Source organism: Pseudophryne corroboree, chromosome 3 (genome assembly GCF_028390025.1).
Source record: "Pseudophryne corroboree isolate aPseCor3 chromosome 3, aPseCor3.hap2, whole genome shotgun sequence".
Taxonomy (NCBI): domain Eukaryota; kingdom Metazoa; phylum Chordata; class Amphibia; order Anura; family Myobatrachidae; genus Pseudophryne; species Pseudophryne corroboree.
The window spans coordinates 324,127,724-324,199,812 of NC_086446.1; the positions used below are offsets into that span (position 1 = coordinate 324,127,724).

Below are 72,089 nucleotides of genomic sequence, written 5' to 3' on the forward strand. Positions count from 1 at the left end.
CATGACGCAAAGAAAAAAAGAGGCGCAATGAGGTAGCTGTGTGAGTAAGCTAAGCGACCCTAGTGGCCGACACAAACACCTGGCCAATCTAGGAGTGTCACTGCAGTGTCACGCAGGATGGCCCTTCCAAAAAACACCCCCCAAACAGCACATGATGCAAAGAAAAATGAAAGAAAAAAGAGGTGCAAGATGGAATTGTCCTTGGGCCCTCCCACCCACCCTTATGTTGTATAAACAGGACATGCACACTTTAACCAACCCATCATTTCAGTGACAGGGTCTGCCACACGACTGTGACTGAAATGACGGGTTGGTTTGGACCCCCACCAAAAAAGAAGCAATTAATCTCTCCTTGCACAAACTGGCTCTACAGAGGCAAGATGTCCACCTCATCATCATCCTCCGATATATCACCGTGTACATCCCCCTCCTCACAGATTATCAATTCGTCCCCACTGGAATCCACCATCTCAGCTCCCTGTGTACTTTGTGGAGGCAATTGCTGCTGGTCAATGTCTCCACGGAGGAATTGATTATAATTCATTTTAATGAACATCATCTTCTCCACATTTTCTGGATGTAACCTCGTACGCCGATTGCTGACAAGGTGAGCGGCGGCACTAAACACTCTTTCGGAGTACACACTTGTGGGAGGGCAACTTAGGTAGAATAAAGCCAGTTTGTGCAAGGGCCTCCAAATTGCCTCTTTTTCCTGCCAGTATAAGTACGGACTGTCTGACGTGCCTACTTGGATGCGGTCACTCATATAATCCTCCACCATTCTTTCAATGGGGAGAGAATCATATGCAGTGACAGTAGACGACATGTCCGTAATCGTTGTCAGGTCCTTCAGTCCGGACCAGATGTCAGCATCAGCAGTCGCTCCAGACTGCCCTGTATCACCGCCAGCGGGTGGGCTCGGAATTCTGAGCCTTTTCCTCGCACCCACAGTTGCGGGAGAATGTGAAGGAGGAGATGTTGACAGGTCGCGTTCCGCTTGACTTGACAATTTTGTCACCAGCAGTTCTTTGAACCCCAGCAGACTTGTGTCTGCCGGAAAGAGAGATCCAAGGTAGGTTTTCAATCTAGGATCGAGCACGGTGGCCAAAATGTAGTGCTCTGATTTCAACAGATTGACCACCCGTGAATCCTTGTTAAGCGAATTAAGGGCTCCATCCACAAGTCCCACATGCCTAGCGGAATCGCACTGTGTTAGCTCCTCCTTCAATGTCTCCAGCTTCTTCTGCAAAAGCCTGATGAGGGGAATGACCTGACTCAGGCTGGCAGTGTCTGAACTGTCTTCACGTGTGGCAAGTTCAAAAGGTTGCAGAACCTTGCACAACGTTGAAATCATTCTCCACTGCGCTTGAGACAGGTGCATTCCACCTCCTATATCGTGCTCAGTTGTATAGGCTTGAATGGCCTTTTGCTGCTCCTCCAACCCCTGAAGCATATAGAGGGTTGAATTCCACCTCGTTACCACTTCTTGCTTCAGATGATGGCAGGGCAGGTTCAGGCATTTTTGGTGGTGCTCCAGTCTTCTGTACGTGGTGCCTGTACGCCGAAAGTGTCCCGCAATTCTTCTGGCCACCGACAGCATCTCTTGCACGCCCCTCTCGTTTTTTAAATAATTCTGCACCACCAAATTCAAGGTATGTGCAAAACATGGGACGTGCTGGAATTTGCCCATATTTAACGCACACACAATATTGCTGGCGTTGTCCGATGCCACAAATCCACAGGAGAGTCCAATTGGGGTAAGCCATTCTGCGATGATCTTCCTCAGTTGCCGTAAGAGGTTTTTAGCTGTGTGCGTATTCTGGAAAGCGGTGATACAAAGCGTAGCCTGCCTAGGAAAGAGTTGGCGTTTGCGAGATGCTGCTACTGGTGCCGCCGCTGCTGTTCTTGCAGCGGGAGTCCATACGTCTACCCAGTGGGCTGTCACAGTCATATAGTCCTGAGCCTGCGACTGCTCCACTTGTCCACATGTCCGTGGTTAAGTGGACATTGGGTACAACTGCATTTTTTAGGACACTGGTGAGTCTTTTTCTGAGGTCTATGTACATTTTCGGTATCGCCTGCCTAGAGAAATGGAACCTAGATGGTATTTGGTACCGGTGACACAGTACCTCCAACAAGTCTCTAGTTGCCTCTGCAGTAATGATGGATACCGGAACCACGTTTCTCACCGCCCAGGATGCCAAGGCCTCAGTTATCCGCTTTGCAGCAGGATGACTGCTGTGATATTTCATCTTCCTCGCAAAGGACTGTTGGACAGTCAATTGCTTGGTGGAAGTAGTAAAAGTGGTCTTACGAGTACGACTTCCCCTCTGGGATGACCATCGACTCCCAGCAGCAACAACAGCAGCGCCAGCAGCAGTAGGCGTTACACGCAAGGATGCATCGGAGGAATCCCAGGCAGGAGAGGACTCGTCAGAATTGCCAGTGACATGGCCTGCAGGACTATTGGCATTCCTGGGGAAGGAGGAAATTGACACTGAGGGAGTTGGTGGGGTGGTTTGCGTGAGCTTGGTTACAAGAGGAAGGGATTTACTGGTCAGTGGACTGCTTCCGCTGTCGCCCAAAGTTTTTGAACTTGTCACTGACTTATGATGAATGCGCTGCAGGTGACGTATAAGGGAGGATGTTCCGAGGTGGTTAACGTCCTTACCCCTACTTATTACAGCTTGACAAAGGCAACACATGGCTTGACAAATGTTGTCCGCATTTCTGTTGAAATACTTCCACATCGAAGAGCTGATTTTTTTGGTATTTCCACCAGGCATGTCAATGTCCCTATTCCTCCCACGGACAACAGGTGTCTCCCCGGGTGCCTGGCTTAAACAAACCACCTCACCATCAGAATCCTCCTGGTCAATTTCCTCCCCAGCGCCAGCAACACCCAAATCCTCCTCATCCTGGTGTACTTCAACACTGACATCTTTAATCTGACTATCAGGAACTGGACTGCGGGTGCTCCTTCCAGCACTTGCAGGGGGCGTGCAAATGGTGGAAGGCGCATGCTCTTCTCGTCCAGTGTTGGGAAGGTCAGGCATCGCAACCGACACAATTGGACTCTCCTTGTGGATTTGTGATTTCGAAGAACGCACAGTTCTTTGCTGTGCTTTTGCCAGCTTGAGTCTTTTCATTTTTCTAGCGAGAGGCTGAGTGCTTCCATCCTCATGTGAAGCTGAACCACTAGCCATGAACATAGGCCAGGGCCTCAGCCGTTCCTTGCCACTCCGTGTGGTAAATGGCATATTGGCAAGTTTACGCTTCTCCTCTGACAATTTTATTTTAGATTTTTGAGTCCTTTTTTTACTGATATTTGGTGTTTTGGATTTTACATGCTCTGTACTATGACATTGGGCATCGGCCTTGGCAGACGACGTTGCTGGCATTTCATCGTCTCGGCCATGACTAGTGGCAGCAGCTTCAGCACGAGGTGGAAGTCGATCTTGATCTTTCCCTATTTTTGGAACCTCAACATTTTTGTTCTCCATATTTTAATAGGCACAACTAAAAGGCACCTCAGGTAAACAATGGAGATGGATGGATACTAGTATACTTATGGATGGACGAGCGACTGCCGACACAGAGGTAGCTACAGCCGTGGACTACCGTACTGCGTCTGCTGCTAATATAGACTGGATGATAATGATATAAAAAATATATATATATATATATCACTACTGCAGCCGGACAGGTATATATTATATAATGACGGACCTGCTGGACACTGTCAGCAGCACTGCAGACTCCTAAAGTAAGCTACTAGTAGCATCAAGAAGATAGAAAAAAAAAAAACACCACAGGTAGGTGGTATACAATTATGGATGGACGAGCGACTGCCGACACAGAGGTAGCTACAGCCGTGGACTACCGTACTGCGTCTGCTGCTAATATAGACTGGATGATAATGATATAAAAAATATATATATATATATCACTACTGCAGCCGGACAGGTATATATTATATAATGACGGACCTGCTGGACACTGTCAGCAGCACTGCAGACTCCTAAAGTAAGCTACTAGTAGTATCAAGAAGATAGAAAAAAAAAACACCACAGGTAGGTGGTATACAATTATGGATGGACGAGCGACTGCCGACACAGAGGTAGCTACAGCCGTGGACTACCATACTGCGTCTGCTGCTAATATAGACTGGATGATAATGATATAAAAAATATATATATATATCACTACTGCAGCCGGACAGATATATTATATAATGACTGACCTGCTGGACACTGTCAGCAGCACTACAGACTCCTAAAGTAAGCTACTAGTAGTATCAAGAAGATAGAAAAAAAAAAAAACACCACAGGTAGGTGGTATACAATTATGGATGGACGAGCGACTGCCGACACAGAGGTAGCTACAGCCGTGGACTACCGTACTGCGTCTGCTGCTAATATAGACTGGATGATAATGATATAAAAAATATATATATATCACTACTGCAGCCGGACAGGTATATATTATATAATGACGGACCTGCTGGACACTGTCAGCAGCACTGCAGACTCCTAAAGTAAGCTACTAGTAGTATCAAGAAGATAGAAAAAAAAAAAAAAAACACCACAGGTAGGTGGTATACAATTATGGATGGACGAGCGACTGCCGACACAGAGGTAACTACAGCCGTGGACTACCGTACTGCGTCTGCTGCTAATATAGACTGGATGATAATGATATAAAAAATATATATATATCACTACTGCAGCCGGACAGGTATATATTATATAATGACGGACCTGCTGGACACTGTCAGCAGCACTGCAGACTCCTAAAGTAAGCTACTAGTAGTATCAAGAAGATAGAAAAAAAAAAAAAAAACACCACAGGTAGGTGGTATACAATTATGGATGGACGAGCGACTGCCGACACAGAGGTAGCTACAGCCGTGGACTACCGTACTGCGTCTGCTGCTAATATAGACTGGATGATAATGACATAAAAAATATATATATATCACTACTGCAGCCAGACAGGTATATATTATATAATTAATGACGGACCTGCTGGACACTGTCAGCAGAATGCGTTTATAGAATAAAAACACCACACGACGAGTGTTTAACTTTTTCAGGCAGACAATCACAATATACTGGTGGTCAGACAGTGGTCACTGGTCAGTCACACTGGCAGTGGCACTCTGGCAGCAAAAGTGTGCACTGTTAAATAATATGTACTCCTGCTACTGCTCCCCAGTCTCCCCCACAATTAAGCTGTGTGAGCACTGAGCACTCAGCACAGTCAGATATACATAGATGATGCAGCACACTGAGGCTGAGCACAGATATGGTATACTGTTACTGTGTCACTGTGTATCGTTTTTTTTTCAGGCAGAGAACGGATTATATTAAATAATAATATAATAAAAAAACTGCACTGGTGGTCACTGGTCAGTCACTAGTAAACTCTGCACTCTCTGAGTACTCCTAAGCTCCAGTAAATCAAGTGTCTCACTCTCACTCTCTCTCTTCTAATCTAAATGGAGAGGACGCCAGCCACGTCCTCTCCCTATGAATCTCAATGCACGTGTGAAAATGGCGGCGACGCGCGGCTCCTTATATAGAATCCGAGTCTCGCGATAGAATCCGAGCCTCGCGAGAATCCGACAGCGGGATGATGACGTTCGGGCGCGCTCGGGTTAGCCGAGCAAGGCGGGAAGATCCGAGTCTGCCTCGGATCCGTGTAAAAAGGCTGAAGTTCGGGGGGGTTCGGATTCCGAGGAACCGAACCCGCTCATCACTACTTATATCCCTATCCTGCATACCCTCCAACTGTACCTTTTTGGCAGGTACAGTATCTTTTTTTATGGTCTGTACTGATTTTTGGCTCTCAAAACTTCCATTGAAAGTATAGGAAAAGGGGCGTGGCCATGCCCCCTTTACCTGTGGCCACACCCTTTTCTAACTGTACCGATTTTTTTGTGTAAAATGTTTGAGGGTATGATCCTGCCAACTTCACTAGGAATGCGGGAGAAATACCCTAACAGGGGTGTGGGGACTACCCGAAAACTTGGGAGTTCCTTCAACTGCTGGGAGAGTAAGTAAGTATGCTGACAGTAGATAAATGACTTATAGATGCTCAACTCCATCTGCTAAAGGATGATTAAGATTGGAAGCTACTTCTGGGTGGTTAGGTGAGTGTGTATCCCCCCCACTGATACAATATTTACTACAGGTTGAGCAGTGGCGGAACAAGCAAGCGGTGGGCCCAGGTGCAACAAAATGCTTTGGGCCTCCCCCCCCCCCCCATCCCATCCAAGTCCACCCCATGGGCAGTGCGCGCCGTAGGCGCGCGCAAAAATACATAGTAGCGTGGCTTCGTGGGGAAGGGGTGTGTCCACAAAATAATACCAATTCATAAAACGGTGCACAGTAGTCTCCATTCTTCAAATTACGCCGCACAGTAGCACCACTACACCAGGTAGAGACCCTTTTACTCCTTACAGCGAACAGATTCCCCTTTTTACACTTAACGGCAGACAGTGTGCACTTTTTACACATAACGGCAGACAGCGTGCCCTCGTTACACATAGCGGCAGACAGCATACACTTTTTACACAATGGCAGACAGCGTGCCCTCGTTACACATAGCGGCAGACAGCGTGCCCTCGTTACACATAGCGGCAGACAGCGTGCACTTTTTACACATTACGGCAGACAGCGTCCCCATTTTACACATTACGGCAGACAGCGTCCCCATTTTACACATTACGGCAGACACCATACACTTTTACACATAACGGCAGATAGCGTGCCCTTTTTACACATTACGGCAGGCAGATTCTACCTTTTTACACATAGCGGCAGGCAGATTCCCCATTTTTATACATAGCGGCAGGCAGATTCCCCATTTTTATACATAGCGGCAGGCAGATTCCCCATTTTTACACATTGCGGCAGGCAGATTCCCCATTTTTACATTGCGGCAGGCAGATTCCCCATTTTTACACATTGCGGCAGGCAGATTCCCCATTTTTACATTGCGGCAGGCAGATTCCCCATTTTTTACATTGCGGCAGGCAGATTCCCCATTTTTATACATAGCGGCAGGCAGTCCCCCCTTTTTACACATTGCGGCAGGCAGTCCCAACAAATAAAAAAAGAAAGAGACAGAAAGAAAGAAAGAAAGAAAGAAAGAAAGAAAGAAAGAAAGAAAGAAAGAAAGAAAGAAAGAAAGAAAGAAAGAAGAATTATACTTACCCTCTCTGTTGGCTCAGGCTCCTCGGTGCAGCTTCCCGGGCAGTAGAGAAGAAGGAGGAGGGAGGTGAAGGAGGGAGCCGCAGCAGCGCTGTGTTACTGGTGGAGGCGCTGCTGCTGCTGCCCCTCTGCTTCCCTATAGGCTGTTCTCAGAGACAGCCTATAGTGAAGCAGAGGAGCAGCAGCAGCAGCGCCTCCACCAGTAACAAAGCGCTGCTGCGGCTCTCTCCTTCACTGAGAGACTGTGACCTGTTTGTATATGAGGGAGGGAGGGACGGACCCTCCTCCCTCCTTCGTGTGCGGGTGGCCAGAATCGTTCCTTATGACGGGCGGGTCACGGGAGCGCTGGTGTGCGGCTGCGGCATGACATACAATGAGTCATTGTGACTCACTCATGTAATGCCGGCCGGCGGCTGTGGGCCCTTGAGTGCGGCGGGGCCCCAGTGCAATGCACTGCCTGCCCCGCCAGTAGTTCCGCCCCTGAGGTTGAGTATCCCATATCCAAATATTCCGAAATACAGACTTTTTTGAGTGAGACTGAGATAGTGAAACCTTTGTTTTTTGATGGCTCAATGTACACAAACTTTGTTTAATACTCAAAGTTATAAAAATATTGTATTAAATGACCTTCAGGCTGTGTGTATAAGGTGTATATGAAACATAAATGAATTGTGTGAATGTACATACACTTTGTTTAATGCACAAAGTTATTAAAAATATTGGCTAAAATGACCTTCAGGCTGTGTGTATAAGGAGTATATGAAACATAAATGCATTCTGTGATTAGATTTAGGTCCCATCGCCATGATATCTCATTATGGTATGCAATTATTCAAAATACGGAAAAATCCGATATCCAAAATTCCTCTGATCCTAAGTATTTTGGATACGGGATACTCAACCTGTAGAACTAATAATTAATACAGCTCCTGCAAAGTATTTTTGGGGATATTTGCAATTGGTTTGCTGCATGAAAGCAAACTACCATTTGAAAGACAATGGATGTGAATGTACTGTAGTTTAGCAATGCATGACTGTTGACATGTAAAACTTCACGGCAAGTCTGATGGAATCAGCAAACTAATTGCTGCTTTAGCAATAATTGATGTCTTCCTGTTGCCTTTAAACTACAGGATGTTTTTTTTATTCCCTAATGCTGCATACTACTAACCCATGTACAGCACACAACACAGGGAGGTATAATATGCTCTAGGTTATTATCCAGAGGTTGTATAATGCATTTCCTCTAGTAAAGCTTTATTCAGTCACACAAAGAAAGACAAAGAATGCAAAAACACATTAAGAAACTACAGAAAAGCTTTTTGAAACCATCTGCAATAACATGATGAAAGTGATACATTTCTTCCATTTCCTAGAGAGAATGAGTGGATTTGAAAAAATAGTTTACAAATATAATATGCAGTAAATCATCTCTATATATTACAACAACAAAAATAGTTGTGTTAATATTAACTTTAAAGTGGGCGGATTTTGTGTATTTTCATAGACTGTATATTTATACATAGGCTTTCCATACTATCCTTTTAAATACTCATGAATTACACAGGTTCTGTGGCTGCTTAAAACCAGGTGAAATGCAGTCTTGAAGTCAGACAGCCACAGAACTTGTGTACAGATGTAGCAACTCTCATCGTGGCTTCATCTTGCCGCAATCGCGCCTGGGGGGGTCATTCCAAGTTGTTCGCTCGCAAGCGGATTTTAGCAGATTTGCTCATGCTAAGCCGCCGCCTACTGGGAGTGAATCTTAGCATCTTAAAATTGCGAACGATGTATTCGCAATATTGCGATTACACACCTCGTAGCAGTTTCTGAGTAGCTCCAGACTTACTCGGCATCTGCGATCATTTCACTGCTTGTCGTTCCTGGTTTGACGTCACAAACACACCCAGCGTTCGCCCAGACACTCCTCCGTTTCTCCGGCCACTCCTGCGTTTTTTCCGGAAACGGTAGCGTTTTTTTCTCACACGCCCATAAAACGGCTTGTTTCCGCCCAGTAACACCCATTTCCTGTCAATCACATTACGATCGCCAGAACGATGAAAAAGCCGTGAGTAAAAATCCTAACTGCATAGCAAATTTACTTGGCGCAGTCGCAGTGCGGACATTGCGCATGCGCATTAAGCGGAAAATCGCTGCGATGCGAAGATTTTTACCGAGCGAACAACTCGGAATGACCCCCCTTGTTAGGTGTTACTGCGTGCAAGTCTGGGGCGTATGTACAACATTGCATGAATGGGAGCAGCAATTGCCGCAGCTCGGCATGCATTGCATGAATGGGAGCTGCAATTGCAGCGCCGGAAGTGCATGTTTAGCGTGGATGTAGCCATGAGGAGCATGGCTACATCTGTACAGTATATACGTATAGTGGAAATGGACTTCTTTTATCTAGGATGCCAGGATATAGCAGATGCAGTGGAAGAGATGGAAAATGGCACAAGTTATGATTCAAACACCAAAGTGTTTATTTACAGCATTTGAAGTATACATATGGTTGCCGACTTGCCATAATATCCCGTACACTGGATAAATTCAAGCCTGCATTTCATCTGGTTTTAATCAGCGAAAGAACCTGTATAAATCATAGGCGTCCCAAATTAAAGGTCTGCTTCCGAGCGACGCTCACGGCCGCCGCACCTCTCTCCCTGCCCGCCCGGCGCCTAGCAACGCCAGGACACCGTGCGTACTGTAGCCGCCGGGTCCCTGGCAACGCTAGGACGCCGGGCGTCCACAGCCGCTGGATCCATAGCAACGGGGACGCCATTGGCGGACCGCGTTCCCCGTTGCCAGATAAAGATTGATTAGTTGCTTGTGCAGCAGGGCAGCTGCACGGCAACTAGTAATTAGGGTCTGGGGGCTGGTCTTGCTGGCCCTCCTGTCATTGGCCAGCAGGGCCTTTTTATGGGAGCCATCACACTACAGCCTCGCCGGTGATAGCTTCCTGTATGCTGTTCCTGCCTTGCAACGTCTGTTCCTGGTCAGCTGTATCTGGTCGATCCTGCGCTCCTGAGTCCTGGAGTTCTGAAGCCGGTCCTGGGAATCCTTCCTGTCCAAGTGAACCTGTTGCAGTCATCTGGGGGTTCTCGCTTGTTGGGGTTCTCTCCCGGTTTCGTGAGTAGCGGCTTCTGCCGCGGGTTGCGGCCTAGGCCGCTTTAGTCCTTGTGTTAATTTTGTATTGGTGGTTTTTGTGGAGGTTTCCGCTTTTCACTGTCCTTCCCGGTACACGGCGGTGCCGTGTGGGGGTGTGGACAGTGGTGTCTTTTGTTGTTCTTTTCCTTTGGCGGCGTGCCGCACATATATTTAGTTTTAGGGCAGTTAGTAGCCCCTAGCTTTCTGTTTGCTTTAGTTAGAGGTCCCCTTGTTATTATCCTGTCTCGGCTCACGCCTTGTCTCACTCTAAGACCTGGGGGCATCGGAGTTGGGCAGACCTAATCCGCCCTTCAAACGCGGCTGCCGTGGGCCCAAGAAACCATAGTCACTCAGGCGTGAACTGACCACATGGGTAAAACAATGGAGGTAGAGTGCTAGGGGCTATTCCCGTTCCATCCCTTATTTCAGCGTCATGTCCAGGTGCTCTGGACTTACTACGCAACATCTCTCTAGTTCTGAGCATCAGGAACGTAACATTATCACTGGCCCAAAAAACAAAAAGAAAAAATATAAAGAGTTATTTGTTTTTGGTGGGCTTTGAAATTCGGCCTCATGAATCCGGCAGTATTAGGACCGAATCCCCGCCAGCTTTTGGCCAACCAGATTCAGGAACTAACTCAGATGGTTCAGGATCTTACTCTTCGGGTGAGATCGCAGGAAGATCTTTTGCGAGCCTCCCCGAGTATGATTCCAGAACCAAAGATTCACCTTCCTTACCATGTTTCAGGTAACCGAAAGGATTTTTTTAATTTCAAGGAAGCTTGTAAGCTTTATTTTCGTTTAAGGCCCCGATCCTCTGGTACTGAGTCTCAATGGGTCGGGATTGTGATGTCATTACTACAAGGCGATCCGCAAACCTGGGCTTTTGGGCTAAAAGCCGATGATGTTGCCTTGCTTTCTGTAGATACTTTTTTTAAGTCCCTAGGCCTTTTGTACGATGACCCTGATAGGGAAGCGTCGGCTGAGAGCCACCTGCGTGCACTTAAGCAAGGGAAAAATCCAGCAGAGGCGTATTGTACCGAGTTTCGCCGTTGGTCGAACGACTGTGGCTGAAATGACCCGGCCCTGCGCAGTCAGTTTCGCCTCGGTTTGTCTGAAATTATTAAAGACAGTCTCCTTCAGTACCCCGCTCCAGAGACTTTAGACAAACTCATGGAGCTTGCTATTAAAATTGATCGTCGTCTCCGGGAGCGGAGGGCTGAAAGAGGAGCTAGTTTCAGGCCTAGTCCATGTGTGTATACTTTCCCTGAGGACGTCGAGGAGCCCATGCAAATGGGTCTCTCCCGGCTGTCCCCAGAGGAAAGAACCAGAAGGCTAAATTCTGGTCTTTGCTTGTATTGTGGTGGCAAGGGACATATCGCGCGTAATTGCCTGAATAAGCAGGGAAACGCTCTGACCAAGTGAATTGTGAGGGGGTTCACTTGGGTCTGCAACTGATCTCCTCTAATGATTCCTTATTAGTTCCTGTAAAAATTTCCTTTGGTAGTCTCAGTTCGTTGGTGTCGGCCTTTGTCGACAGTGGAGCTGCGGGAAATTTCATGGATCTTGGTTGGGCTCAGGCTTTGGGCGTTCCACAGATACCTTTGGATAAACGTATCACCATGCACGGTTTGGATGGTGGTCCGCTTTCTAATGGGGTAATCACTCACCGCATACCTCCAGTACAACTGACAGTGGGGGCCCTACATTCGGAGAAAATCGAATTTTACCTTACCCATTGTCCGGCTGTCCCCGTAGTGTTGGGTCACCCCTGGCTTGCCTTTCAAAATCCCACCATAGATTGGCGGTCTGGGGAGATTTCCCGATGGGGTCCCTTTTGTGTTAAAGAATGTATTTCCCGTCCAGTCCGGGTTGCGGCAGTCACCCCAGAACTTATTCCTTTGGAATATCAGGACTTTGCCGTTGTTTTCTCCAAGGGTAATGCGGATATTCTGCCCCCTCATCGGTCCTATGACTGCGCTATTGACTTAGTTCCCGGTGCCTCTTTGCCTAAAGGGAGACTATATGCCCTGTCTGGGCCGGAAACTACGGCAATGAATGATTATGTACAGGAAAGCCTGAAAAAAAGGCTTCATTAGGCACTCAAAATCTCCCTTGAGTGCAGGGTTCTTTTTTGTTGAGATAATGTATTGATCATCGGGCTCTGAATAAAATTTCTGTTTAAAACACCTACCCCTTGCCACTGATTTCAGTACTATTTGATCAGCTCCGGACTGCCGTTATCTTTTCCAAGATCGATCTTAGAGGGGCTTACAATCTCATCCGAATAAAATCTGGGGATGAGTGGAAGACGGCTTTCAGCACACAGTCGGGACATTATGAATACCTGGTGATGCCGTTTGGGCTGTATAATGCTCCTGCTGTATTTCAAGATCTCATTAACGACGTCCTTCGTGACTTTCTAGGAAAGTTCGTAGTCGTTTATTTAGACAACATTTTGATTTACTCTGAGTCTTTGGAACAACATTTTACCCATGTGCGACTGGTCCTTCAGAAGTTACGGGAAAATCATTTGTACGCCAAACTGGAGAAATGTGATTTCCACATCACAGAAGTGTCCTTCCTGGGGTATATTATTTCTCCTAAGGGGTTTTTCATGGAACCAAAAAAACTCCAGGCCATCCTAAATTGGGCACAACCCACAAACTTAAAAGCAATTTAGCGCTTTTTAGGGTTTGCAAATTACTATAGGCGTTTTATTCATACCTTCTCAGATTTGGTTGCTCCTATTGTGGCATTGACTAAAAAAGGAGCGGACCCTTCCAATTGGTCGCCTGAAGCCAAGTCTGCCTTCCTGCCCTTAAAGCAGGCCTTTGTCTCAGCTCCAGTACTCACACACCCTAACCCGGATCTCCCCTTTATTGTCGAGCTAGATGCCTCAGAGGTTGGAGTGGGGGCTATCCTTTCTCAGGAAGACCCGGAGTCTCAGGAATTACACCCATGTGCCTTCATGTCCAGAAAATTCTCCTCTGCAGAATTCAACTATGATGTTGGTAATCTAGAATTGTTGGCAGTTAAATGGGCTTTCGAGGAGTGGAGGCACTGGTTGGAAGGAGCAAGGCATACCATTACGGTGTTTACTGACCACAAGAACCTGCAGTATATTGAGTCAGCTAAACGGCTTAATGCTCGACAGGCACGTTGGGCGCTGTTTTTTACTCGTTTCAGGTTTATAATCACCTTCAGGCCCGGTTCCAAGAATACAAAAGCCGATGCCCTGTCACGTTGTTTTCTTCCGGTTCACAATAACCACCCGGCTACTACCCCCATAGTCCCATCGTCTGTCATCTGGGCTGGCCTCACACAGGATTTATTTACACAGCTAGTCCAGCTTCAGCAGCAGGCTCCCAAAGTCACTCCTGCAGATCGTCTCTTCGTCCCTGAATTTCTGAGGGGCACTGTTCTAGCTGAGTTTCATGATAATAAGATTTCTGGTCATCCGGGTATCACTAAGACCTTGGAGTTAATCTCTCGCTCAGTGTGGTGGCCTAATCTTTCTAAAGATGTAAGGGAATTTGTCCGTTCCTGTCAGGTTTGTGCTCAGTACAAGGTATCTCGATCGTTGCCGGTCGGGCAACTCATGCCTCTAGCCGTTCCTCTCAGGCCATGGTCACATATATCCATGGATTTCGTGGTGGACCTTCCTCTTTCAGCTGGGTTTCGAGTCATTTGGGTGGTAGTAGACCGTTTTAGTAAGATGGCCCACTTCATTGCTCTCTCCCGATTACCCTCTGCTCAAGGGTTGGCAGTTTTGTTTCTCCGCCATGTGTTCAGGCTCCATGGTTTACCCAGGGATATTGTCTCTGATCGGGGACCGCAATTCATCGCCCGTTTCTGGAAACGTTTTTGTGCCTCATTAAATATGAAACTCTCTTTAACAACTGGGTACCATCCACAGTCTAACGGACAAACTGAACGTGTTAATCAGTCGTTAAAACAGTATTTATGGCTATATTCGGCCAAACTTCAGAATGATTGGTCTGAATTTCTTCCTTTGGCCGAATTTGCCTATAATAACTCTTGTCATTCTTCCACCAAGGAGTCCCCATTCTTTTCGGTCTTGGGCTTTGATCCTAGAGCCAATTCTTTTTACCCTCATTCTCCAGTCTCCTCATTGACCTTAACTTCCCATCTCAGAATGATTTGGAAAAAGGTGCACCTTGCCCTTAAGAAGGCTGCCTTCCGAAAAAAAAAAAAATTTCTGATAGGTTCCGACGCCCATGCACTTTTAAGGTGGGAGATAAGGTGTGGTTGTCAACCCGCAACATCAAGCTCCGACAACCCTCGGCTAGATTGAGACCCAAATTTATTGGACCGTTCCTTATCGTTAAGAAGGTCAACCCAGTTGCTTTCCGGCTACGCTTGCCTAAATCACTCAAAATTGGCAATACTTTTCACTGTTCCCTTCTGAAGCTGTATATTTCTTCCAGGAGATTCCCTCGGAAGACTTCCCAGGGTAGACCTCCGGTGGATGTTCAGGGGCAACAAGAATTCTTGGTGGAGAAAGTTTTAGATTCCAAAGTTTCTCGGGGCCGGCTTTATTTTTTGGTTCACTGGAAAGGCTATGGCCCGGAAGAAAGGTCTTGGGTCCTGGATAACAATTTACATGCCCCTAAACTTAAGAGATTATTCTTTCAGGAATTTCCTCAGAAACCCGGCTTTAGGGGTTCTTTAACCCCTCCTCAAGGGGGGGTACTGTTAGGTGCCACGGTCCGCGGCGCCGCTCGGTCTGCTTCCGAGCGACGCTCACGGCCGCCGCACCTCTCTCCCTGCTCGCCCGGCGCCTAGCAATGCCAGGACGCCGTGCGTACTGTAGCCGCTGGGTCCCTGGCAACGCTAGGACGCCGGGCGTCCACAGCCGCTGGGTCCATAGCAACGGGGACGCCATTGGCGGACCGCGTTCCCCGTTGCCAGATAAAGATTGATTAGTTGCTCGTGCAGCAGGGCAGCTGCACGGCAACTAGTAATTAGGGTCTGGGGGCTGGTCTTGCTGGCCCTCCTGTCATTGGCCAGCAGGGCCTTTTTATGGGAGCCAGCACACTACAGCCTCGCCGGTGATAGCTTCCTGTATGCTGTTCCTGCCTTGCAACGTCTGTTCCTGGTCAGCTGTATCTGGTCGATCCTGCTCCCTGCGCTCCTGAGTCCTGGAGTTCTGAAGCCGGTCCTGGGAATCCTTCCTGTCCAAGTGAACCTGTTGCAGTCATCTGGGGGTTCTCGCTTGTTGGGGTTCTCTCCCGGTTTCGTGAGTAGCGGCTTCTGCCGCGGGTTGCGGCCTAGGCCGCTTAAGTCCTTGTGTTAATTTTGTATTGGTGGTTTTTGCGGAGGTTTCCACTTTTCACTGTCCTCCCCGGTACACGGCGGTGCCTTGTGGGGGTGTGGACAGTGGTGTCTTTTGTTGTTCTTTTCCTTTGGCGGCGTGCCGCACATATATTTAGTTTTAGGGCAGTTAGTAGCCCCTAGCTTTCTGTTTGCTTTAGTTAGAGGTCCCCTTGTTATTATCCTGTCTCGGCTCACGCCTTGTCTCACTCTAAGACCTGGGGGCATCGGAGTTGGGCAGACCTAATCCGCCCTTCAAACGCGGCTGCCGTGGGCCCAAGAAACCATAGTCACTCAGGCGTGAACTGACCACACGGGTAAAACAATGGAGGTAGGGTGCTAGGGGCTATTCCCGTACCATCCCTTATTTCAGCGTCACGTCCTGGTGCTCTGGACTTACTACGCAACATCTCTCTAGTTTTGAGCATCAGGAACGTAACAATATTATGGCAAACTTAAGTATGCAGTGATGTTTCTTATAGCCAAGTGCCCCCTCTCAAACTACCAGAGTAACTGGCCACATCAGGTATAACTCGACTTCACTTACTTAGCTAATTAAACACTATTATGATGTCATTAATTTAACACTGCATCACATGCTTAAATAAAACAGAGTAAAAAATAAATAAATAAATAAACAGTACAGCAATGTCTGTACAAGAAAATTGAAAATGCATAAAGGGAGCCACAAGTGAAAGATGTATGGATCAGGAGATCTACATAAGAAAGGTCTACAGTCATTAGGTCGACCACTATTGGTCAACATGCATTAGGTCGACAGGGTCAAAAGGGCGACACATGAAAAGGTCAACCTGACAAAAGGTCAACAGTAGGAGAGGTCGACAGAGTGAAAAGGTTGACACATGAAATTGTCAACATGAGAAAAGGTTGACACAAAAAAGGTTGAGACAACATTTTAAAGTTTTATTGGTGTCATTTTCACCTTCAAAGGTCGTGGAACCCCAATTAGTGTACCACGTCCCCTCACATGGCTCACTTCACTCGCCATGCTTCGGGCAGGTTACTATTCCCAATCGTGGTCCACATGAATGGTAAAGTATGAAAAAGTTTATTAAAATGCTTAGAAAAAAAAAGCGCTGTGTCGAACATATGTTTGTCAACCATCTGCACCTGTCATCCGTTTGCACCTGTCGACCATAGGCACTGTCGACCTTTTACATATTGACCTATTGTCCATGTCGAACTTTTGACCATGTTGACATACTGCATGTTGACCATTAGTGGGCGATCTAATGAATGTCCACCTTTACATTGTCGACCTAGAGCCATGATACTAAATGAAAGAATAATACCAAAATTGCATGTATGTAGTGTAGGTAACAAGACCAGAGCCAAATGCAGGATTTCTGGAGGGGTGTCCAAATTTAGAAGCAACTGTCACCAGCCCATGAAGGATGCATAATTAGCATGTAATAAGCTACAGTCTGCCCCAAACAAAGTATACAGGATGATTCAAAAGTCACAGTACACTCTTTTGTTTCAAAAACTGTGCAGGAAATCAGAAAACTGAATGCTCCAGTAACGTATGGGTGAGGTGGGCTATCTCATTCCATATCTGTGCTGCATTTTTGTGAGCAGTATATATAGTAGTACAGTGCAGCATTTTGGTGACCAACAGTATATAGTTGTACGGTACAGTAGGCCATTGCTGTATCTTGCAGCTCCGTGTCACTACAAGTATCCATTCCATATCTGTGCTGCATTTTTGTGAGCAGTATATATAGTAGTACAGTGCAGCATTTTGGTGACCAACAGTATATAGTTGTACAGTACAGTAGGCCATTGCTGTATCTTGCAGCTCTGTGTCACTGCAAGTATCCATTCCATATCTGTGCTGCATTTTTGTGAGCAGTATATATAGTAGTACAGTGCAGCATTTTGGTGACCAACAGTATATAGTTGTACAGTACAGTAGGCCATTGCTGTATCTTGCAGCTCTGTGTCACTGCAAGTATCCATTCCATATCTGTGCTGCATTTTTGTGAGCAGTATATATAGTAGTACAGTGCAGCATTTTGGTGACCAACAGTATATAGTTGTACAGTACAGTAGGCCATTGCTGTATCTTGCAGCTCTGTGTCACTGCAAGTATCTATTCCATATCTGTGCTGCATTTTTGTGAGCAGTATATATAGTAGCACAGTGCAGCATTTTGGTGACCAACAGTATATAGTTGTACAGTACAGTAGGCCATTGCTGTATCTTGCAGCTCTGTGTCACTGCAAGTATCCATTCCATATCTGTGCTGCATTTTTGGGAGCAGTATAAATAGTAGTACAGTGCAGAATTTTGGTGACCAACAGTATATAGTTGTACAGTACAGTAGGCCATTGCTGTATCTTGCAGCTCTGTGTCACTGCAAGTATGCATTCCATATTTGTGCTGCATTTTTGTGAGCAGTATATATAGTAGTACAGTGCAGCATGTTGGTGACCAACAGTATATAGTTGCCCAGTACAGTAGGCCATTGCTGTATCTTTCAGCTCTGTGTCACTGCAAGTATCCATTCCATATCTGTGCTGCATTTTTGTGAGCAGTATATATAGTAGTACAGTGCAGCATTTTGGTGACCAACAGTATATTGTTGTACAGTACAGTAGGCCATTGCTGTATCTTGCAGCGCCGTGTCACTGCAAGTATCCATTCCATATCTGTGCTGCATTTTTGTGAGCAGTACATATAGTAGTACAGTGCAGCAGTTTGGTGACCAACAGTATATAGTTGTACAGTACAGTAGGCCATTGCTGTATCTTGCAGCTCTGTGTTACTGCAAGTATCCATTCCATATCTGTGCTGCATTTTTTGGGAGCAGTATATATAGTAGTACAGTGCAGCATTTTGGTGACCAACAGTATATAGTTGTACAGTACAGTAGGCCATTGCTGTATCTTGCAGCTCTGTGTCACTGCAAGTATACATTCCATATCTGTGCTGCTTTTTTATGAGCAGTATATATAGTAGTACAGTGCAGCATTTTGGTGACCAACAGTATATAGTTGTACAGTACAGTAGGCCATTGCTATTGATATAATAATAATACTGGCATATAATTCCACACATTAAAAAATGGAGAACAAAAATGTGGAGGGTGAAATAGGGAAAGATCAAGATCCACTTCCACCTAGTGCTGAAGCTGCTGCCACTAGTCATGGCAGAGACGATTCAATGCCATCAACGTCGACTGCCAAGGCCGATGCTCAATGTCATAGTAGAGAGCATGTAAAATCCAAAAAACTAAAGTTCAGTAAAATGACCCAAAAATCTAAATTAAAAGCGTCTGAGGAGAAGCGTAAACTTGCCAATATGCCATTTACGACACGGAGTGGCAAGGAACGGCTGAGGCCCTGGCCTATGTTCATGGCTAGTGGTTCAGCTTCACATGAGGATGGAAGCACTCATCCTCCCACTAGAAAACTGAAAAGAGTTAAGATGGCAAAAGCACAGCAAAGAACTGTGCGTTCTTCTAAATCACAAATCCCCAAGGAGAGTCCAATTGTTGGTTGCAATTCCTGACCTTCCCAACACTGGACGGGAAGAGGTGGCTACTTCCACCATTTGCACGCCCCCTGCAAGTGCTGGAAGGAGCACCCACAGTCCAGTTCCTGATAGTCAAATTGAAGATGTCACTGTTGAAGTACACCAGGATGAGGATATGGGTGTTGCTGGCGTTGAGGAGGAAATTGGCAAGAAGGATTCTGATGGTGAGGTGGTTTGTTTAAGTCAGGCACCCGGGGAGACACTTGTTGTCCGTGGGATGAATATGGCCATTGACATGCCTGGTCAAATTACAAAAAAAAATCACCTCTTCGGTGTGGAATTATTTTAACAGAAATGCGGACAACAGGTGTCAAGCCGTGTGTTGCCTTTGTCAAGCTGTAATAAGTAGGGGTAAGGACGTTAACCACCTAGGAACATCCTCCCTTATACGTCACCTGGAGCGCATTCATCAGAAGTCATTGACAAGTTCAAAAACTTTGGGTGACAGCGGAAGCAGTCCACTGACAACTAAATCCCTTCCTCTTGTACACAAGCTCCTGCAAACTACACCACCAACTCCCTGAGTGTCAATTTCCTCCTTAGACAGGAAAGCCAATAGTCCTGCAGGCCATGTCACTGGCAAGTCTGACGAGTCCTCTCCTGACTGAGATTCCTCCGATGGATCCTTGAGTGTAACGTCTACTGCTGCTGGCGCTGCTGTTGTTGCTGCTGGAAGTCGATCATCATCCCAGAGGGGAAGTCGGAAGACCACTTGTACTACTTCCAGTAAGCAATTGACTGTCCAACAGTCCTTTGCGAGGAAGATGAAATATCACAGCAGTCATCCTGTTGCAAAGCGGATAACTCAGGCCTTGGCAGCTGTGTTGGTGTTAGACGTGCGTCCGGTATCCGGCGTTAGTTCACAGGGACTTTGAGAATTTCTTGAGGTAGTGTGTCCCCGGTACCAAATACCATCCCACTTCTTTAGGCAGGCGATAGCGAGATTTTACCAATTAATATCAGTGATTTATAATTAATTATTAATTACAGTGATCTTGCCAAGTGATTCCAGTGATTTTGTCATTTTCTTCCAGTGATTTGGACCAATAATACCATTGATTAGAACGAATAATTCCTGTGATTTTGTCATTTTCTTCCAGTGATTTGGACCAATAATACCATTGATTATTTAGAACGAATAATTCCTGTGATATTGAGGTGTTTGTGTCGCTTAGCTTAGCCGTCCAGCGACCACAGTTCACCTCTTTTTCTCTTTTCTTTGCATCGTGTGCTATTTGGGGACTATTTTTTTAAGTGCCATCCTGTCTGACACTTCCGTATATGTCCAGTGGTACTGCCATTTGATATAATTCCCGACATTACTGCCATTTAATTCCAGTGATTTTGTCATTTTCTTCCAGTGATTTGAACCAATAATACCACTGATTAGAACAAATAATTCCTGTGATTTTGTCATTTTCTTCCAGTGATTTGGACCAATAATACCATTGATTAGAACGAATAATTCCTGTGATATTGAGGTGTTTGTGTCGCTTAGCTTAGCCGTCCAGCGACCACAGTGCACCTCTTTTTCTCTTTTCTTTTCATCATGTGCTGTTTGGGGCCAATTTTTTGAAGTGCCATCCTGTCTGACACTGCAGTGCCACTCCTAGATGGGCCAGGTGTTTGTGCCGCCCACTTGGGTCGCTTAGCTTAGTCATCCAGCGGCCTTGGTGCAAATTTTAGGACTAAAAATAATATTGTGAGGTGTGAGGTGTTCAGAATAGACTGGAAATTAGTGGAAATTATGGTTATTGAGCTTAATAATACTATAGGATCAAAATTACCCCCAAATTCTATGATTTAAGCTGTTTTTGAGGGGTTTTTGTAAAAAAACACCCGAATCCAAAACACACCCGAATCCGACAAAAAATTTTCAGGGAGATTTTGCCAAAACGCGTCCGAATCCAAAACACGGCCGCGTAACCGAATCCAAAACCAAAACACAAAACCCGAAAAATTTCCGGTGCACATCTCTATAACTACTATTTCAAATCTGTTTGCAGCAATACACTTTTCAGCAAATTCTGATGTTGTTTGACATGTTACATGACCTCCTTTTCATTTGAAAAAAACTGACTTAGATTCAAAATGGCTGATTTCAAGATGGCACCCATGTTCGGCACATACCCTAAAAGATAGCCCACCTCACCCATACCTCACTGGACTATTTAGTTTTCCAATTTCCTACACAGCTTTTGAAACAAAAGGGTGTACTGTGACTTTTTAATCACCCTGTAGTTTATGTAATATAGTACTTCAGACATATGCATGCCCAATGATCATGGTAGGCCAATTACCAGATTCTCTCTCTGGTGCCACTCAGATCCACACACACACACACACACACACACACACACACACACACACACACACACACACACACACACACACACACACACACACACACACACACACACCAGACTTTTTAGGATAAGATGCTGCCACTGGGCATGTGCAGCAGCAACATTTCGCCCTTTATATTGCATATAGTGGGCAGTGGCCAGGCTATGGGGAAGGGGGGTTTCTAGGCAACTGGAATCCCCCCCCCTGTGTTTGCCTATGCAACCAGCACATACATAGTTGATTCAGTGAACGGCTAGTACATTGTGAGTGGTGTTTTCTGTGCATGCGATGCAAATTAGACACCCCTCTAGGAAGCTCAGTTGCGCTTGGTGTCTATCACTGTATGACATTATGATGCTAGGTATATGATGACCAGTAACATGTAGTCAGGGTAGGCTCATCTGTCATTCTCAGTATACAGTACTCCAGAGTTTTGACTATATATTCAGAGTTTGAATATATATAAATGCATGTCACATTTGAAGACACATCTGTACCTATGTTCTAGCGCCGGCAGTGCAGTTGTGTGACCTGGTGCAATGGTATCAGCCGATGTTCCATGTCGACATTTTAACAATGTCAGCACCACAACTATCAGCATTATGGCATCAACATATCAAACAACGACATGGGGGTATATTTACTAAGGTCCCGATTTTGACCGAGATTATGTTTTTTCTTCAAAGTGTCATCTCGGGAATTCACTAAACTCAAATCACGGCAGTGATGAGGGCATTCGTATTATTTTGGAAGTCCTAGGAAAAATTTACGAATCAATACACCATCGGTCAAATCAAATACGCCTGGAATTTGGTAGAAATCGGTCATTTACTAAAAAGTGCAAATCACAAACACTGCCGACAATAGCCAAACACTGCCGTGCTTAAATACAAATCGTGAAACAGCGGTTGACCGAAAGTAACCTCACCGCTGACCACAAAGTTCCCACCATTGGTTACAATGGAGCGCATAGGCGCTACATTGTAACACTGCCGTGTGCTGCCTGACATACACTACAGGAGCACACAGCCAATCAGGAGGGTGCCACAACGTGGCGCTCCCTGATTGGCTGATGGAACCCTCTTAGACAGAAGTCAGGGGGGGTTCCTGGCATTCGGGGAAAGGGGTCCCATGTGAAAACATGGGGCCCCTTTCAGTGCGTGGTCGGGTGTCCGTTTTTTTATTTTGCAAAGTACGTGGATTACAAATAGAAAAGAAGAGGATCGAACTACACTGGATTTTGTGAGTATAATTTTTCCAACAGGTACCCCATGGATTCTACATGGAGAAGAGGACCGACCCTCGTGTGAACATAGGTAAGTATGTGTGTATGGAGGTGTGGATGTATGTATTAAACTTTTACTTTCAAGGTGTGTGTCTTCTGTTTTTATTGGGGTATTTTTTTAGTAGTAGTACTACAGGTACCAGCGGGCCCGGTTTTCCACCGCATGCTGGTACTTGTGGTTCTCCAAGTACCAGCTTGTGGGGGAGGCTTGCTGGGACTTGTAGTACTGCTACTAAAAACAATATTCATTTTTTGACAAAAAGGCTATCAGCCCCCCATCCGCAGCCCTTGGATGGGGGGGACAGCCTCGGGCTTCACCCCTGGCCCTTGGGTGGCTGGAGGGGGGTACCCCTTGATTGAAGGGGTCCCCACTCCTCCAGGGTACCCCGGCCAGGGGTGACTAGTTGGGTATGTAATGCCAGGGCCGCAGGGACCAATATAAAAGTGTCCCCCGGCTGTGGCATTATGTATCTGGCTAGTGGAGCCCGGTGCTGGTTTCAGAAATACGGGGGACCCCTACGCTTTTTGTCCCCCGTATTTTTGGAACCAGGACCAGGCGCAGAGCCCGGTGCTGGTTGTTTAAATATGGGGGAACCCCTGTCATTTCCCCCCCCCCATATTTTTACAACCAGGACCGGCTCAAAGAGCCCGAGGCTGGTTTGGCTTAGGAGGGGGGACCCCACGCATTTTTTTAAAGATTTTAGCAATGATTTTTATTTTAATAAAGGTACACAATGAAGCCCAGCATGGATCTCATCAGTGCCAGAAAGGAGTCAGAAAGGATTATTTACACTTTTACAACAAATAGGGCTATGATTTATAGAGAAATCAGCTTTCCTCTGGATCAACTTGGTTGAATTTTGTATCTGAAAAATGTATGTGTATTCAATTCAAACAATGTCACCATATTTACTTTGTAAATTCACTCATTTGCTATACAAATATATTTTCTTTCTTTTTTTTTCTTTTGCAGAACTTCATGGTGCAGTTACATTCAAAGGGTTGTGCGCCCAAAGGCTCATCACATGGTGCTGGCGCTCTTGTCTGCATACTCCACCCCTGTCCCCAGAGATTCACAGCAGATCCTGTTGCTGATTCTTTTGTGCTTCATTACTTCATGTTTGTCTGCAGTTTTTCTGTATATATGGCTGTTTCATTCCTTACAGTATAATTCATTAACAGCAACTGTGTTATCCACAACTTCTGCTGTCCTTATATGCAGTGTTCTTGTCCTTGTGCACCCAATTCGCTGCATTCTGACCATAATCATCCCTACACTGGGTACCAAACAAGGACGCCGGCTACTGCTGTCTACTTGCTTCATGATTATGGCTCTCACCATAATTCCCAATATTCTGAAAAACCTCCGAACAATTTTTACAATTTTTAGATGCATTTCCCAACACACTTTCGAGACGGTTTTAAACTCCACGGACGCATTCAAAAACCTTACAAATGAAATGAGTCACTTTGTCAACAATATTGTGAAATTATCGATCCATGATTCTAAGGAGGTGAATGTACTTGCTAATGTAGATAATTCTATAGTTTCTAATCAAATATCAGAAATCGCAAACAAGATGAAGAAGGACTTTGAAACAGTGGAATCGCTTTTTAAGGACATCATGTTAGTGGCCAATAGGGTTCTGGCTGGATGTTTTGTCTTGTATATGCTATCTAATGGAACATGGTACTTGAGAAACTATTTAACTGATATTAGCTTTGACAACAAGTACATAACACAACAACTGGAGCAGCTGGCTCAGACAAAAAATATTACAGACTTGGCTAATTTGGCAAATAGCTCCTCTGCAAAGTTAATAAAGTCAACTGGATTTAAGCTGTCAAGAAAAGAGCTGGGAGCCAGTCTGTTTCGCCTTCTGATTGTTTTCCTGTTTGCACTGCTCACTGTGCTAATTATAACCACAGACCACATTGTCTTCCAGTTTTCTGTATTAGTCAGCAATTGGGTGGATGATCTGCCAGCTCTGGAAGTGATTTTTTATGTGACATATGATACACATTTAAGTGTAAGTATACGGGGTGCTTCTTGTATGACATTGGAGAAGGGCATATCTGATTCACTGTAACTAGTCATCAACTTTATCCCCCCCCCCCATAGCTATACATAGCTATACATAGCTATACTAATAGTAGTAGTAGTAGTATCGGACTATAACTATTACCTATAAAGGAGTTACTACATTGGCTTGCAGCATTTATCTTTCAGTAGACTCACACTTTTTGAGGGAGATGTATCAAACCTTGAAGAGAGATAAAGAGCAGAGAGATAAAGTACCAACCAATCGGTTCCGAATTTTCATTTTTCAAACACAGCCTGTAATGTGACAGTTATTAGCTGATAGGTTGGTACTTTATCGCTCTCCACATTATCTCTCTCCAAGGCTTGATACCTTTCCTCTTTGTGTTTTTCTCCTTATTCCTTTATGTACTGCTGGAACTTACTTGGCAGTCACTTTACTGTGTGATAATCCTGCACATGCACCGACCATTGCTAGCGACCAGGGCCGGTGCTAGGGTGTTTGGCGCCCTCCTGCAAACAATAAAATTGCGCCCTCCCTTCCATACGTAATAAAGGGACAGTGTATGCCAAAGGGGTGTGGTCTTATATGGAAGGGGCATGGACACACAATAGTACCCCCAATTCAAATTATGCAACATTGTACAATCTTATTCACATTATACCACACGTAATGTCCCTGATTCATAGTGCACCAAATAGTCGTGTACCTAATTCACATTATGACACACAGTAGTGCTCCTTGAACACAATACCCACAGTAGTGTCTCTTATACACAGAACGCCCACAATGGTAGTACCCCTCACACAGGGGCAGATCGAGAACAAAATGACAGGGGGGGCACCATGACAGGGGAAGAGGGGGAGGTTATTTGTGCGCACTCCTGGAAAAGTGGGTGTGGTTGTGCAACAAGGGCCGTGGCCTCAAAGGGAATTCTGTATCTACAAGCCACACCCTCATTTTCATCATGCTTCTTCACCCTCTCCCCTTATGCCAACATCCCCACTCACTCCCCAGCTCATGTCAACCTTTGCCTCCTCAGTCCTCATCCACTCACCTCAGCAGTCTCAGCCAGGCTCCTCTTCCCAGAATCTAGGCTTCAAGTGACAGTCTTCTCTTTCCCCTCTGGCCCCTCTTTCCGCACACAGCACTGCTCAGCACCTCACCCCAATCTCAGACTGTTTTTCTGAAGACAAGGAAAGCAGTGGGTGACGCTAAGGAATGGGTGACAGGGGGAGGCAGTGGGTGAAGACAGGAAATGTGTGACAGGGGGAGGCAATGGGTGACGCCACAGAATGGTTGACAGTGGGTGACACCAGGGAATGGTTGACAGTGGGAGGCAGTGGGTGACGCCAGGGAATGTGTAACAGGGAGAGGCAGTGGGTGACGCCAGGGAATGGTTGACAGGGAGAGGCAGTGGGTGACGCCAGGTAATGGGTGACAGGGGAAGGCAGTTGGTGACGTAGAGGATTATGGGAAGAGGCAGAGGGTGACAGGAGTGAGAGGTGATGGGGAGAGATAGTGGGAGATGAAGAGGCAGTGGGTGACAGAAAAGGGTGATGGGGAAAGGCAGTTGGTGGTGATGAGAGAAGCAGAAAGTGACAGAGAGAGGGTGATGCGGAGAGGGTGAAGGGGAGATAGTGATGTGGGAGAGAGGCAGAAGGTGAGGCAGTGGGTGACAGGGAGAAACAGAGGGAGACAGAAAGGTAGTGGATGACAGGGTAGGTATTCGACCATCTGAGATCAACTGGGGTCTCTGTGCCTCTAGTCTAGCAGTTGCCATCCGGATGGATCAGTAAAAATGAGCGAGTGTGTACAAAAATGTTATATATAGTTAGTGAATACAAAGGCAGCGGCACTCGGAGAACTTAAATCAATCAAAATTGTGTTAAAACAACATCATGCCAGACACCATCATTTCGGGGCCACAATGCCCCTTTGTCCAGGTGAGCAAAAAAAAAGTGGTGTCAAGTTTTTGTCAAGGAGTCATGTTTTTATAATATATAACATCTGTAAATTCTCTGAGTGCTGCTGCCTGTTGATTCCGTTTTGTGGTTACGCCATACAAGAGGGCACCAGAGTGGACTGTATCTGCAGCGGAGTGCCTGGCTGCCTGGGACCTCCACTCCCATGGTATCTGGCATTTTTGTTTCAGTTTGGTGAAAGTAGACACAGACCGGAAGTGACTAAGGAGCAGGAAGAGGAAGGCTGAGCCAGGTGGCAGGTTGGCTGGTCCAGCAATCTATGAAGCAGTGTCACTGAAACAGCCCTGATATGTATGGTGCCCTCATGCACAGGCAGGGTCTTTTCCTTTAGGTGGCGCTGTGGGCAGCACAGCTGTCAGACCAGCCGTCAGCCCCTTTAATGAGCTTTTGCGTATGCGCAACATGCTCGAATGCTGCCCGAACGGAGCCGGAGCCACAGTAATTTGCTGGTAGCAAGGGTGGTGGGAGCTGTGGCAGGAGCACGGGTCCCAGATCAGTGGCCCAATCTGCCCCTTTGACCCTAACCATGGCAGTTGCTGTACAATAAATAAAGTGTGATATAAATAAAATAATATTTTTAAAAATCTCTTAAATGACAGGGGGGCATGTGACTTGGTGCCCCTCGCCCCTCTGAATCTGCCACTGCCCTTACACATAACGCCCACAATAGTAGTGCCATACATAATGCCCATAGTAGTAGCGCCCCTTACACATAACACCCACAGTAGTCGTGCTACACTGAACGCCCACAGTAGCCATGCCAAACATAATGCTCACAGTAGTCGTGCCACACAACACCCACAATAGTCATGCCACACAGAATGCCCATAGTAGTCATGCCACACAACACCCACAATAGTCATGCCACACATAATGCCCACAGTAGTCATGCCGCACAACGCTCACAGTAATCGTGCCACACAACGCCCACAATAGTCGTGCCACACAGAACTGCCCATAGTAGTCATGCTGCACAAGAACATCCACAGTAGTAGTGCAACACTTGACTTGCCCCTTACACTAATGTCCACAGGAGAAGGGGAGAGAGGGGGGAGTGCGGTACTCACCACGGACAGATCAACGCACAGTGCTCTCAGCGCTGATGCGATGAGTAGGAGGAGAGAGGAGGGAGGGAGCCGGAGGGACAGAGCAGGAGCCGCGCTCCACGCTGCCGGCGCCCGAGCTTCACGCAGCCTGCGTCTGTCATAGTGTGACAGACGTAGCGGCAGCCAGCAGCAGCAGAACGGGGAGAGCGCCTCTTTGGTCCGGCGCCTCCCTGCTTTGCAGGAGCATATCTCCCAACATGACCCTCTCCAGGAGGGACAACATGCTCTGCTTCTGGACTTTTCTCTTAATTTAGGATTGCCGGAACCTGCTTTGAACAGGTTAATGGATAAGAAAGGTGTTCCAGCACAGGTGATGGCAATCATACATTAAGAGGGAAGTCCAGGAGCAGAGCATTGTGTCCCTCCTGGAGAGGGTCATGTTGGGAGGTATGCAGGAGCTGCTGAGTGGCTAGCGCCGGCTCTGCTAGCGACCCACATTGTGACTACCCCACGCCTAGACACAACCTCCCCGGTAATTATACTTACCGTCCAGAAGTCGGTGACCGATGCTTCCAGGACGCTGCTGGGCACCAGATCCTACTGCTGTTCTGTGACTCCCAGTGCTGTAAAGTGAGCTTCCACTTTGCAGCATCACTTTACAGCACAGGGATCAAAGCACAGCAGCAGGAGGTCCCGATGCCCGGCAGTGCTCACTGGAGCAAAGATCACTGGCTCCTGGACGGGTAAGTATAATTTAAAAAAAATAAGGTGATCAGCTTGTGTGGCGGGCGGCAGGGAAATCTGTACAGAGGTACTCATATCGTAGTGCTGCCCTGTGATTATGCTAATTATCACAGGGCACACTGCAGTATATTTTTTTACATTGTTTTTTATAAATTCGGCCAGATTATAAATGTGGAAAATGCCATCTGGGTTACTAAAAGAATGCGAATTATAGGGTTTGGAGTAGTTTTTCATGAAAACTGCTCCAAAAGCCCTTTAGTGCATTTGCGTGAAACTAAAAAAACGTGAAAAGGGTGTGAAAACACCCTTTTTCACATTATTTTGTTAAAAACAGTTTTATAAACTAGCCCCTATATGTAGTTTTGGGTTCAGTTCAGTAAGTTATGATAAACTAGAACTGCTGAAACAATCTAGTAATGCTGTAGTATATTCTATTAAGGAATGCTTATTCTAAAATGCAACTCTGTGGTTTCTTCACATGAAGGTGAGTTTCATAGAGGGAAGCACGGCCAACACTACATTCAGGTGAGCATATACTTATCACCTGGGCCGGGCTCCATGGGTCCGCTGCCCCCCTTACCCCCCAGAGTATACTTACCACAGCCGCGCCATCAGTGCCGTAACTAGGCATTTTAGCGCTGTGTGCAAGAAATGGCATTGCCCCCCCCCCCCCGCATGTAAGATAGGGGCGTGGCTTTATGGGGAAGGGGCGTGGCCACAAAATAATACCAATTCATACTACGGTGCACAGTAGTCTCCATTATTCAAATTACGCTGCACAGTAGCTCCACTACACCAGGTAGAGCCCCTTTTACACATTACGGCAGACAGTCCCCCTTTTTACACATTACGGCAGACAGCGTCCCCTTTTTACACATTACGGTAGACAGCATCCCCCTTTTTACACATTATGGCTGACAGCGTCCCCTTTTTACACATTACGGCAGACAGCGTCCCCCTTTTAACATATTACGACAGACAGCGTCCCCTTTTTACACATTACGACAGACAGAGTCCCCTTTTTACAAATTACGGCAGACATCGTCCCCCTTTTTACACATTACGGCAGACAGTGTCCCCTTTTTACACATTACGGCAGACAGCATCCCCTTTTTACACATTACGGCAGACAGCGTCCCCCTTTTTACACATTACGGCAGACAGCATCCCCTTTTTACACATTACGGCAGACAGCTTCCCCCTTTTTACACATTACGGCAGACAGAGTCCCCCTTTTTACACATTACGGCAGACAGCGTCCCCTTTTTGCACATTATGGCAGACAGCGTCCCCCTTTTTACACATTATGGCAGACAGCATCCTTTTTTACACATTATGGCAGGCAGTCCCCCTTTTGTACACATTATGGCAGACAGTCCCCCTTTTTTACACATAATGGCAGACAGTCCCCATTTTTTACACATTATGGCAGGCAGTCCCCATTTTTTACACATCATGGCAGACAGTCCCCCTTGTTTACACATCATGGGGGTGTGTGCTGCCGATGGTGCGCCTTCAGTGCATGTGCGCTTTGGGCAAGGCACCATCGGCATACACCTAGTTATGGCACTGCGCGCTATATCCCCAGTGACATCTTTCTGAAGATGGCGCAGCACACTGAGAGCAAAGACTCTGGAGAGTCTTTGATTTTTAGTGCACATGTGCCAAATTCTAGTGCCCCCATTTAGGTATCTCCAATGCCAGTAGCATGTCCCCGATTTACTCTCTATGGCCCTGCAGGCAGGTGAGTAGCTAGACCTACTGTATGTGCGGAAAAATAACAAAAAACACCACTTGTATTACTGCACATTGCATATGCCTTTCAATAAAAGTTAAGGAGCAACTACAGTACTATGGAAAATAAATGGATTTGGGTTAAGGTGGTGGATAAGAATAGTATGGAACAGAGCTTAAAGTGGTCCTGGAGAGGTGATGGAACTTGTTTATCCCGCCACCCCCCCTTCCCTCACATTAAGCGGAGCTAGGGCCAGTGCTAGTGTTTTCGGCACCCCCCTGCAAACAATAAATTAGTGCCCTACTTCCAATACATTATAAAGGGACATTGAACTCACAAAGAAGCATCATGGTATTATAACAGTACCCCAATTCAAAATGCACAACACAGGAGCACAGTCTTATTCAGATTACACCACATGTAGTGCCCCTAATTTATATTAAACCACATAGTAATGACCCTTATTCAGGTTACATCACTCAGTAGTGCCCTTTATTCACATTGCACTACACAATGATAACCTCTATACATGTTATGCCACACAGTAGTGCCCCTTATATACAGTACCCACAGCAGTGCCCCTTATACACAATTCCCACAGTAGTAGTGCCCCTTACACATAATGACCACAGTAGTGCCACTTATACACATAATGCCCACAGAAGTGCCGCTTATACACAATTCCCACATAGTAGTGCCCCCTTACACACAATGCCCACAATAGTAGTGCCCCTTACACAGAATGACCACAGTAGTGCTGCTTATACACATAATGCCCACAGTAGTGCCCCTTATACACATCTCTGCCTCTGTCACTCTAGCAGCTCACTGCCTGTGTCCCTCCAGCAGCTCTATGTCCTGTATCCCTCCAGCAGCTTCCCCACCTCTCTTGTCCCTCCAGCTCCCTCTCATCTTGTCTTCAAGATGCACAGAGCCTGCTTCTCTTCATGGCTCCTCTCCACTTCAGCAGCGGTGACATCATGACATCACATACGCCATGATGGCAAAGGAAGCCACTGGGCCCTGAGGAGGGGATGAATGCTGTCCAACAGACACAGCATGTGTGAGTACCAGGAGGGGTGGACTGTAAATGGAGGAGGACCATGAAGCTACCAGGACCTGAGGATGGGAGAGGAGGCTGCAACTCATCTGTAACACTAGCACTGCCTGCATCATCTATTGATGTAGATGATAGGGCAGGGTTTTCTGTTGGAATTACTGTGCAGGAAAATGGAGGTGGTGGAACTAGTTTCCCCTACCATTACAGGTGGTGGAACTCAGTTCCACCTCGTCTCCCCCCCCCCCCCCCCCTCTATAGAATAGTGCTGCGTACTACTGTATATTGTGCTCTGTCAGTGGTCCAGCTAGTTAACCAGTGGTAGCAGTCTATAGAATGTAACAGTGATCATATGGTCCTACCAACTGCCTACCACAGTGTCTTGTGTTGCAGTAAGTGAGTTGGAGCAGGAAGCTGGGACAGACAGCAGAAAAATAATATTATTTACAAATGTACTTATTTTTATCTAGCGATATATCTTTATAAAAACTAAAAGAACAAAACCTTTTTTTCTCTTACGTCCTAGAGGATGCTGGGGACTCCGTAAGGACCATGGGGTATAGACGGGCTCCGCAGGAGACATGGGCACTCTAAAGACTTTAGAATGGGTGTGCACTGGCTCCTCCCTCTATGCCCCTCCTCCAGACATCAGTTAGATCCTGTGCCCACAGGAGACTGGGTGCACTGCAAGGGAGCTCTCCTGAGTTTCTCTGAAAAATACTTTTTGTTAGGTTTTTTATTTTCAGGGAGCACTGCTGGCAACAGGCTCCCTGCATCGTGGGACTGAGGGGAGAGAAGCAGACCTACTCAAATGATAGGCTCTGCTTCTTAGGCTACTGGACACCATTAGCTCCAGAGGGTCGGAACGCAGGTCTCACCCTCGCCGTTCGTCCCAGAGCCGCGCCGCCGTCCTCACAGAGCCGGAAAATAGAAGCCTGGTGAGTATTAAGAAGAAAAGAAGACTTCAAAGGTGGCAGAAGACTTCAGATCTTCACTGAGGTAACGCGCAGCGGTAACGCGCAGCGGTAACGCTGCGCGCCATTGCTCCCACACATACACACACAGCGGGCACTGTAAGGGTGCAGGGCGCAGGGGGGGCGCCCTGGGCAGCAATATAAGCCTCAAGGGACACTGGCATTTAGAGTAGATACTGCAGAGGCAGTATATTAATAAACCCCTGCCAGTATAAATAATTTGAGCGGGACCGAAGCCCGCCGCTGAGGGGGCGGAGCTTGATCCTCCAGCACTAAGCAGCGCCATTTTCTCCACAGCACACTGCAGAAAAGCTGGCTCCCCGGACTCTCCCCTGCTGAACACGGTTACAGAGGGCAAAGAAGAGGGAGGGGGCACATTTAATTGGCGCAATGAGTGTATATATATTATATATATTTATATAAAAGCGCTGTACTGGCTGGGATTTTATTCCAGTGTCAGGTGGCGCTGGGTGTGTGCTGGCATACTCTCTCTCTGTCTCTCCAAAGGGCCTTATTTGGGGGACTGTCTCCATATAGATATATCCCTGAGTGTGTGGGGGTGTCGGTACGTGTGTGTCGGCATGTCTGAAGCGGAAGGCTCATCTAAGCAGGAGGTGGAGCAGATGATTGTGGTGTCTCCGTCGGCAATGCCGACACCTGATTGGTTGGATATGTGGAATGTTTTAAATGCAAATGTGGCTTTATTACATAAGAGATTGGACAAAGCAGAGTCCAGGGATAAAACAGGGAGTCAATCCATGGCTTTGACTGTGTCACAGGGCCCTTCAGGGTCTCAGAAACGTCCCCTGTCCCAAGTAGCAGACACTGATACCGACACGGATTCTGACTCCAGTGTCGACTACGATGATGCGAGGTTACACCCAAGGGTGGCTAAAAGTATTCATTATATGATTATTACAATAAAAGATGTTTTGCATATCACAGATGTCCCCTCTGTCTCTGACACGAGGGTATGCATGTTTAAGGAAAAGAAACCTGAGGTAACCTTTCCCCCATCTCATGAGCTGAACGCGTTATTTGAAAAAGCTTGGGAAACTCCAGACAAAAAACTGCAGATTCCCAAGAGGATTCTTATGGCGTATCCTTTCCCTGCACAGGACAGGGTACGGTGGGAATCATCGCCCAGGGTGGACAAGGCTTTAACGCGCTTGTCCAAGAAGGGGCGCTACCATCTCCAGACACGGCAGCCCTCAAGGATCCTGCTGATTGCTGACAGGAAACTACTTTAAAATCAATTTACACACATACGGGTGCTTTGCTCAGACCGGCAATAGCGTCGGCTTGGGTTTGTAGCGCTGTAGCAGCTTGGACGGATACCTTGTCAGCTGACATTGATAGGGATACCATTTTATTGACCTTAGGTCACATTAAAGACGCAGTCTTATATATAAGAGACACCCAGAAAGACGTTGGGCTGCTAGGTTCGAGAGCCAACACCATGGCCATTTCTGCTAGGCGTGCCCTGTGGACCCGCCAATGGACGGGTGATGCCGACTCAAAGAGGCATATGGAAGTTTTGCCTTACAAGGGTGAGGTTTTACTTGGTGAAGGTCTCGCGGACCTGGTTTCTACAGCTACTGTGGGTAAATCTACTTTTTTACCTTATGTTCCCCCACAGCAAAAGAAAACACCTCAATATCAGATGCAGTCCTTTCGCCGCATAAGTCCAGAAGAGGTCGGGGCTCTTCCTTCCTCGCCAGAGGTAAGGGTAGAGGGAAAAGAATGCCTGCTACGGCTAGTTCCCAGGAGCAGAAGTCCTCCCCGGCTTCTACTAAATCCACCGCATGACGCTGGGGCTCCACTGAGGGAGTCCGCGCCGGTGGGGGCACGTCTTCGACTCTTCAGCCACGTCTGGGTTCAGTCAGACGTGGATCCTTGGGCAATGGAAATTGTATCCCAGGGATACAAGCTGGAATTCGAAGACGTGCCTCCTCGCCGGTTTTTCAAATCGGTGTTACCAGCTTCTTTTCCAGAAAGGGAGATAGTTTTAGCTGCAATTCAAAAACTGTGTCAACAACAAGTGGTTGTCGAGGTTCCCCTAGTTCAACAGGGGAAGGGGTACTATTCAACCCTGTTTGTGGTCCCGAAACCGGATGGCTCGGTAAGGCCCATTCTATATCTAAAATCCCTAAACCTGTACTTGAAAAAGTTCAATTTCAAGATGGAATCGCTCCAGGCAGTTATCTCCAGCCTGGAAGGGGGGATTTTATGGTGTCACTGCACATAAAGGATGCATACCTTCATGTCCCCATATATCCCCCTCATCAGGCGTACAGGAGATTCGCTGTACAGGACTATCATTACCAGTTTCAGACGTTGCCGTTTGGGCTTTCCACGGCCCCGAGGATTTTCACCAAGGTAATGGCGGAAATGATGGTGCTCCTGCGCAGGCAGGGAGTCACAATTATCCCATACTTGGATGATTTCCTGATAAAAGCGAGATCAAGAGATCAGTTGCTGAAAAGCGTGTCGCTCTCCCTGAGAGTGCTGCAGCAACATGGCTGGATTCTAAATCTACCAAAGTCACAGTTGGTTCCAATGACTCGGCTATCTTTCTTAGGCATGATTCTGGACACGGAACAAAAGAGGGTTTTTCTCCCAATGGAAAAAGCCCAGGAACTCCAGAACATGGTTAGAGACCTGTTAAAACCGACAAGAGTGTCAGTCCATCAATGCACTCGAGTACTGGGAAAAATGGTGGCGACCTACGAGGCCATCCTCTTCGGCAGGTTTCATGCAAGGACATTTCAGTGGGACCTTCTGGACAAGTGGTCCGGGTCCCACCTTCAAATTCATCAGAAAATAAGCCTGTCCCCCAGGGCCAGGGTGTCTCTCCTGTGGTAGCTGCAGAGTACTCACCTTCTAGAGGGTCGCAGGTTCTGCATTCAAGACTGGGTTCTGGTGACCACGGACGCGAGCCTCCGAGGATAGGGAGCAATCACACTAGGAAAAAACTTTCAGGGCCTATGGTCAAGCCAGGAGGCTTGTCTACATATCAACATACTGGAATTAAGGGCCATATACAACGGCCTACGACAAGCGGAGAATCTTCTTCGCGACCTACCGGTCTGATTCAATCAGACAACGTCACAGCCGTGGCTCATGTAAACCGCCAAGGTAGGACAAGGAGCAGAGTGGCAATGGCGGAAGCCACCAGGATTCTTCGCTGGGCGGAAAATCACGTAAGCGCTCTGTCAGCAGTCTTCATTCCGGGAGTGGACAACTGGGAAGCAGACTTCCTCAGCAGACACGATCTCCATCCAGGAGAGTGGGGACTTCATCATGAAGTTTTTGCAGAGATAACAAGTCTTTGGAGACTTCCTCAAATAGACATGATGGCGTCATGCCTCAACAAGAAGCTTCAGAGGTATTGTGCCAGGTCACGGGACCCTCAGGCAGTAGCAGTAGATGCCCTGGTGACACCATGGGTGTTTCAGTCAGTCTATGTGTTCCCTCCTCTTCCTCTCATCTCAAAAATATTGAGAATCATAAGACGAAAAAGAGTGCAGACAATACTCATTGTTCCAGATTGGCCTCGAAGGGCCTGGTATTCGGAGCTTCGGGAGATGCTCACAGAAGATCCATGGCCTCTTCCTCTCAGGGAGGACCTGTTGCAGCAGGGGCCCTGCGTGTTCCAAGACTTACCGCGGTTACGTTTGACGGCATGGCGGTTGAACACCGAATCCTAGATGGGAAAGGTATTCCGGAGGAAGTCATCCCTACTCTGATAAGGGCTAGGAAGGAGGTGACGGCGAAACATTATCACCGTATCTGGAGGAAGTATGTATCTTGGTGTGAAGCCAAGAATGCTCCTATGGAAGATTTCCACCTGGGCCGTTTTCTCCACTTTCTACAGACAGGAGTGGATATGGGCCTGAAGTTAGGCTCCATTAAGGTACAGATTTCGGCCCTATCTATATTCTTTCAGAAGGAATTGGCTTCTCTCCATGAAGTCCATACTTTTGTAAAGGGCGTGCTTCACATCTAGCCCCCTTTTGTGCCCCCAGTGGCACCATGGGACCTCAACGTGGTGATACGGTTCCTAAAATCTCACTGGTTTGAACCTCTTCAAACGGTTGAATTCAAATTTCTCACTTGGAAGGTGGTCATGTTGTTGGCCTTGGCATCTGCAAGGCGGGTGTCCGAATTGGCAGCTTTATCTCACAAAAACCCCTACCTGATTTTCCATGTGGATAGAGCAGAGTTGAGGACTCGTCCTTAGTTTTTGCCTAAGGTGGTTTCATCGTTTCATATGAACCAACCTATTGTGGTGCCGGTGGCTACGGGAGACTTGGAGGATTCCAAGTCCCTGGATGTAGTCAGGGCTTTAAAAATTTACGTAGCCAGGATGGCTCGGGTTAGGAATACAGAGGCACTGTTTGTCCTGTATGCAGCCAACAAGGTTGGCGCTCCTGCTTCTAAGCAGACTATTGCTCGCTGGATCTGTAACACGATTCAGCAGGCTCATTCTAAGGCTGGATTGCCGTTACCAAATTCGGTAAAGGCCCATTCCACTAGGAAGGTGGGCCCTTCTTGGGCGGCTGCCCGAGGCGTCTCGGCTTTACAGCTTTGCCGAGCAGCTACTTGGTCGGGTTCAAACACTTTTGCAAAATTCTACAAGTTTGATACCCTGGCTGATGAGGACCTCATGTTTGCTCAATCGGTGCTGCAGAGTCATCCGCACTCTCCCGCCCGGTCTGGAGCTTTGGTATAATCCCCATGGTCCTTACGGAGTCCCCAGCATCCTCTAGGATGTAAGAGAAAATAAGATTTTAAACCTACCGGTAAATCTTTTTCTCCTAGTCCGTAGAGGATGCTGGGGGCCCGTCCCAGTGCGGACATATTTCTGCAAGACTTGTATATAGTTGTTGCTTACATAAGGGTTATGTTACAGTTAAGTTCAGTCGTTGGCTGATGCTGTTTTGTTCATACTGTTAACTGGTTGCGTATATTCCAGGTTATACGGTGTGGATGGTGTGGGCTGGTATGAATCTTGCCCTTAGATTAACAAAAATCCTTTCCTCGTACTGTCCGTCTCCTCTGGGCACAGTTTCTCTAACTGAGGTCTGGAGGAGGGGCATAGAGGGAGGAGCCAGTGCACACCCATTCTAAAGTCTTTAGAGTGCCCATGTCTCCTGCGGAGCCCGTCTATACCCCATGGTCCTTACGGAGTCCCCAGCATCCTCTACGGACTAGGAGAAAAAGATTTACCGGTAGGTTTAAAATCTTATTTTTTTTAGCAAAGTTCCATTTTTATGGTATATGTGTGTGTTTTTTTAATTTGGATAGAGAAATTGTTTATAATTGTGTTTTCTTTAAACAGGTAAACATTCCATTCGGGACATTTCATGACACACTATATACTAAAGAGTTCCCCTTGAACATAACTTTTTTTTCAGCATACTGTAAGCATCCTACAAGTCCTCCGGACAGCTCCATCACAGCTGGGATTGCATTCATTTATTGTATTTTGTTTGCTGTAATATTCATGGAAACTTATGCTCAACGCCTGTGCCGAAAGATATCAGCTTTGTTTTACAGAAGAAGAGAAGAAGAAAGAGTTTTATATTTGTTTGACAAAATACAACAAACCAAAAACCAAGACAGCAGTCCTTCCCCGGGGGCAATGATTGCATTATACTAGTAAGAGCAACAAGCCAACTGCGGTTAGTATATAGGGGGTCATTCCGAGTTAATCGCTAGCTGCCGTTGTTCGCTGCGTAGCGATCAGTGAAAAAAATGGCTAATCTGCGCATGCGTATGCACCGCAATGCACACGCACGTCGTACGGGTACGAAGTCCATTGTGCTTTTGCACTGGTTCTAGCAACGATTCCAATCGCACAGCCGGCCGCAAGGAGATTGACAGAAAGAGGGCGTTTCTGGGTGTCAACTGACCGTTTTCAGGGAGTGCTTAGAAAAACGCAGGCATTGCAGAAAAAACGCAGGCGTGGCTGGGCGTTCGCTGGGCAGGTATGTGACGTCAAAAGCCGTCCCTCCATCGCTAGAATCCACGCACACGAAGAGTAACTACAGGGCTGGTCTTGTTTTGCACAAAATTATTTTGCAGGCGCTCTGCTGCACAAGCGTTCGCACTTCTGCAAAGCGAAAATACACTCCCCAGTGGGCGGCGACAATGCGTTTGCATGGCTGCTAAAAACTGCTAGTGAGCGATCAACTCGGAATGACCCCCATAGACACACTTGAATATCCCCCACAGAGGTGAGGTACAGCACTAGCCTTTTATTATAAAGGATATATATATATATATATATATATATATATATATATTTTATAGATGAGCAGGCTTGGTTCTATGGCAGAGAACTGATCCCACCCAAACTTCTAAGATCCAAGGGAACCCAAGCCGTGGCTCAGTTTTCCCACTAGGCCAGGATTCCAAATCGAGGAAAAACATCATCATCCCGGCTTTGTATCTCATGGGTTTTGGATTTGATATAAGTCCCTCCCGGGGTGATTTGTGAGCCATTTCACACAGGACCGCTGGAAGGGAGAGTTAGGACACTGTTTGACAGCACCCACATGTCCCTAGTTAATAGTACTAGCAGAGCTAGATGGATCATGTAGGTAGATGGTAAAACATTCTTTTTTGTTTTTAATAGTCCAGGAAGGAATATCTCATCTATTATTACTTGCAATTTGGCTAAGTGTGTCACACTGGTGCTGTAACTTAACTGCAACACCTTGGTGCACAGCCCAGAGGTCCTAATACATACAGTATAGAGGTAGCATTAACCCTTGGTAGACAGTGCACACTTGTGCATTTTTGTCACTGCCCACAGTGCATTTCAGAGGCCTTAATACAGGGGCAACATTAACCCTTTGGAGCACACAGGGGACACTGGTGTTTTTTTGTCACTGCCCACAGTGCAGCATTAACCCATAACTTGTGCACATTGGTGCATGCCACCTTTGCTGAAATTTTTTTTCGGTACAACTTGTGTTCATTAAAGCTCGACAGGTGCCGTGCCGCACTGCATTCATAAATATAACCACTGTGAGATTGCAGTGTGAGTTGTCATTTGTGAAAATAATATAAAAAGGTTTCATTTTTTTCTGTACAACTAGTGTGTTCAATAAAGCTCAATAGGGGCCATACCACTTTTCATTAATAAATATAAGCACTGTGACTCCTCAGTGTGAGTTGTCATTTGTGAAAAAAAACAGTTTTAGTATTTTTGTACAACTTGTGTGTTCAGTAAAGCTCAATATGTGCTGTACCACACTTTTCTTAAATTTAAGCACTGTGACTGTGTGCGTTGTCATTTGTGAAAAAAAGCTGTTATTTATTTTTTTATAACTTGTACATTCAATAAAGCTCAGTAGTTACCATGCTGCTGCGTTAATAAATATAAGCACTGAGTCGATATGGATCACAATCAGTTGATAAAAGAGTAGGAATCAAGTATGAGTGCTGTGGTTGCTGCCAGCCATGATAGTACTACAACATCTAGTAAAGGTGGTCCAAAATTCACAATGTTCAAAAAGGGGTACAGGTATCACATTAAAAAACAAAATGAGTACCCCCAAAAAAGAACACTAAGTCTGAAGAAAAAACTGTGTGTTCACAAATCCCTGAGGAGAGTATAGGGGTGTCCACATTGGCTATGTGCGAGTCTGACATGTCTCAGACTGTATTTGTAGAGAAGCCTCCTATGACTCCTTCCACCATTTCTGCACCATCTGCAAATGTAGGGACGAACAGTACAAGATAAACAGAAAAGATAGTGATGATGACATAATAGAAATTGAGGATGCTAGTGGGAAGTGGAACAGGATGAAGGAGATAGTTGTGTACTATCTGACGCTAATAAGGATGTTGAGGATGAGGATGTTGATGATGTTGTTTGTGTAAGGCAGCCACCAGTGGCAGCAGTTTTTGCCCGTGATAAAAAAAAAAAGCCATTGCGATGCCTGGGCATGAGACAAAAAAAAAAAAAGACACCTCTTGGGTATGGGATAATTTTTACCCAAATACTGACAATGTTTGTGAAGGTATCGGCTCCATTTGTGAGGCCAAAGTTTGTAGAGGTTGGGACATTAACCATATAGACACCTCCTCCATGATACTTTATTTGCATTAAGTTTGTGAAATTTATTGTACAAAATTATAATAATTTATAATTTACACCCTCATCATGAACCTCCTCATTAGTGGTCAGAGGTAGTCCTTCAAAAAAATAGTTTTGTGAGGGGGCCAAACAAACCAAGCACTTCAGTTAAAAAGTGGCAGTCCCTGACACTGAAGTGCCTGGTTTGTTAAATTGTGCACATCTTATCCAATATAAGGGTTGGTGCATAGGTGTTTGAATAGGGGGAGAATAGGAGGGAAAATATTTGAGAGGCTCCAGTATATCTAATGGGTCACAGGGTGCAGTGAGGCCGCCATCTAGACTTACAACAGGTAGTGTCAATATGGAGATAATCCCCTTTCTGGCTACTACACCTCCTCCCTCCCCACAGCCCTTCTCCACCACTGCCAGAGCCCTCCTCCCCATACACCCAGCTGCAGCCTCTGCAATATCTCCCCTCACTACACTAAGCTACACTGTCCATTGAGTTTCCTACCTCCATCCCCATGTCTTCTTTTGCTGCTGCTGACTAAGCTCTGATGCAGTCCACTTCCTTGTCAAATGACACATACAAGTATCCATCAGTGCATAAGGCACATCCCCACACTCAGAGGCATGTCTCTATTAGCTCCCTTTCTGTGCAGCTTTACTGCCCGTGGTGTGGCCCCACGCCCTGTTCTGCAAATCAGTGTCTGACTGTAGAACGGAGGTAGAGCTGTTGCTGCCTCATCTCTTGTCTCCCTGCAGCTCCAGGGATCTCCACATAGCTGGTGAGTGTTAGCTATACAAAGGATTACAATAACCAAAGAAGATGTTTATATTATAAATATCTTCTTTGTATTATTCTAATCATTTTTATATAAAATCTCAGGAGTTTGACAGGGAGAATGACAGAAGAGGCTAATGGTTAGCCAAACCTCTAAAGACTGGCCACATCCATAAAAATGGGCCCCTACCTCTGCATTCCCTGGTTGTGCCCTTCATGCCCCAGTTCGACACTTGATGTGCTATAAACTGAATGGGTTTCTGCCACTTCTCTGTTGCTTGGTAACCAGCCAGCTTGCTGCAGCCATTGGCCAATTTTAGTGAAAACAATATTATGGGCTGTGAGGTGGTCAAAATTGACTAGAAATGAATGGAAATTAATGTTATTGGGGTTAATAATATTCTTGAAACAAAAAAGGCACAAATTGCATGATTTTAGGAGATTTAGCATTTAAAAAAAATTATATATATATTCCAAACTTTATCCATCAGACCTGGATAATCTGACAGAGGATGGGTGTCCTGCTCCTACAGCTCACCTATTAGTACTACTGGAGAAGAAAGGTGGCCCCTAGTTCTAACGTGCCCACCAGCCTCTGCCCTCTGCCGGCTGCTGCCTGTAACCGTTGCACAATAAACTTTGTTTTGTTTGTTATCTGACGTATGTGACATCATGCTGCACCACTGTGAGGAGCAGCCTGTCTTGAACTGAAGAAGAAGGTACGTTTCATATAATGCTGGCTTGGGTTGGAAAAGAGTGCAGGACTGTAGAGAGTGAGGGCGGGATCTACTAAGCCTTCAAAAGTGATAATTTCACTGTGATAAAGTACCAGCCAATCAGCTCCTAACTTCCATGTCACAGGCTGTGTTTGAAAATGACAGTTAGGAGCTGGTTGGCTGGTACTTTATCACAGTGAAATTATAACTTTTCAAGGCTTAGTACATCCCGCCCTCAGTCAGAAGGGGATTCATAATAACAGTGCAGGGCTGGATAGACAGAAGGGGGCTGCCTAGGGCTATGGAGATATTACATGGTTGGATAGAATGAAGGAAACTGTGGGGGCTAGGAATACACTGCATGGCTGGAGGGACAGAGGGGGATTTGCTGCGGCTAGGATGACACTGCAGAGCTGGAGAGACAAAAGGGTATTGCCTGGGGCTAGGGAGACACTGCAGGGCTTGAGAGACAGAAGGGGACTGTCTGGAGCTAGGGAGATACTGCAGGGCTGGAGAGACAGAAGGGGACTCAAGGGCATAGCTACCATAGGTGCAGGGAGTGCAGCTGCCATGGGGCCCAGAACTGAGAAGCTTTCCTGTCATATTTACGTTTGTTACATATACATATGTATATACATTGTTCACCATGCGGTGGAACATAGGGGCCCATACAAACTTTTGCTTGGGGCCTACCAATATCTATTTACATTTCACCCATGGACCTGCTCATTATAATGTGGCATACAATGAACTGGAGGGAATTATAATGTTACATAATATGAACTGGGGCACTGTAATTTGGCACAATATGAAGTGCAGGCACTATAGGGTGGCATAATATGAACAGTATTACATGCAATGTTCCAAAATATGAAGTCGGTGGAGTCACTACTATAGTGTGCCGTAATATGAGCTGGGATCACTCTATGTCATAATGTGAATTGGGAGTACTGTGTTGCATAATGTGTACTGGCAGCCCAATAATGTGACATAATGTGAACTAAGGAACTATTATGGTTCATAAATAAACTAGGGTATTATTATTGGGTATAACATTAACTACAGCAATACTATGCCAAGAGAAAGATGAGAGACCTGAGACTGACCAATGCAGAAGAGCTGAAGGCCACTATTGAAGCATCCTGGTCTTCCATAACACCTCAGCAGTGCCACAGGCTGATAGAATCCATGCCACGCCGCATTGAGGCAGTAATTCATGCAAAAGGAGCCCAAACCAAGTACTGAGTACATATGTATGATTATACTTTTCAGAGGGCCGACATTTCTGTATTTAAAATCCCTTTTTTTTTATTTTTTATTGATTTTATGTAATATTCTAATTTTCCGAGATTTTGGATTTGGGGTTTTCTTAAGCTGTAAGCCACAGTCATCAAAATGATAACAAATAAAGGCTTGAAAAAACTCACTTTGCATGTAATGAGTCTAAATAATATATTAGTTTCACCTTTTAAGTTGAACTACTGAAATAAATGAACTTTTGCACGATATTCTAATTTTCTGAGTTTCACTTGTATGTATATGGTGACATGCTGCTGCTATAATGTATGTATAGGGTGAAATGGTGCTGCTATAATGTATGTATATGGTGACCTGCTGCTGCTATAATGTATGTATATAGCAACATGCTGCTGCTATAATGTATCTATGTATATGGTGACATGGTGCTGCTATAATGTATGTATAGGGTGATATGGTGCTGCTATAATGTATGTAAATGGTGACCTGCTGCTGCTATTATGTATGTATATGGCAACATGCTGCTGCTATAATGTATCTACTGTATGTATATGGTGACATGGTGCTGCTATGATGTACGTATATGGTTACATTATGCTGCTATAACGTATCTATGTATATGTTGACATGGTGCTGCTATAATGTATGTATATGGTGACATGCTCCTGCTATAATGTATCTATGTATATGGTGGCATGCTGCTGCTATGATGTATATGGTAGTATGCTGCTGCTAGACATTTCAATCTTCAACACAATTCGAATCCAGAAGAGTTGTCCTTCAAGGCCATTGAACATGTGTCAAGCGGCGAGAGGGGTGGAGATTTGGCGAAAAAGTTGTCCCAACGAGAGATGTTTTGGATCTTCCAACTAAAAACGACACATCCCATGGGCTTTAATGAAGGATATGAAATTGCACCATTCCTATAAAGAAGTCAGTTGCTCAAGTATTGTTTGTTTTTTTCCTTCACTCACATACACTTCTTATCACTTCTCTATCCACTATTATCTTTCTTCTTGATTGTTACATGTATCACCACTGATATACTAGACATTGTATATGTTCAGCACAATAAAAATGAGTAATGGAATGCTATTGGACGGAGTCTCTTCTCCATAATATACCGTCATATCACACTTGTCCGACGCCAAGTTCCGTTTTCGATCTTGGAATCTAAGCAGTGTTGTGCTTAGTGGGGAACCACTTGGGAAGATTGAGTACAGTACAAGGTGGCCCGGATGTGATCATAATAATATTTAGTACTTATATATTTAATATACAATAGTAATTATATATTTAATATAACATTATACATAATTTGTTTCACGATTAGTACACCCCCCTCTTTATTCTATCTTACTATCTAGATATATGTATTTAACTAGTACTTACAAATATTAATACACACCAGCAATTTAATCACTATTCCCATTCTGGGTTATAAGTATTGTAATAAATCCTCACATTATGATATATCAATAAATTACAGCTCACATTTTCCTCTAACACTATTGTTTTAACCAGAATCTTAGTACTTCTATATTATAAGCCTCTGACTAATAGGTGTTCTCAAGTTAATAGGTATCATTATTTATTAGTGATGAGCACCGGAAATTTTTCGGGTTTTGTGTTTTGGTTTTGGGTTCGGTTCCGCGGCTGTGTTTTGGGTTCGAACGCGTTTTGGCAAAACCTCACCGAATTTTTTTTGTCGGATTCGGGTGTGTTTTGGATTCGGGTGTTTTTTTAAAAAAAACGTAAAAACAGCTTAAATCATAGAATTTGGGGGTCATTTTGATCCCAAAGTATTATTAACCTCAATAACCATAATTTCCACTCATTTTCAGTCTATTCTGAACACCTCACACCTCACAATATTATTTTTAGTCCTAAAATTTGCACCGAGGTCGCTGGATGACTAAGCTCAGCGACCCAAGTGGCCGACACAAACACCTGGCCCATCTAGGAGTGTCACTGCAGTGTCACGCAGGATGGCCCTTCCAAAAAACACCCCCCAAACAGCACATGACGCAAAGAAGAAAAAAAAGAGGCGCAATGAGGTAGCTGTGTGAGTAAGCTAAGCGACCCTAGTGGCCGACACAAACACCTGGCCCATCTAGGAGTGGCACTGCAGTGTCACGCAGGATGGCCCTTCCAAAAAACACCCCCCAAACAGCACATGACGCAAAGAAAAAAAGAGGCGCAATGAGGTAGCTGTGTGACTAAGATAAGCAACCCAAGTGGCCGACACAAACACCTGGCCCATCTAGGAGTGGCACTGCAGTGTCACGCAGGATGGCCCTTCCAAAAACTACTCCCCAAACACCACATGACGCAAAGAAAAATGAAAGAAAAAAGAGGTGCAAGATGGAATTGTCCTTGGGCCCTCCCACCCACCCTTATGTTGTATAAACAGGACATGCACACTTTAACCAACCCATCATTTCAGTGACAGGGTCTGCCACACGACTGTGACTGAAATGACGGGTTGGTTTGGACCCCCACCAAAAAAGAAGCAATTAATCTCTCCTTGCACAAACTGGCTCTACAGAGGCAAGATGTCCACCTCATCATCATCCTCCGATATATCACCGTGTACATCCCCCTCCTCACAGATTATCAATTCGTCCCCACTGGAATCCACCATCTCAGCTCCCTGTGTACTTTGTGGAGGCAATTGCTGCTGGTGAATGTCTCCACGGAGGAATTGATTATAATTCATTTTAATGAACATCATCTTCTCCACATTTTCTGGATGTAACCTCGTACGCCGATTGCTGACAAGGTGAGCGGCGGCACTAAACACTCTTTCGGAGTACACACTTGTGGGAGGGCAACTTAGGTAGAATAAAGCCAGTTTGTGCAAGGGCCTCCAAATTGCCTCTTTTTCCTGCCAGTATAAGTACGGACTGTCTGACGTGCCTACTTGGATGCGGTCACTCATATAATCCTCCACCATTCTTTCAATGGGGAGAGAATCATATGCAGTGACAGTAGACGACATGTCCGTAATCGTTGTCAGGTCCTTCAGTCTGGACCAGATGTCAGCATCAGCAGTCGCTCCAGACTGCCCTGCATCACCGCCAGTGGGTGGGCTCGGAATTCTGAGCCTTTTCCTCGCACCCCCAGTTGCGGGAGAATGTGAAGGAGGAGATGTTGACAGGTCACGTTCCGCTTGACTTGACAATTTTGTCACCAGCAGTTCTTTGAACCCCAGCAGACTTGTGTCTGCCGGAAAGAGAGATCCAAGGTAGGTTTTAAATCTAGGATCGAGCACGGTGGCCAAAATGTAGTGCTCTGATTTCAACAGATTGACCACCCGTGAATCCTTGTTAAGCGAATTAAGGGCTCCATCCACAAGTCCCACATGCCTAGCGGAATCGCTCTGTGTTAGCTCCTCCTTCAATGTCTCCAGCTTCTTCTGCAAAAGCCTGATGAGGGGAATGACCTGACTCAGGCTGGCAGTGTCTGAACTGACTTCACGTGTGGCAAGTTAAAAAGGTTGCAGAACCTTGCACAACGTTGAAATCATTCTCCACTGCGCTTGAGACAGGTGCATTCCACCTCCTATATCGTGCTCAGTTGTATAGGCTTGAATGGCCTTTTGCTGCTCCTCCAGAGGGTTGAATTCCACCTCGTTACCACTTCTTGCTTCAGATGATGGCAGGGCAGGTTCAGGCGTTTTTGGTGGTGCTCCAGTCTTCTGTACGTGGTGCCTGTACGCCGAAAGTGTGCCGCAATTCTTCTGGCCACCGACAGCATCTCTTGCACGCCCCTCTCGTTTTTTAAATAATTCTGCACCACCAAATTCAAGGTATGTGCAAAACATGGGATGTGCTGGAATTTGCCCAGATTTAATGCACACACAATATTGCTGGCGTTGTCCGATGCCACAAATCCACAGGAGAGTCCAATTGGGGTAAGCCATTCTGCGATGATCTTCCTCAGTTGCCGTAAGAGGTTTTCAGCTGTGTGCGTATTCTGGAAAGCGGTGATACAAAGCGTAGCCTGCCTAGGAAAGAGTTGGCGTTTGCGAGATGCTGCTACTGGTGCCGCTGCTGCTGTTCTTGCGGCGGGAGTCAATACATCTACCCAGTGGGCTGTCACAGTCATATAGTCCTGAGTCTGCCCTGCTCCACTTGTCCACATGTCCGTGGTTAAGTGGACATTGGGTACAACTGCATTTTTTAGGACACTGGTGAGTCTTTTTCTGAGGTCTGTGTACATTTTCAGTATCGCCTGCCTAGAGAAATGGAACCTAGATGGTATTTGGTACCGGGGACACAGTACCTCCAACAAGTCTCTAGTTGGCTCTGCAGTAATGATGGATACCGGAACCACGTTTCTCACCGCCCAGGATGCCAAGGCCTCAGTTATCCGCTTTGCAGCAGGATGACTGCTGTGATATTTCATCTTCCTCGCAAAGGACTGTTGGACAGTCAATTGCTTGGTGGAAGTAGTCAAAGTGGTCTTACGACTTCCCCTCTGGGATGACCATCGACTCCCAGCAGCAACAACAGCAGCGCCAGCAGCAGTAGGCGTTACAAGCAAGGATGCATCGGAGGAATCCCAGGCAGGAGAGGACTCGTCAGAATTGCCAGTGACATGGCCTGCAGGACTATTGGCATTCCTGGGGAAGGAGGAAATTGACACTGAGGGAGTTGGTGGGCTGGTTTGCGTGAGCTTGGTTACAAGAGGAAGGGATTTACTGGTCAGTGGACTGCTTCCGCTGTCGCCCAAAGTTTTTGAACTTGTCACTGACTTATGATGAATGCGCTGCAGGTGACGTATAAGGGAGGATGTTCCGAGGTGGTTAACGTCCTTACCCCTACTTATTACAGCTTGACAAAGGCAACACACGGCTTGACAAATGTTGTCCGCATTTCTGTTGAAATACTTCCACACTGAAGAGCTGATTTTTTTGGTATTTTCACCAGGCATGTCAATGGCCATATTCCTCCCACGGACAACAGGTGTCTCCCCGGGTGCCTGACTTAAACAAACCACCTCACCATCAGAATCCTCCTGGTCAATTTCCTCCCCAGCGCCAGCAACACCCATATCCTCCTCATCCTGGTGTACTTCAACAATGACATCTTCAATCTGACTATCAGGAACTGGACTGCGGGTGCTCCTTCAAGCACTTGCAGGGGGCGTGCAAATGGTGGAAGGCGCATGCTCTTCACGTCCAGTGTTGGGAAGGTCAGGCATCGCAACCGACACAATTGGACTCTCCTTGTGGATTTGTGATTTCGAAGAACGCACAGTTCTTTGCTGTGCTTTTGCCAGCTTAAGTCTTTTCATTTTTCTAGCGAGAGGCTGAGTGCTTCCATCCTCATGTGAAGCTGAACCACTAGCCATGAACATAGGCCAGGGCCTCAGCCGTTCCTTGCCACTCCGTGTGGTAAATGGCATATTGGCAAGTTTACGCTTCTCCTCCGACGATTTTATTTTAGATTTTTGAGTCCTTTTTTTACTGATATTTGGTGTTTTGTATTTTACATGCTCTGTACTATGACATTGGGCATCGGCCTTGGCAGACGACGTTGATGGCATTTCATCGTCTCGGCCAAGACTAGTGGCAGCAGCTTCAGCACGAGGTGGAAGTGGATCTTGATCTTTCCCTATTTTTGGAACCTCAACATTTTTGTTCTCCATATTTTAATAGGCACAACTAAAAGGCACCTCAGTTAAACAATGGAGATGGATGGATACTAGTATACTTATGGATGACGAGCGACTGCCGACACAGAGGTAGCTACAGCCGTGGACTACCGTACTGCGTCTGCTAGTATAGACTGGATGATAATGATATAAAAAATATATATAGATCACTACTGCTGGACAGGTATATATTGTATAATGACGGACCTGCTGGACACTGTCAGCACTGCAGACTCCTAAACTACTAGTATGAAGAAGATAGAAAAAAAAAAACACCACAGGTAGGTATACAATTATGGACGAGCGACTGCCAGTGCCGACACAGAGGTAGCTACAGCCGTGGACTACCGTACTGCGTCTGCTAGTATAGACTGGATGATAATGATATAAAAAATATATATATATCACTACTGCAGGACAGGTATATATTGTATAATGACGGACCTGCTGGACACTGTCAGCACTGCAGACTCCTAAACTACTAGTATGAAGAAGATAGAAAAAAAAAACCCACCACAGGTAGGTATACAATTATGGACGAGCGACTGCCAGTGCCGACACAGAGGTAGCTACAGCCGTGGACTACCGTACTGCGTCTGCTAGTATAGACTGGATGATAATGATATAAAAAATATATATATATCACTACTGTAGGACAGGTATATATTATATAATGACGGACCTGCTGGACACTGTCAGCACTGCAGACTCCTAAACTACTAGTATGAAGAAGATAGAAAAAAAAACCCACCACAGGTAGGTATACAATTATGGACGAGCGACTGCCGACACAGAGGTAGCTACAGCCGTGGACTACCGTACTGCGTCTGCTAGTATAGACTGGATGATAATGATATAAAAAATATATATATATCACTACTGCAGGACAGGTATATATTGTATAATGATAGACCTGCTGGACACTGTCAGCACTGCAGACTCCTAAACTACTAGTATGAAGAAGATAGAAAAAAAACCCCACCACAGGTAGGTATACAATTATGGACGAGCGACTGCCGACACAGAGGTAGCTACAGCCGTGGACTACCGTACTGCGTCTGCTAGTATAGACTGGATGATAATGATATAAAAAATATATATATATCACTACTGCAGGACAGGTATATATTGTATAATGACGGACCTGCTGGACACTGTCAGCACTGCAGACTCCTAAACTACTAGTATGAAGAAGATAGAAAAAAAAAACCACCACAGGTAGGTATACAATTATGGACGAGCGACTGCCAGTGCCGACACAGAGGTAGCTACAGCCGTGGACTACCGTACTGCGTCTGCTAGTATAGACTGGATGATAATGATATAAAAAATATATATATATCACTACTGTAGGACAGGTATATATTATATAATGACGGACCTGCTGGACACTGTCAGCACTGCAGACTCCTAAACTACTAGTATGAAGAAGATAGAAAAAAAAAAAACCACCACAGGTAGGTATACAATTATGGATGAGTGACTGCCGACACAGAGGTAGCTACAGCCGTGGACTACCGTACTGCGTCTGCTAGTATAGACTGGATGATAATGATATAAAAAATATATATATATCACTACTGCAGGACAGGTATATATTATATAATGACGGACCTGCTGGACACTGTCAGCACTGCAGACTCCTAAACTACTAGTATGAAGAAGATAGAAAAAAAAAAACCACCACAGGTAGGTATACAATTATGGACGAGCGACTGCCGACACAGAGGTAGCTACAGCCGTGGACTACCGTACTGCGTCTGCTAGTATAGACTGGATGATAATGATATAAAAAATATATATATATCACTACTGCAGGACAGGTATATATTATATAATGACGGACCTGCTGGACACTGTCAGCACTGCAGACTCCTAAACTACTCGTATGAAGAAGATAGAAATATAATGAATGACGGACCTGCTGGACACTGTCAGCAGAATGCGTTTATAGAATAAAAAAAAAAAACACCACACGAGTGTTTAACTTTTTCAGGCAGACAATATACTGGTGGTCACTGCTGGTCAGTCACACTGGCACTCTGGCAGCAAAAGTGTGCACTGTTAAATATGTACTCCTGCTATAACTGCTCCCCAGTCTCCCCCACAATTAAGCTGTGTGAGCAGTGAGCACTACTCAGCACAGTCAGATATACATAGATGATATTATCATGCAGCACACTGAGGCTGAGCACAGATATGGTATGTGACTGTGTATCGTTTTTTTTCAGGCAGAGAACGGATTATATTAAATAATAAATAAAACTGGTGGTCACTAGTATAACTATCAGCAAAACTCTGCACTCTCTGAGTACTCCTAATGCTCCAGTAAATCAAGTGTCTCACTCTCTATCTAAACGGAGAGGACGCCAGCCACGTCCTCTCCCTATCAATCTCAATGCACGTGTGAAAATGGCGGCGACGCGCGGCTCCTTATATAGAATCCGAGTCTCGCGATAGAATACGAGCCTCGCGAGAATCCGACAGCGGGATGATGATGTTCGGGCGCGATCGGGTTAGCCGAGCAAGGCGGGAAGATCCGAGTCTGCCTCGGACCCGTGTAAAAAGCGTGAAGTTCAGGGGGGTTCGGAGAAACCGAACCCGCTCATCACTATTATTTATGTCCATTTTTTTGAATACCTTTTTTCCATAAAATAATGCTTCCCTCAAAAAAAAAAAAAAAAAAAAAGAAACAAAACAAGTAAGCATACATAGTATCTAAGGTTGATAAAAGACAATTGTCCATCAAGTTCAACCTATTTGTGGTCTCCTATGCACGATTATTTTGTATAAAATTTTGACTGAAGTTGATGACTGCTGTTACGTTTTACCCCTCTTTTACATAATAACCATAGTGCGTGACTATGCACCGTAACCCTGGATATCCTTATCCATTAGGAATTTATCTAACCCATTCTTAAAGGTGTTCACTGAGTCGGCCATTACAACTCCCTCAGGCAGGGAATTACAAACACGTATCGTCCGTACCGTAAAAAAGCCTTTACGCCGTATTGTGCGGAATCTCCTCTCCTCTAACCTGAGCGAGTGTCCACGAGTTCTCTGTGTTGATCTAACCAAAAACAGGTCCTGTGCAAAATCTGTATATTGTCCCCTTATATATTTGTAAATGTTGATCATGTCCCCTCTTAATCTCCTCTTTTCCAGTGTAAACATGCCTAGTCTTGCAAGCCTTTCCTCGTATTCCAGCGTCTCCATACCCTTAATTAGTTTGGTCACCCGCCTTTGAACCTTTTCTAGCTCCAGGATATCCTTTTTGTAGTAAGGTGCGCAGAATTGTAAACAGTATTCAAGGTGTGGCCTAACAAGTGATTTATATAACGGGAGTATAATACTCTCGTCCCTAGCATCAATTCCCTGTTTTATGCATGCTAATATCTTATTAGCCTTCTTTGCTGCAGTCCTACTTTGGGTACTACTGCTTAGTTTGCTATCTATGAGGACACCTAAGTCCTTTTCCAATACAGAATCCCCTAATTTTACCCCATTTAGTAGTTAGGTGGATGGTTACATGATAATTTTTACATGCACCCCTCTTTTTCTATAAATGCTCCCTTTTCATTCTACTAAATTTCATATATTTTATTTTTCCTCATATTGGTCTTATACAAATCCCATTATTGACACATTAAGCACAATAACATATAATACATATAATCACATCACTAAAGCTAGTGCTATTTAAATTATTACTGCTAGCATTGTTTAAACTGGAGATCAATACTGAAAGTTTTGTTTTTATCCTATGAGCTGCTCCGTGTTTTGGGAACATCCCTCTACAATGTCTGTAACTACATGTCTCCAGAAAGATGTCCGCCGCTATTATTGATTGATGCAGGTACCTGTTTTTGATGAGATGACGCTGCGCTTAGCCGCGGCCGGAAGTGGGGTATGAACATTATACAGACAAGGCCGGAAGTGTGGCACATCAAAAGAACTAATTGAAGCCGCACCGCCCATTCACCGGAAGTGGGGCAGGCTGTGTATGCGCACCGTCGCGCTTTGGACACCGGAAGCGTGGCGGAAGTGACGCTGGTCACTGATTAGCACTGTATCTGACTTTTTCTGTGGTTTCTAATGCTTGTTTTTTGGTCTAACTTAATAGTTAGGGATACTAAACTATTTTATTAAAGCACAGACACATGTATACCTATATTTGTATACGGAAAGTGGGATATAGTTTAAATAGGATATGATGTCATATCCTGTGGCTCTTAATTACACTTGCTATATAAATGAGCTCTGCTCAGTAGTCTTTCACCCCTTGATGAAGTCAGACAGACGAAACGCGTTCGGTGTACCTCATGTGGCTCGCCATATTAAGATAAGCAGATTTGCTCATTCTTTATCTGTATTATTTTTTTTCTATGTAGTTTTTTATTTTTGTTAATTTAAATTCATGGTTTTAGCCTTTATGAACATTCAGTGCCTCACTATTTCCCTCTCCCTTTTTTTGTCTATTTTTTATTTACACTTGTATCATTTATAAAATAATTTGTAAATATATATAGAAATAAATTATTGTTTAAACCTTTGATCCCAGTACTATGTATCTCTTTATACCATTTATTCATAGATATTTTTAACTATTTAGACACCGTTGGTCGCTGATACATGTGTGTGTGTGTATGTATATATATAGATATATATATATATTATTAAAGAAAAATGAAAGTGACAAGTGCTTTTTTAGAAATAAATATGACATGAGTTTATCTGTTTAAACTTGATGTAGTGAAGACAGGAGTTTCAATGGTTCTTGCTTTTGTCTGGTGTGGGCACCTTGATTATAAAAAAAGTGAGTAAAAAGACAAGCGGAACACCAATAGTATAATACTGTATGATTCGAACAACAACCATAAATATTTTGTACTGCATAGTAGAAAATACTGTATATACTCGAGTATAAGCCGAATTTTTCAGCACATTTTTCTATGCTGAAAAAGCCCCCCTCGGCTTATACTCGAGTCAACGGCTGCAGCAGACGCCGTGGGCTGTGTGGGCGTCCCCTGCAGCCGGCTCCAGGTACAGACACTAGAGGTCATTATTGACCTCTAGTGTCTGTGCGGCGTTGCTATGGGAGAGACGTCATGGCGTCTCTCCCATAGAGATGATCGGGTGCCAGGAAGCGGGCGCCGGAGCGGACGGCCAGACAAAGCGGCGGCCAGACGGAGCGGAGCAGCGCAGCAGCAGAAGAAGCGGTCGGGAAGCAGGAGCGGGGCAGTGGTAAGTATTGTTTTTGTGTGTGTTTGTGTGTTTGTAAGCGGCGACGGGGGCACAGCAACAGGGGACAAAGAAAGAGGGGGCACAACTACTGGGGGCAAAGAAAGGGGGCACAACTACTGGGGGCAAAGAAAGGGGGCACAACTACTGGGGGCAAAGAAAGAGGGGTCATAACTACTGGGGGCAATGAAAGAGGGGGCAAAGAAAGAGAGGGCATAACTACTGGGGGCAATGAAAGAGGGGGCACAACTACTGGGGGCAAATAAGGGGCATAACTACTGGGGGCAAAGCAACGGGGGCATGTTTTTATCTGGCACTGTGGGGGGATATCTGTCACTGGGGGTATATATGGCACTGGGGGCACAACCCTAGCAACAAGCATTACCCCCTGGCAACAAGCATAACACCTACCGCATGAAACCCCTGGCAACGAGCATGACACCCTGAGCATGAAAACCCCTGGCACCGTGCATTTCCCACCCTAGGCTTATACTCGAGTCAGTCATTTTCCCCAGTTTTTTGTGGTAAAATTAGGTGCCTCGGCTTATATTCGGGTCGACTTATACTCGAGTATATACGGTATGTGGATACAGCTTGTTGCCATATTGTTCAAGTCTTTATAGTTTCTTAGGTCTGGTAACCACATGGTGAAACTCATTATGAAGGAAAAAACGTCATCTACACCCTCTCCCCCCTGCGCCCCGGCTGCTCCTCCCCATTCCTCGACAACTTTGCTGCATGGCTTCCCCACTTCCTCTCCATTGACATCCCCTCTATCATCCCTGGGGACTTTCACATCCATGTTGACACTGCTAAATCAGCACCTACTAATCTTCTTCCCCTCTCTTCCTCCTTTTGGCCTTTCTCAATGGACCTCTACCCCCACTCCCCATCTTGGCCACTACCTTGACCTTGTCTTCACCCACCGGTGTGATCCTTCAGACTTCTTCAGCTCTCCTTTCCCCCTCTCTGACCACTATCTACTCTCTTTTAGCCTCTCATCTCCTCCTTCTCCCCACACCCCGAGCCGTCACCAGACGCAAACTCATATCTCTAGACACCACTGTCCTGTCCTCCCTCGATACTCTCCTTTCTCCTCTATCCACAATGGCCTGCCCCAACCAGGCTGCCTCCTTCTATAACTCCACCCATACCTCTGCACTTGATTCTGTTGCTCCTGTCTCCTCTGTTCCCCTCCGCTGTTTTAAACCCCAACCCGGCCACTCTGACCAGATTTCTCCAATAATGATCTTGCACTGCCAAGCGCCTCTGGAGGAAATCTCGCTCTCTGGCAGACTACCTTCATTTCAAGTTTGTTTTCTCTTCCTATAGCTCTGCACTCTCCCTTACCAAGCAATCCATTTTCCAATCATTCATCTATTCTCAGTCCCCCAATCTCCGCCAACTCTTTAATGCTTTAAACACTCTCCTTCGCCCCCCCCCCCCCCCCTCTTCTCCCACCTTCCCTCACTGTCACTGACTTTGCCTCAACTTTTCAGGAGAAGAAGGAGGCAATCCGACACAAAATTTCCACCCGTCTCCCCTTGGCAGGCCCCCCTCCCCTACCATCATCTCCCTCCTACCATCCCACCTTATGCGCCTTTCTCCCAACCTCAGTCAAAGTACACGCCCTCATCCTATCCTCTCCACCTCTACCTGCTCCCTGGACCGCCTCCCATCTCCTCCACTCCCTCTCCCCCACTGCCTACTCCCACCTTGCTCACCTCTTCAACCAATCACTCTCTACTCACCTATTCTCAAAAAATCCAACCTTGACTCTTCCTCACCTGCTAGCTACTGCCCCATCTCTCTTCTCCCATATGCCTCAAAACTACTTGAGTGGCTGGTATTCAGTCATCTCACCAGCTACCTCTCTGACCACTCCATCCTTGATCCTCTTCAATCTGGCTTTCGCCCACTCCACTCCGCTGAAACTGCCCTGGTTAAAGTAACCAATGACCTGCTTTTGGTCAAATCCAGGGGTCACTTCTCTCATCCTCCTGGATCTCTCTGATGCCTTAGACACTGTAGATCATCCTCTCCTCCTACTCCGCACCCTCCAGTCAATTGACCTCTCTAGCACTGTCCTTGCCTGGTTCACCTCTTACCTTGCTAACCGCTCATTCTCTGTGTCTGCCTATGGCTCCACCTCACCCCCTTCCACCCTCCCCATTGGTGTCCCCCAGGGTTTGGTCCTTGCCCCCCTTCTCTTCTCCATATACACCTCTTCCCTGGGTGCACTCATAAGCTCCTTCAGCCTCCAATACCACCTCTATGCAAATGATACACAACTATACCTCTCCTCTACTAATCTCTCTCCCTAGGTGCTCTCTCGGGTATCCAGCTGCCTCTCTGCCATCTCCTCCTGGGTGTCTGAGCACTTCCTGAAGCTCAACTTGCACAAAACTGAACTCCTCATCTATCCACCACCCGAAATCTCCACCCCCCTTCCTTTCCTCCTAATATTTCTTTCACTGTTGACAACACTATCATCTTCACCGTTCCCCAACTCCACTACCTGGCATCACTCTTGACTCCCTCCCTCTCTTTCACCCCCCCCCCCCCATCCATGTTCTGGTTTAATCCTGTTAATTCCAACTATGCAACATCGCTTGCATCAGGCCATTCCTCTCACAGAGTGTGACTAAACTTATTATCCACTCACTAGTCATCTCACGGCTTGACTATTGCAACATTCTCCTTACTGGTCTTCCACCTCGCTCCACTCCGATCTGTTCTCAATTCCACAGCTAGACTTACTTCCTTTCCTGTGCTCCACATCTGCCACTCCCCTTCGACAAAACCTACAATGGCTCCCATTCCCCCACAGAATCCTCTTCAAACTTCTCACCCTCACATACAAGGCCCTCTCTGATTCCACTGCAACATACATCTCCAACCTCCTCTCCCTACATACTCCCGCCCGCCCACTCCAGTCGGCCAATGACTGTCGCCTCTTGTCTACCTTGGTAACTACATCCCATGAAGCGAATCCAAGATTTTGCCCGTGCCACCCCTCTTCACTAGAACAAGCTCCCTTGCTCTAGTAGACTCTCCCCGACCTTGCAAAGCTTCAAACGGGCACTGAAAACTCACCTGTACCTCCATGTCACCTGTCTGTCTCCCTCTTCCCCTAGATTGTAAGCTCCTTGGAGCAGGGCCCTTTTCCCTCCTGTTCTCACAGCCCTCTTCACCTGCACTTTAATTACAGCTCTTTCCTACTCAGTGACTGTCTATACCTGCATTTCCTCCTGCTCGTGACTGTTCTTCTCTTCCAATGACTGACTGCCCCCAGTAGTAGGCCGATTTACTTCTTTGCTTCCTGACATCTCAGCTGTATTGTGTACTGAGGACTGTGGTGCTAATTGTTACCCGTGCTCTGTTTTTAGTTTTCTGTGATGTTAGTTCTGTATATCCTGTGTTGTTCTAATGTGTGTTTCATGTACGGCGTTGCTAAACACTTGTGGCGCCTTTATAAATAAATTGTAATAATAAAAAATAATAATAATAATAGTGTGCTATATGAAGAAACACGATTTAATAGACGAAACAAAACACAAATAAAGACACACAAGTAGAAATAAAATTAGACTTTAGGTTCATACACACGGTGCAATGTTTTCTTACGATTTTGACTATATAGTCAAAATTGCACGAAAAGTTAGCACACATTGCACCCTGTGTACACAGCTTGGGATACCGATGCGCGCTGCCATGGGGTCGGTATTGCAGGAAAAAATAGACTGTGCAAGCAAGTCAATCTAGTACATGGTATAGTCAAAATCGCACACAGTCAAAATCGCAAAGATAGTCAAAATCGGTGGTTCTGGGCTCCGGGAAGTTCAATGGAAATTGCAAAGTAAAAATCGGGACTTATGGGCCCTACACATTTGTCGATCCGCCGCCAAGCTGCCCGATGACCGTCAACGGGCTCCATAGAAGTGCAGGCAAATATGGACGATCTCGGCCATATTGGCCTGCATGCACAAGCAACGGGGCACCAGCGATGAACGAGCGCAGGGCCGCGCAACGTTCATCACTGGTGCCTCCACACTGAAAGATATAAACGGTATCTTATTCATTAATGAATGAGATCGTTCATATCTTTCAGTAACATCGCCCAGTGTGTAGGGCCCATTAGTCAATATCTCATCATGTGTATGCACCGTACCCTTGGTGCATGACAGGTCTCTCAATGTTGTTTGTAGCTGTATGCAGTGTATGGAGCCTCCAATATAATATATGGTGATGCAAGAAAAAGTCCAATTTGATTGTATTATTATTATTATTATACAATTCTTGTATAGGATTGCCAAATGAGATGTGCATGACCATATGCAATTAAAAGTTGTTTTTTGTCTTTCTTTAGGTATTATATTTTCTTTTCACTTTTCATTTGTAAAGAAATGAGGATTGAAATTTATTAATTAATTTATTTATTCAACTATTTTGCATTACAAGAAAAAGGTAACCATTCCCATGTAGCATTCCTGAAGAAGCAGTCTTTGCAGACTTTGAGCTCTATCGATTTGTACATGATGTTCAGTGCTGTGATGTGCATTGTACTGTATATTCTATCCTTGTTTCTAAAAAGCGTTATTGTGCTGTAATTTAATTTGTTCCTGCGTGTATTTATTTCCCTTTTACTGTATTTTGTGTAAACCTCTTTCTGTTGATGAGATTGTAATTTAGGAACAATCATGAGCTATGATCTATCAGATATGCATCCGGTGACTACTCTACAAAACTTTCTATCCAGAAACCCCAGGAGCACCCAGGCAGCCTGTATTGGTACCATCTGCTGATTGAATCTCATATATCTTGATTAAAGTTCAGATTTATATTAACCAAACCACCTGTTTAAAAAAAAAATTCCCTTCAAAAAGGCATTAGTCTTATCTTTACTTAGTGTGTGCTTGTTAGAAATAAATTGAAGTCTTTGTTTAATGCTTAAAAGTAAGAGATCAGACATATGATATGAAAGCTTGAGGAGTTTTATTTATCATGCCTTTTTAAATAAAACTTATTCCCAGAGAGAAATACCTTTCTGGATCCTTTGAAATCATATTTGTCTAATGAATACCACCATATGGTAAATATGTCTGCTCTGCAGTTATTAAGATACCTAGACACAATCTGCTACAAAACTGTAGCACATACATTAATGCTATAACAAGTAAGGTAAATATTTACTTTACATACCTCCCAATTTTCTAAAGCTGGGAGGAGGGACACAGTCGCATGCAAAAATTAGGGGGCGTGGCTTAACTGGAAGTGCTGCAATCATGGGCCACGCCCCATTTTTTGCCAGTGTGGGGGCATACTGAGTGCTCTGTGAGCTGCTGGCATGCCCCGTGTCCCTATCTCCTGGTGAATAGATGCTGTTTGCATGTACACAGTGTCTATTCACTGCTGCTCTGCAGTGGATGAGAGAGTGTCCCCCAACTGCTCCACCACCACTACGGGCAATTTCCCTACTACGCAAAATGCAAGGAAAATGGCAACCGTGCCATCTTTCCAGTGATTTTGTAATGCTGCGGCTGCTGACACTGTACTAAGGAAAGGTAAGTATAGAGAAATGGGTGCAGGGCATGCCCCCACCTTCCCTGGACCCAGGCGCCCATTATGCACCCATTATGTATACATAATTGAGTAGCACTCTATGTCCCAGTGCACTGGAAGGGCAGACAGATATTGTCACTGTCTGTATGAGTGAGAGCTCACTGCAGTAATGGTAATGCAGGGTGAGAACCAAACTGGTGGAGGGCACTGCTTGTGTCAGCTTACATTTATAAATTTCTAATTTATCGTAAGCATTATTTGTTATACTGACATTATGAAAATTACATATAACATAATTACATTTTTAATATATTTCTTAAGATGCATGTGTGATAACCACATTTGGAGTACCCCTGCTGCATACCATTGCAGCCCTAAATGGCAGCCAGCGCTGCCTGAAAGACTGATTACAGGAGGCACTGTAAGGGTTAAGTCCCTTATTTTGTTGCCTAGCAATGGCCCAGAGAAAGAGCTGAGCTGTGGGGCACTGAGACCCAGGGTGATTCGGCCGGAGTCCTGAGAGCGGGAGCCCTGGAGCGCCGGGGATTGGCTCAGAAAAGGCGCAAGAGAAGAGAGGAGGAACCCACCATGAGGAGCTAAGGAGTGGGGTCCTGTGGCTGAGCACTGCAGGGATATACAAGGCGTGAGTGGCAGCTGAGGAGATGGAGCCGCATCGTGTTTGTGTGCAGAGCCGCAGGAAAGCCCCAAGCTGCCAGCCGTTGCCAGGGAGCCGCTGCAGGCAGAGAGAGACTCGGCTGTGTTGAGCGGCCGCTGGGAGACGGGACCTGTGAATGGAGGCGGAGCACAGCGTGGGTGAAGCCGGATGACCACCGCGTGTAGGAGATGAAGCCTCTGCTGGATCTGGAGCCACTGCTGTGGGGAGCGCTAAGGTGTGAGCCGCACCACGTGAATGTGAAAGGGACCGCTCGGCTGGCCGAAGTGGAGGAGACTGACTACCGCTACTCTGAATGACCGGCAGGGAAGGGAGCAGGGCGCCTGCAAGTAGGATCCCAGTGGCCAGCATACAAGAGGAGATGCGGTGGCCAGGAGCACAAAGGCAGCCACCAGGAGCTGCTACCACCAATACAGGTACCCTATTACACCCTCCTTCCACCAGCTCATAAGTTGTGGAACCTGTCCCTAATAACCAGTGCCTTATGTCCCAAGCTGAGACACCTTACTGGGACCCTAATTACATGCTACTTTACCAACCAGAGTAAAGAAAGAGATCCTGATACCCCCTCCAGTTTAAGAGACTGAGTTGTGTAAGTCTCTGTTCTGCCAGCCAGAACTGTGTTATGACTGTATTAGTTTGCACTATTAGACTATGCTAATTGCCTTACTTTTCCATGGATACAAATACCCTTAATAATAGGAAGGCGCATAACTCTACTAATTGACTTACCTTTCCGTGGATACAAATACATTTAACACTGTTATTCGTTGTTGCTGTGTTATATTTAAAAGTTACCCATCCTGCACGTCTTTCTACAAATACTTACCTGTTGCCTGTTGACCGTACCTGAGGAGTTTACAATTGCCGTGCAGGATTTACAAACCTGAGACACTGATACCAAACGTAAACCACAGGGCACTAATTGAATGCTATTACTGGCGCACAGTGCAACTATGTGGACAGTCTAGACGTGCCAATTTAGTGCCGGAACATTTCTTGCCTTCCAATCCTCAAAGTTGGTAATCGTACCATAATGTGTGGTGTTATACGTGATTATTTGACTAAACCATTTTGGTACCTTTCAAGTTCGTAAATTGTGATGTTTGCCGTTTTCAGATGCCTTAGTATTAAAACTTGTTATGCTGATACTTAGTGTACAGATGTAGCCACCTTTATCTTGAGTGGCCGCGGCGGTTGTCCCGTTCGACCATACGCAGCGTACTGTGGCGTAGCGAGGCGCGCCTAGCCACAGAGAGGCTATCTAATCGCACGGAGACAGACATTTGACGTTTGGCGTTACCTTTACGTGTAATACCTGCGATCAGCCACCAGATGTCGCTTTTTACAATCACCACTGCGCATGCGTGTGGTCTCCCGTAAAATACAATACTGACATACATAATAAGGACTACTTTACTAAGGCGTCTCATTACGCTGCATACAGCAAATACTGTACTCATTACGCTGCATTATTTAATACAGTACTGTACAGTATATACAGTACGACACCGACGCAAATACAGTAGTACAGCATACAGTATATGATCCATCTACAATACTTTATGAATACTGTATGTGAGCGTGCAAGTCCCGCAGACAAAACACAGTACTGTAAAACCAGTAGTGTACACTGTCGCAAATGGATGTGTGTTACAAGTTCACTATTGCCTCTCAAGATTAGGAATTTTCTACAGTGTTATCGTCCTAATCCCGTAGCCATTACAGCATAATCAAAACCAACGGATTTATACATTTGTCTGCGGCGAAGTGGTGAAGTGTTTCGCTTCCTATACTCAGAGTCCAGGGTTCGATTCCTTAAGTACTGTACGAATGCATGTTACTGTAGTTTTTTTCAGACACTTTATTATTTTTTTTATTCACATACTGCAAACCAGGGCATACAGTAGCTGCATGAGCGGTTCTATGCGATCGAGTCCGGTGTACCATAATCTGCAGGTTCTATGCAGGTTAAGGTACTATGCTCCGTACACAGTACACATACAATTCTGTAGCTGGGCAGACTGAATAGAAATGGCTACCACCTATGACTCCTTGCCCCACAGAGGCCCTAGGCTACGGAGCAAGTAATAGTCCAGATTGTACAGACTATGGGGCAATGCTGAATGAGCGTCACAATCCCCTAGCTAAAATACACAGTATGCATATTATGGTACACCGGACTCGATGACATACTGTAGCACACTGGCAAAATGGCCGCCGCCCCTGAACCCTTGTGCAGGTTATGGGGCTATGCTGAAGGAGCGTCACAATCCCCTAGCCAAAATACACAGGGGAGGGATAAGCTACTGTAGGATTGCATACAGTATTACGGTACACCGGACTCAATCGCATAGCACACTGTCAAAACGACCACTACCCATGAACCCCCACCTCCTGAACCCCCACCTCGTGGCAGGCAGCAGTTGGGTATGGAATGAGAAATGGCATAAGCTGTGCAGGCTACGGGGCGATGCTGAAGGAGCGTCACAATCCCCTAGCCAAAATACACAGAGATACTGTAAGCGAGGTCTATGCACATTACAGTACTGTACAGTACGTTACACCGGGCTCGGTCGCATAGCAAACTGACAAAACACAAGTTTTACAGTACATACAGTAAAGCAGGCCAAAGCTGCAGGAGAGTTTCTACTGTAAAGGTTCTATGCACCGTACGGTAATGTACACATACCTGTACAATTCTATAGCAGGGCAGACTCAATTGAAATGGCTACCGCCTGTGACTCCTACAGTAGCTCCTAGGAGGCACTCAGCTATGGAGCAAATAACAGCACAGATTTTGCAGGCTACGGGGCAATGCTGAAGGAGCGTCACAATCCCCTAGCTACAATACACAGGGGTGATAGAGATAATCGAGTGGCTGGAGGGGGGTCCCCTTGATTTAAGGGGCCCCCACTCCTCCAGGGTACTCCGGCCAGGTGTGACTAGTTGGGTATTTAATTCCATGGCCGCAGGGACCTGTATAAAAGTCTCCCCCGGCTGTGCATTATCTGTCCAGCTAGTGGAGCCCAGTGCTGATTCAAAAAATATGGGGAACCCCTACGCTTTTTTTGTCCCCCTTATTTTTTGCACCAGGACCAGGCGCAGAGCCCGGTGCTGGTTCTAAAAAGATGGGGGATCCCGTGTCCATTTTTTCCGTATTCCTTCCGGAATTCGACTGCAATTGCATATACAGTACTGTACCCCTTAATGTCACTGCTTACAGTATACAGTATTTAGACATGAGCTTGTGTACAGTATCTGTCATGAGGTGCTTTTTTCACTGACACTATAACTTTTTTCTATTGTGATATACTGTACTGTACAGAGGCGGCAAACTAGCCAAACGGGAATAATCAGCTTCTGCAGAATAAAATGAGATGCTACAGTACATGCCTATATTCTGTGAGTGACTGCGGCTCTATGAAATTAAATCAGAAAATTTAAATATGAAATGCATTACTAATGTGTGGCATTACTGTACTGTATGTGTATAAGGTGTACTACAATATTTTCTGGTGTAACATAAGGAAAGGGCACTACTGCATGGTCTAATGCAGTGGTTCTCAAACTTGGTCCTCAGGACCCCACACAGTGCATGTTTTGCAGGTAAACCAGCAAGTGCACAGATGTATTCATTACTAACTGACACATTTTAGAAGGTCCATACAGTAGGTGGAGCTAATTTTTTCACTTGTGATTCTGTGAGACCTGCAAAACCTGCACTGTGTGGGGTCCTGAGGACTGAGTTTGAGAACCTGTGGTCTAATGTAAATAAAGATGAATGTGGTGGGGTGTAATGTGAATAAGGGGCATTACTGTTAGGAGTAATGTGGTACTATGATATGATGTCATGAGAATAAGAGACACCACTGCATGATATAATGTGAATAAAGTTGCAGTACTGTGTTGTGTCATTTCATCTTCGGGTATTATTGTGTTACCATGCCCCTTCCCAGCAAGAACATACTGTACACTGTTTTGGGCTGGCACTAAATGTGCACATTGTTCTTATTTAGATTATAGGGGGTAGGAGCGCCAAAATGGGTGATGGTGCTGGGAAAGGGGTGCAGGGTTAGAGGCGGAACTACGTAGCATCTGTGCAAGAGGGCATCAGCCAAAATCTAGCCTAGGGCATCATGTTGGTCAGGTTTGGCTCTGATAATACTGTATACTGTACTCTTACTGTACTTTGCATTCAATACAGATACTGTTTGCACACAGGTTTTACATGAATCATTGGCAATGCTGCAGGAGTGTCTCATTAGGCAATCTAAAATATACCACGACTATGGGTGGGGATACAGTAGGGAAGTTCTGTCACCATAAGCTGTCTGCTGTGTATAGCATATTTCCATCTGAGATGCATTTGTGTGTTTGTAATAAGAAAAAAACATTTTACTGTACATTTAGTGGATACAGTATTTCTCCCCCATAATGACGTATCATACTGTACAGGTACCCTCATGTACTGTACCGTACCATACTGTAAAATTGAATATTTATTGGAAAAACATCAATATTAATGTAAAAATAAAGTATTACAACATCCGATTCCATGTACTGCACTGATCAAAATGTACAGTACTCTTATTCAGGACTTATAAAACTGAAAATAACTGTTCATACAGTACACATCAATAACATTACTACTGTATAATATTCTACATTAGTTTATGCAATAATCAGACAAAGGCAATTTTATCATTTTTTTTAATAATGCACCAATTTAAAATTTTAAACAGAAAATACAGAACTACATATTTGTGGCTTGACCATTTCTTTCAACTACAACAGGTAATACTTTATACAGGTGATTTATATAATTATTACAATGTTCAGGTGTGAGTACTTCTAGCCAAAATTTCTTTATCCCATCCACCAGTTGCTGTTTTGTTGTTGGCTTTGCAACACTCCTAACGTACCTCTTCAATTGAGCCCACACTAATTCGATTGGGTTCATGTCTGGTGATCTAATTAAAAAAAAAAAAAAAGCGTATAGAAAAAATTAATTACAGTACATTACAGTAAATAGAGAAAATTAAACATACAATATTGTACTGTTTATTAAACAAAATTTTTTTTTACAGTACTAGAGTGCTATCCAAAATTTTACTTGTACACTGTTGAAAGAATACTCACTCTGGTGGTGTGCGTTCCCAATTCATACCTTTCTCTTCCATAAATTTGGCTGAGGCGGAGTGTTTAGGATCATTGTCTTGGAATATCCTATGGTGAGTTGGGTAATATTTATTCACAAATGGCACCATACATTTCTCTACTATTGTTTCTTGGAAATATTTCTTATCCATGATTCCTACAGAAATCAAAAAATGTTGTTCATTAATAAGCAACTCCTTTTATTGTGCAGTTACACGTACTCTACAGTACAACATGTATTTTTACAGAACACAGGCACAGAATAAAGTATAGTACTGTACTGTACCTTCGAAAAATAATAGGGGACCAGCTCCTAATCGTGATATGCCTCCCCATACATGGATTTTCAATGGATGCTTTGGGCGTGGTTTTAAAGAGATATGGTTACGTTTCCTGAATGACATTCTGGAGAACCGCTCAAGGGCAACAGACGATTCATCTGTGAAAATGACATCATCAAATGTTTCACCACTCTCAATCCATCGCCGTGCCTGTTCCACTCTCTTTTCTTTATTCACATCTCTTATCATTGGAGATATCCTGTGAAGAGCCAAAAATAATGAAATCAGATACAGTTATGAAATTACAGATTTACAGATTACTGTATATACAGTAGACTGTATGTGCAGTATACTGTATTATATACCTACTGTATACATTAAACTGTACATACAGTACATTAAGTTACATACAGAGTAATATATATATACATACTGTACATACACACAAACACACACACACAGTATACAGTATGTAATCATCACAATAAGCCGGCAATGCTTCATTGCTGTCTCTGAGTGCCTATACAGTAGGTATCTCTTTTGGGATAGAATACTGTATATACAGTATATACACACACACATACTGTATATAGTATAAAGTACACACTCTGTATAATGATTTATGGCATTATTATATCACGTATCAAGGGATTATTAACAGTGCATTTACTGTATGGTTTATACTGCTTTCAGTATTTTACCTTGTTGCGCCAAAGGTCCATCCCATTTTCCGTCGCATCCTTCTGATGCTGGTGGCCGATATGTCCAGGTCATACTTGGAATGGAGAATTCGTTTTATTTGCAGAGCAGTACGCTCATCATCCTCACGAGTTAGTTCCTCCACAATTTGTTGCACTCTCCTACAGTACAATACAGTATGAAAAATATGAATTCATGAACAGCACAATCACAGTTACAATTGATGAAGTTTTAATTTTATTTCAAAAAAATTGTTTATGGTATAAAGCAAGTCATTTAAACATTACAGTAGTGTACAGTACGTACCATGTGCATTTTGTAGGAAATACAAATCTGGGCGTTGTTCTCTCGAATGCATGATAGCGCACCGTTTCTAAAGTGACTATAATGCCACTTTCCTTGAGCCATGCATGGATCTCTTTGATGGTTTTATTTTCTTTTTTCATGTTGGCGATTATCTTGCTCATCGTTTTGTTGATAGTTACTGGCATGTTGTCCAACTATAATTCCTGTATGGAGAGAAAACATTTGTGAATACTGTAGTCTAAAATTTACACATCTGAAAATGCATAAGAGTTTTATGATAGAAGTTAATACTGTACATGTTTACTATCCAGTACCTGATGTTCAAATTTAAGTATTGTATACTGTACAGTACTGAAAATACAACTTCAGTGTTATGGACTGCAATTAGTTTCCTGTATGAAACAGATACAGTACAGTAAATAACCCTCCTTGGAAGTGCATGGGCCCTGTGAGACTTACAGTAGTGTACAGCATAAGGGTCGACTGACATGATGTACAAGCATTACATACAGTACATGTCAGTACTGTATGTAAATTCTTCAATTATTGCCTAACAACAATGCTGCTTACTGTATATTAAATACTGTAGGCCTAGAAATGTGCATCTCAATATAGTAGTTAAAAACACAGGGGCCTATGTGGATAAGCGAGTTCTATGCACACAAAAAATGGCCACCGACCGTGAACCCCCAGCACGTGGCAGCGCTCGGATATGTAGTGAGATACAGTATGGCATACATTTCACAGTTCAGGGGGCAATGCTGAAGGAGCGTCACAATCCCCTAGCTCAATTACATTGGGATAAGCGAGGTCTACTGTATGCACATTACGGTATACCGAGCTGGATCGCTTAGCAACCTGACAAAATGGCCGCCGACCGTGAACTCCCAGCACGTGGCAGCGCTCGGATATGTAGTGAGATACAATATGGCATACATTTCACAGTTCAGGGGGCAATGCTGAAGGAGCGTCACAATCCCCTAGCTCAATTACATTGGGATAAGCGAGGTCTACTGTATGCACATTACGGTATACCGAGCTGGATCGCTTAGCAACCTGACAAAATGGCCGCCGACCGTGAACTCCCAGCACGTGGCAGCGCTCGGATATGTAGTGAGATACAATATGGCATACATTTCACAGTTCAGGGGGCAATGCTGAAGGAGCGTCACAATCCCCTAGCTCAATTACATTGGGATAAGCGAGGTCTACTGTATGCACATTACGGTATACCGAGCTGGATCGCTTAGCAACCTGACAAAATGGCCGCCGACCGTGAACTCCCAGCACGTGGCAGCGCTCGGATATGTAGTGAGATACAATATGGCATACATTTCACAGTTCAGGGGGCAATGCTGAAGGAGCGTCACAATCCCCTAGCTCAATTACATTGGGATAAGCGAGGTCTATGCACATTACGGTATACCGAGCTGGATCGCTTAGCAACCTGACAACATGGCCGCCGACCGTGAACTCCCAGCACGTGGCAGCGCTCGGATATGTAGTGAGAGATGGTATACATTTTAAAATACACCGGGATAAGTTGTACAGGCCATGGAGCAATGCACAGGGACATTCATCATTTACGTACAGTACAGTACTGTATATAAATAATTGTAAACCGTAAATGAAAGAATTACCGGTCAAATACTGTATGACGAAACTGTGTCAATGAGCTGGAACAGTATGGCCTGTGAAGAAGTTTTCGAAGGCAGAAACGGAGAGCAAATTATCAGGAGATTTCTGAAAGGTCGGAGAAGATCCACACAGCAAGTCTGCCTACGAGGAAACAGCTTTGCAAAGTGGGTAGCGGGGCGGTGACTGAGACGCTCTTTTATTCACATTCACACAAAAGGAATTCTTACCGCTGTGATTGGTGCCAATATAGGCGCATTCATCCTTACACCAATCACAGAGCATACTGTACAGGTACTTTTGAATGTGAATAAAAGAGCATCTCAGTCACCGCCCGCTACCCACTTTGCAAATTTGTTTCCTCGTAGGCAGACTTGCTGTGTGGATCTTCTCCGACCTTTCAGAAATCTCCTGATAATTTGCTCTCCGTTTCTGCCTTCGAAAACTTCTTCACAGGCCATACTGTTCCAGCTCATTGACACAGTTTCGTCATACAGTATTTGACCGGTAATTCTTTCATTTCTGGTTTACAATTATTTATATACAGTACTGTACGTAAATGATGAATGTCCCTGTGCATTGCTCCATGGCCTGTACAACTTATCCCGGTGTATTTTAAAATGTATACCATCTCTCACTACATATCCGAGCGCTGCCACGTGCTGGGAGTTCACGGTCGGCGGCCATTTTGTCAGGTTGCTAAGCGATCCAGCTCGGTATACCGTAATGTGCATAGACCTCGCTTATCCCAATGTAATTGAGCTAGGGGATTGTGACGCTCCTTCAGCATTGCCCCCTGAACTGTGAAATGTATGCCATACTGTATCTCACTACATATCCGAGCGCTGCCACGTGCTGGGAGTTCACGGTCGGCGGCCATTTTGTCAGGTTGCTAAGCGATCCAGCTCGGTATACCGTAATGTGCATAGACCTCGCTTATCCCAATGTAATTGAGCTAGGGGATTGTGACGCTCCTTCAGCATTGCCCCCTGAACTGTGAAATGTATGCCATATTGTACAGTATCTCACTACATATCCGAGCGCTGCCACGTGCTGGGAGTTCACGGTCGGCGGCCATTTTGTCAGGTTGCTAAGCGATCCAGCTCGGTATACCGTAATGTGCATAGACCTCGCTTATCCCAATGTAATTGAGCTAGGGGATTGTGACGCTCCTTCAGCATTGCCCCCTGAACTGTGAAATGTATGCCATATTGTATCTCACTACATATCCGAGCGCTGCCACGTGCTGGGAGTTCACGGTCGGCGGCCATTTTGTCAGGTTGCTAAGCGATCCAGCTCGGTATACCGTAATGTGCATACAGTAGACCTCGCTTATCCCAATGTAATTGAGCTAGGGAATTGTGACGCTCCTTCAGCATTGCCCCCTGAACTGTGAAATGTATGCCATATTGTATCTCACTACATATCAGAGCGCTGCCACGTGCTGGGAGTTCACGGTCGGCGGCCATTTTGTCAGGTTGCTAAGCGATCCAGCTCGGTATACCGTAATGTGCATACAGTAGACCTCGCTTATCCCAATGTAATTGAGCTAGGGGATTGTGACGCTCCTTCAGCATTGCCCCCTGAACTGTGAAATGTATGCCATACTGTATCTCACTACATATCCGAGCGCTGCCACGTGCTGGGGGTTCACGGTCGGTGGCCATTTTTTGTGTGCATAGAACTCGCTTATCCACATAGGCCCCTGTGTTTTTAACTACTATATTGAGATGCACATTTCTAGGCCTACAGTATTTAATATACAGTAAGCAGCATTGTTGTTAGGCTTTACGCTACCCACTTTGCAAATCTGTTTCCTCGTAGGCAGACTTGCTGTGTGGATCTTCTCCGACCTTTCAGAAATCTCCTGATAATTTGCTCTCCGTTTCTGCCTTCGAAAACTTCTTCACAGGCCATACTGTTCCAGCTCATTGACACAGTTTCGTCATACAGTATTTGACCGGTAATTCTTTCATTTACGGTTTACAATTATTTATATACAGTACTGTACGTAAATGATGAATGTCCCTGTGCATTGCTCCATGGCCTGTACAACTTATCCCGGTGTATTTTAAAATGTATACCATCTCTCACTACATATCCGAGCGCTGCCACGTGCTGGGAGTTCACGGTCGGCGGCCATGTTGTCAGGTTGCTAAGCGATCCAGCTCGGTATACCGTAATGTGCATACAGTAGACCTCGCTTATCCCAATGTAATTGAGCTAGGGGATTGTGACGCTCCTTCAGCATTGCCCCCTGAACTGTGAAATGTATGCCATATTGTATCTCACTACATATCCGAGCGCTGCCACGTGCTGGGAGTTCACGGTCGGCGGCCATTTTGTCAGGTTGCTAAGCGATCCAGCTCGGTATACCGTAATGTGCATACAGTAGACCTCGCTTATCCCAATGTAATTGAGCTAGGGGATTGTGACGCTCCTTCAGCATTGCCCCCTGAACTGTGAAATGTATGCCATATTGTATCTCACTACATATCCGAGCGCTGCCACGTGCTGGGAGTTCACGGTCGGCGGCCATGTTGTCAGGTTGCTAAGCGATCCAGCTCGGTATACCGTAATGTGCATAGACCTTGCTTATCCCAATGTAATTGAGCTAGGGGATTGTGACGCTCCTTCAGCATTGCCCCCTGAACTGTGAAATGTATGCCATACTGTATCTCACTACATATCCGAGCGCTGCCACGTGCTGGGGGTTCACGGTCGGTGGCCATTTTTAGTGTGCATAGAACTCGCTTATTCACATAGGCCCCTGTGTTTTTAACTACTATATTGAGATGCACATTTCTAGGCCTACAGTATTTAATATACAGTAAGCAGCATTGTTGTTAGGCAATAATTGAAGAATTTACATACAGTACTGACATGTACTGTATGTAATGCTTGTACATCATGTCAGTCGACCCTTATGCTGTACACTACTGTAAGTCTCACAGGGCCCATGCACTTCCAAGGAGGGTTATTTACTGTACTGTATCTGTTTCATACAGGAAACTAATTGCAGTCCATAACACTAATATTAAGCCCACTCCATTATCCACTCCTCCCCTGTGTATTAAACACCCCCTACCACCCTGGAAGTCATGTACCAGGGCCCCTTCATTCAGCACAATGCCCCCTTCTACAGTTTAGTGTTCTCCTTCCTGCCCCATCTGTGCAGTAAAGGAATAATTAGCAGAAATTATTTCTCCAGGTCCTACTGTACATACTGAGCGAAAGATAGAACCCCCCCTATCCCCCGCGGAGCATCAAAGCTGCCGCTGATAGCTCCCCCCACCCCTTCCGCTGGTGAGTGGGTAGGGGCCCCAGTGCATTGCTGTGTCCAGGGGCCCACACTGCTGTTAAGATGGCTCTAGTAATTGAGCTAGGGGATTGTGACGCTCCTTCAGCATTGCCCCTGGACTGTACCATACTGTATCTCACTCCATATCCAAGCGCTGCCACGTGCTGGGAGTTCACGGTCGGTGGCCATTTTGTCAGGTTGCTAAGCGATCCAGCTCGGTATAACGTAATGTACATAGACCTTGC

General features: G+C 45.4%; 1 protein-coding gene across 1 annotated transcript; it reads left to right on the forward strand.

The window, feature by feature from the left end:
• Positions 1-6,119: 6,119 nt before the first annotated feature.
• Positions 6,120-38,241, forward strand: OCSTAMP (osteoclast stimulatory transmembrane protein). Its single transcript, XM_063963149.1, has 3 exons — positions 6,120-6,154; positions 23,864-24,920; positions 37,818-38,241. Exons 1-3 carry the CDS (start codon positions 6,120-6,122, stop codon positions 38,136-38,138), a joined length of 1,413 nt encoding a protein of 470 aa, XP_063819219.1. The 3' UTR covers positions 38,139-38,241.
• The last annotated feature ends 33,848 nt before the right edge of the window (positions 38,242-72,089 follow it).

Bases quoted from the DNA above. Each gene is read 5' to 3' on its own strand.
- OCSTAMP (XM_063963149.1), top strand. From the start codon at position 6,120: ATGATTAAGATTGGAAGCTACTTCTGGGTGGTTAG. The intron at 6,155-23,863 runs GTGAGTGTGTAT...TTTCTTTTGCAG, and splicing joins AGCTACTTCTGGGTGGTTAG to AACTTCATGGTGCAGTTACA. The intron at 24,921-37,817 runs GTAAGTATACGG...TTCTTTAAACAG, and splicing joins CATATGATACACATTTAAGT to GTAAACATTCCATTCGGGAC.